The sequence below is a fragment of the Pinus tabuliformis genome, chromosome Q, assembly GCF_031772625.1.
Source record: "Pinus tabuliformis cultivar Carrire ecotype Pingquan chromosome Q, CPIR1, whole genome shotgun sequence".
Taxonomy (NCBI): Eukaryota; Viridiplantae; Streptophyta; class Pinopsida; order Pinales; family Pinaceae; genus Pinus; species Pinus tabuliformis.
Genome location: NC_142296.1, coordinates 457,648,394 through 457,720,482, shown reverse-complemented (window position 1 = coordinate 457,720,482; position 72,089 = coordinate 457,648,394). Strand labels below are relative to the sequence as shown.

The 72,089-nt window shown below is 36.9% G+C and overlaps 1 protein-coding gene and 2 pseudogenes across 3 annotated transcripts; 1 reads left to right on the top strand and 2 right to left on the bottom strand.

The window, feature by feature from the left end:
• Window positions 1–37,613: 37,613 nt before the first annotated feature.
• LOC149220182 (protein ASPARTIC PROTEASE IN GUARD CELL 1-like) lies at window positions 37,614–41,287 on the top strand. The gene is made up of 5 exons (XM_089387018.1): window positions 37,614–37,653; window positions 37,789–37,823; window positions 37,920–38,003; window positions 40,384–40,762; window positions 40,893–41,287. The coding sequence occupies exons 1-5, from the start codon at window positions 37,614–37,616 to the stop codon at window positions 41,285–41,287; spliced, it is 933 nt and encodes a 310-aa protein (XP_089243144.1).
• A 7,303-nt stretch (window positions 41,288–48,590) lies between these two features.
• Window positions 48,591–52,925, bottom strand: LOC149220181 (uncharacterized; annotated as a pseudogene). Its single transcript, XR_016249271.1, has 7 exons — window positions 52,028–52,925; window positions 51,332–51,712; window positions 51,006–51,081; window positions 50,827–50,890; window positions 50,252–50,384; window positions 49,912–50,025; window positions 48,591–49,642 (listed from the first exon to the last, which is right to left on the bottom strand). The product of XR_016249271.1 is annotated as an uncharacterized LOC149220181 (transcript).
• A 94-nt stretch (window positions 52,926–53,019) lies between these two features.
• On the bottom strand, window positions 53,020–56,636 carry LOC149220180 (uncharacterized; annotated as a pseudogene). The gene is made up of 7 exons (XR_016249270.1): window positions 55,920–56,636; window positions 55,223–55,603; window positions 54,898–54,972; window positions 54,717–54,781; window positions 54,082–54,214; window positions 53,742–53,855; window positions 53,020–53,472 (listed from the first exon to the last, which is right to left on the bottom strand). The product of XR_016249270.1 is annotated as an uncharacterized LOC149220180 (transcript).
• Between the last annotated feature and the right edge of the window lie 15,453 nt (window positions 56,637–72,089).

Genomic DNA, 72,089 nt, shown 5'->3' with positions numbered 1-72,089 from the left:
TCATGAACTCTATCTTCCAAAAGAGGAAAATCTGAACCCTGCTTGTAAACTTCAATAGTTGTTCTTCTTAAAATCAGACAAAATCGTGCATGGAAGTAAGTTTAACAGTGCAGTTGTGGCGGGATCAATCCTGAGATCAGAACTGCTCTATTTATGCTGAGTGGTGATCTAATCAGATCAGATGATGGGGAGGGGTCAACACTTAGTTTATTATGAGCAACTTTATTCTTACTAACTATTTTCAGTTACTTCAACAACCTACATTTACTCACAAAATCGTGAATGTATTTGCTGACAAAATAGTGCAGTAGATTCAGGTTGGTATTTGGAAAGGAATGGTAAGTAAAATTTCCATTTGAATGCATAAATTTTTATTTTTTTTAATTTTTTTTATTAATATCAAATAAGGAATTTAGAAATTACTAAAAGAAAAAAATTAGAGATTTTTCCTTTTTTCAAATAAGGAACTAGTTCAAATAAATAATTTAGTGGTTATTAAAAAAGCTAAAAGTAGAGTTCTTTCTTTATTTCAAATAAGGAATTTAAGAATTTATTAATTACTCCCTATCTCTATTTTTCTAGCAATATATACTTGTCTTATATAAAACCTCAAGTAATAGGCTTGGTAACACCCCTGAAATAATATTTTCTCTCATTTATTAAATATTTTGTATTTCCACTTTTCAACTTCAGTCACAAAGATATAATAAATCTAGTTAATATGCTAATATCGAGGACAAGTTTGACATGGCATCTAGGTTAGTTGGGGCTTTTTGCACAATTAGGAGATGGGGAGCACTATTTTCCATCATTATAAACCTTAGCTATATAGATGTTGTATGGGTGTTAATGTGAGGATAATTTTGCCCCACAAGGATGGCTTTGTTTGGGGCCTTGGACATCATCTAAGGAGAAACACCATTATCATCCCAAGGCATACGAGTGGTTTTGGCTGGTTCAGTAATAATATAGATTATGCACATGGTACAAAACCACCTCCCAGTGCCTCTAAGGTGAATGGTTGGCCTAGTGGTGCTCATCGCCAACATCAAGGTTTCTTGTTGGTGGCTAGTGTCCTACTTACTAATGTCTACTACCCAATATTGTGACATTTTGATAGGTCGATGTACGAACAACTAATACATTGCATTAGTGTAGGTTGACCTTGTTAAGGTGTCCTTCATACAGTTAGCCTGAAATTTGACCTCTCGATGGACTATAGTCCCCAACCATGGAGTGAGAGTCCTTGAACCCTCTATCTCCATGAGCTAAATTATGGATAATGTAGGATGATATGCTAATATCGAGGACATGTTTGACATTTTGATAGGTCGATGTACCAACAACTAATACATTGCATTAGTGTTGGTTGACCTTGAGGTGTCCTTGATACAGTTAGCTCGAACTTTGACCTAGACTTGATGGACTATAGTCCCCAACCATGGAGTGAGAGTCCTTGAACCCCCTATCTAGATGAGCTAATGGATAATGTAGGATGATATGCTAATATCGAGTACAAGCTTGACATGGCATGTAGGTTAGTTGGGGCTTTTTGCACATTTAGGTGATGGGGAGCACTATTTGCCATCATTATAAACCAAAGTAATATAGATTTTGTATGGGTGTTAATGTGAGGATAATTTTGCCCCTCGACAAGGATGGGTTTGTTTGGGGCCTTGGACATCATCTAAGGAGAAACACCATTATCATCCCAGGGCATACGAGTGGTTTTAGTTGGTTAAGTAATAGTACAGACGGTGCACATGGTACAAAACCACCTCCAGTGCCCCTAAGGTGAACGGTTGGCCTAGTGGTGCTCATCGCCAACATCAAGGTTTCTTGTTGGTGGCTAGTTTCCTACTTACTAATGTCTACTACCCAATATTGTGACATTTTGATAGGTCGATGTACCAAAAAATAATACATTGCATTAGTGTTGGTTGACCTTGAGGTGTCCTTGATATAGTTAGCTCGAACTTTGACCTAGACTTGATGGACTATATTCCCCAACCATGGAGTGAGAGTCCTTGAACCTGCTATCTAGATGAGCTAATGGATAATGTAGGATGATATGCTAATATCGAGGACAAGCTTGACATGGCATGTAGGTTAGTTGGGGCTTTTTGCACATTTAGGTGATGGGGAGCACTATTTGCCATCATTATAAACCAAAGTAATATAGATGTTGTATGGGTGTTAATGTGAGGAAAATTTTGCCCCTGGACAAGGATGGCTTTGTTTGGGGCCTTGGACATCATCTAAGGAGAAACACCATTATCATCCCAGGGCATACGAGTGGTTTTGGTTGGTTAAGTAATAGTACAGACTGTGCACATGGTACAAAACCACCTCCCAGTGCCCCTAAGGTGAACGGTTGGCCTAGTGGTGCTCATCGCCAACATCAAGGTTTCTTGTTGGTGGCTAGTGTCCTACTTACTAATGTCTACTACCCAATATTGTGACATTTTGATAGGTCAATGTACCAACAACTAATACATTGCATTAGTGTTGGTTGACCTTGAGGTGTCCTTGATATAGTTAGCTCGAACTTTGACCTAGACTTGATGGACTATAGTCCCCAACCATGGAGTGAGAGTCCTTGAACCCCCTATCTAGATGAGCTAATGGATAACGTAGAATGATATGCTAATAACGAGGACAAGCCTGACATGGCATGTAGGTTAGTTCGGGCTTTTTGCACATTTAGGTGATGGGTAGCACTATTTGCCATCATTATAAACCAAAGTAATATAAATATTGTATGGGTGTTAATGTGAGGATAATTTTTCCCTTGGACAAGGATGCCTTTGTTTGGGGCCTTGGAAATCATCTAAGGAGAAACACCATTATCATCCCAGGGCATACGAGTTGTTTTGGTTGGTTAAGTAATAGTATAGACTGTGCACATTGTAAAAAACAACCTCCCAGTGCCCCTAAGGTGAACGGTTGGCCTAGTGGTGCTCATCACCAACATCAAGGTTTCTTGTTGGTGGCTAGTGTCCTACTTACTAATGTCTACTACCCAATATTGTGACATTTTGATAGGTCGATGTACCAACAACTAATACATTGCATTAGTGTTGGTTGATCTTGAGGTGTCCTTGATACAGTTAGCTCGAACTTTGACCTAGACTTGATGGACTATAGTCCCCAACCATGGAGTGAGAGTCCTTGAACACCCTATCTAGATGAGCTAATGGATAATGTAGGATGATATGCTAATATCGAGGACAAGCTTGACATGGCATGTAGGTTAGTTGGGGCCTTTTGCACATTTAGGTGATGGGGAGCACTATTTTCCATCATTAAAACCAAAGTAATATAGATGTTGTATGGGTGTTAATGTGAGGATAATTTTGTCCCTGGACAAGGATGACTTTGTTTTGGGCCTTGGACATCATCTAAGGAGAAACACCATTAACTTCCCAGGGCATACGAGTGGTTTTGGTTGGTTAAGTAATAGTAGAGACTGTGCACATGGTACAAAACCACCTCCCAATGCCCCTAAGGTGAACGGTTGGCCTAGTGGTGCTCATCGCCAACATCAAGGTTTCTTGTTGGTGGCTAGTGTCCTACTTACTAATGTCTACTACCCAATATTGTGAAATTTTGATAGGTTGATGTACCAACAACTAATACATTGCATTAGTGTTGGTTGACCTTGAGGTGTCCTTGATATAGTTAGCTCAAACTTTGACCTAGACTTGATGGACTATAGTCCCCAACCATGGAGTGAGAGTCCTTGAACCCCCTATCTAGATGAGCTAATGGATAATGTAGGATGATATGCTAATATCGAGGACAAGATTGACATGGCATGTATGTTAGTTGGGGCTTTTTGCACATTTAGGTGATGGGGAGCACTATTTGCCATCATTATAAACCAAAGTAATATACATGTTGTATGGGTGTTAATGTGAGGATAATTTTTCCCCTGGACAAGGATGGCTTTGTTTGGGGCCTTGGACATCATCTAAGGAGAAACACCATTATCATCCCAGGGCATACAAGTGGTTTTGGTTGGTTAAGTAATAGTACAGACTATGCACATGGTACAAAACCATGTCCCAGTGCCCCTGAGGTGAACGGTTGGCCTAGTGGTGCTCATCACCAACATCAAGGTTTCTTGTTGGTGGCTAGTGTCCTACTTACTAATGTCTACTACCCAATATTGTGACATTTTGATAGGTCGATGTACCAACAACTAATACATTGCATTAGTGTTGGTTGACCTTGAGGTGTCCTTGATAGAGTTAGCTCGAACTTTGACCTAGACTTGATGGACTATAGTCCCCAACCATGGAGTGAGAGTCCTTGAACCGCCTACCTAGATGAGCTAATGGATAATGTAGGATGATATGCTAATATCAAGGACAAGCTTGACATGTCATGTAGGTTAGTTGGGGCGTTTTGCACATTTAGGTGACGGGGAGCACTATTTGCCATCATTATAAACCAAAGTAATATAGATGTTGTATGGGTGTTATTGTGAGGATAATTTTGCCCCTGGACAAGGATGGCTTTGTTTGGGGCCTTGGATATCATCTAAGGAGAAACACCATTATCATCCCAAGGCGTACGAGTGGTTTTGGTTGGTTCAATAACCCAACACGACTTCCTAATAATAGTAAATCCTCCTTACTACTGCTACATGGTGATCCAGGAAACAAGATCTCGGTTTTTATTGCTTATCGGAGGGAAAGCATTCCTCCACTCAAGGAGTTTTCCTCCTATCCACTTGTACAAACAATAGGCTTGAGTAGGATAATAGGATTAGAAGAAAATCATAGGAAAACATGTGAATAATACGAGAGGTTTAGATTCCAAGATTTTTTGTAACTTTGTCATCTACAAAGTTACAAACAACATGTTTGTTAGAAGTGATATTCGATTTTAGCGCTTAGTTTAGCTTTCTTCTAAGGTTTTTAAGTTTCCTTGTGTTAATTTGGCCCATTGACCTAGGTGGTCAATATCCCTCTTGTATCATTTATGTTCACATATTTGTTTATGAGCAATTTTTTCTTACAACTTATCTTAAGATTTGTTGATGATAGTTGTAGCACTCTTACATTAGTTAGATATAATTTTTACTTTGAATTTAGTTCATTTCCATTACTATTTTTAATTTTTTGTTCATTATGTGTTATTCGTTGTTACTTACACTCTATTCTATTTTGCAACTACAAAAAACACTACAACCTCAACCTTGCATTTTGGTAGATTAACCCTACCACAAGTTGTTTTAATGCATTGGATATGTTCACTCTCCAATTTTCCAACTTCTCATTAGCATCATTGCCATCCAATACCACATTTAGCATATTCACCTTCACATTAGACTGTTTCTTGTAGAAAAATAAGGACACCTGTAGCAGTTTGCAACCCGACTTCTAAGCTTGCCCAAATTCACACGAAACATAAGATAATCCGTGATTCAACGATTTGGGAAACTTTTGAACAGACGATAATCCGTGATTCAACGATTTGGGAAGCTTTTGAACAGACAGATAATTAGTGATCTGTGTGCTTTGAGGAGCGATGCACACATTATATCCAATATGGTCGGTGGTATCCTGTAGCATTAACAGGTGAGGCACATCTGTCAACAACCCTTTCGGATGGCCAAGATAGTTTTATAAGCTCTGCATTTAATTCCATTTTTTTTCTGTGAGGCCGATCTTCCATAGTTTTTGCCTAAAATAGGTATGTGTTTAGGCTTTCTGTTTGTTTTATTAAAAAATATCTCCTTGAATAAGTTATTATCATATCCTGTTGCCTGTTCAGATGGTTGGGGCTACCTTTAGATTATATCTTTTTGATTTTGCAGACTTTAAACACATATCCAACCCATTTCCTTGTAAGCTCTACTAAGCATAGGATGATAAGACGTTGCATTTTCTTGGATCAGATTCTAGCTTAGTTATTTCCTCTGCTTTTGGGCATATGTAAAGTTAAGTGCATTTTAATGGAATTTGATTACTTGTTTCTTTGTGTTAAGATATTTGCAAATTTCCTTGTTGACACTCTGACATCAATGTAAGTTCATCCATATGGCATGAATAGGATGCTCATCAATCAGAGTCGAACATGGTCAACCCTTGACCCAATACAGCTACCAAAAACACTGATAACTGCTTGCTGCACTAGCTGTAACTGCTTTATGAGATATGGCATCAACATTCAATCCTCTTCCTTCACACAGTTACCAATCCATGACCTAGAGGTGCAGCTCCACCATTGTCACGCTTTCAAGTCAATACCTTTGCTGCTAGCTATGTCCTGTGGTCTAGCCTAGCAGCAAGTCTAGCCTCTGATCTTCAGTCAAAAAATACTATCAATGCAGTAGTATAAGTCGTACAAGGACTTGACTCAATCTGAGTGTACTGATTTGAACTTTGGTCTAGGACAAATTTCATTAATATAATATGACTGTAGGTTACCAACCTTATAAACAGTCCTCAGGAATAGTTTCAATCACAATGTTGTCATCATCATGTTGCCACTGAAATACTAAGACGTGCTAGGTCTCCTTACTTGAACAACACCTAAAACACATCCTTTAGGACTGTGTATTGAGTCTCTTTCTTATTGTGGATTAGGGGTTCATTTAGGCTCCCTTTGATTGCGTCTTAGCTGTGAATAGAAAACTGCAACTAGGGCTCTTTTGGAGCTTCCTTTGACGGCATATGGAAGCCTCCTTGCTGTGATGAAGAACCTTCTTTTGGGACAACGAAGGAGCCTCTATTCACTATGATTTAATCCCTATGAGTGCACCTTTTCCAGGCCCCAAAATTGTCCCTCAGCATTGAATTCATGTGGATTTGTTAGAGGTTTGTTGTCTACATTTCCTTTTAAAAATCTAGTGCATGAATGATTGTCCACATGTTCATGGAGAAGAGAACATATTTGCATTTGATGTGGTCCAGAGAGAAATTTTTTATTTGGTCAAGCCTGTATTCTTCATCAATGATTTTCTTGACATCGTTTTAATTCTCAGCACTGTAGTTGTATATGTAATTGAGGGTTTACAGGTTTAATCAATCTTCTGGGGATGTCCAACTTTGTTATTGTAAACAATAGAGCTATCTATAGGTGGAAATGGATTTTTTTGACTTAAAGCTTCAATAATGGTGTGTTTATAACATACTCTTTGTTTGTCTACCAAGGAATATCCATCACATATGTCAATAAGTTTGTCTTCCAGATGAATATTGACAGTAAAAGGGTGAGACTTCCTTATCCCATCTGGCTTGAGGAATAAATTCAGATCGTAGGCATAAAAAATAGCAAGACTGTCAGATTCCATGTTATAGGATCTTTTAGGATTGAACTAGCAAATCTTCCCACAATCGTATTTAGGTAGTACTAACCAAATCCATTTGAGTAGTGAATTTCCTTTAAAGCAGTCAAGGTAGTGATTGTACTGTGATTCAAATAGTTGAAAGACATTTATTTATCATAAGATGTGAATGGAAATGCCTCAGAAATCACTGAAATAATACTAGTATTCATGCTATCGTAAAGGTGAATCCAATTTACCTCATTGGCAGAGAAAATAATTGTTCTTCTGACAACTAAGTTGAGCCATATTCACCCAAGCTTGTAAGGGCACAGTCTATGGATTCCTATACTTACAACCATGACATGAGCTTTGCATGAATTTGCACAATGAGAAGCAGGAGAGCCAACCAATCAAAGCACAGACAGTTACAAGTTACAACCATGACATGAGCTTTGCATGAATCTGCACAATGAGAACACAATGTCTTAAGAGCACTTTTTTGCAATCCAAGTTATATGATAGGAATAAAATAAATGTACAAGATTGAAAAATACAAGCTACTTGACATATCATTCTGATAGGAATAAAATAAATGTACATTTTGTTGTTTCCATATCCTCGTCCTCTTTAATATTGTTCCAGCTACTTGACATCATTTTTTCTTGCCTTGAAGTTCTTTGAAGTACATTGATAAGCAGAAAAACCTTTTTCGCTTCCGAAACATCTTCACCATGCACTTTCTGGGTAGAAATGTTAGGACGTCTTATTATTTTCAATGGCATATTACCACAAGAACGCTTGAGATGAGGGATACCCAGATTGTTTGCATTATGTTTCTGGTATGGCTCTATGTTTCAAATGTTGTACTTGATGGCAACACCCGTGGCAATGCTCTGATCAGGCTCTCAATACGTTGAAAATTAAGAAGTACGCAGGAGAACAGTTCAGAAGTCGCGTACACGCAGGTACACCATGAAGGGACCGCGACCAGACACGCAGGTCCGCCGTTCAGGAGGTGCGTACCCCCAGTGCACTCATTTCAAGGCAGAGAAAAGCACACGTGGGGTTTCTTATGTTTAACCCTTGGTATTTAGCCGACGGTATTTGTGTTATTATGGTTTTGGCTCGTGGTATTGATCCATGATTTTAGGAGGAGCTTGCCTATATAAAGCAAAGGAGATCACTTGGCTAAGTATCTTTTGTAATTGAATATCTTAAGATCTGAAATATTGGGTTATGGTCTTAAAAGTTTGATCTATATGTAAGTGAAGTTGAAAGCGAATCTGTGAAGGGTGATCTCTCGAGCGCATGATCAGATCTGGGCATCTGACTAACTGTGCCACACTGGTGGACTGCCAATTCGACCCTAATTAGAAGTACACAGGTGCTTAACAAGAGAGCTGCGTGGGTACGCAGAGCAGAAACAGGAGATATGCGTGGGTACGCAGAGCAGAAACAGGAGAGCTGCGTGGGTACGCAGAGCAGAAGAAGGAGAACTGCGTGGGTACGCAGAGTGACAAAGGTTCACGTGTGTACGCACAGTAAAAGTACGCGGCGCGATAGTATCTCTGGGTGTGTACCTGCAGTAACAGTATGCGGCGCGATAGTATCTCTGGGTGCATACATGCAGTAACAGTACACGGTGCAATAGTGTCTCTGGGTGCGTACATGCAGTAACAGTACGCAGTGCGGTTGAAGAAACAGTGCGTGGACACGCAGTGCGGCAGAAGTATCTCTGCGGGTATACGCAGGGAAGCAGAAGGTTAAGTGCGTAGCGACGCAGGCCACAGAAGGAAAAACTGCGTATCTGTCTTAAGATCTTCTGTTGATTGAATTTTTCTGTTGATAAGGTGTTCTGGGTTAGTTCTGTTATTGTTGATCTGATTACTGCAGTGGACTGTGTAACTTACATGTACTTGATGATCATTTGATGCTTTATGAAAAGAAGTAGGGGGTTGTAGCTCCCTTCCAGGAAAGACTGGAAAACGAGAGAGAGTTGTAGCTCTCTGCAGGTTGCAGCCTGTGTACTGGTAAAGGACTGCACCAGTACAAAATCATTGTAAAAGGAGTTTCTAATTTGAAAGAAGATAGAGACATATTGCAGCAGGTGGTTTTCACCCACATTGGGTTTCCACCTTACATCTGGTGTTCTTTGGTGTTTTTCTTGTTCATGCTCATTATTTTATGGTACTGATATGCAAAAATAATTCAAAGTATAAATAAGGAAGATTTGTTAAAAAGAATTTGATAATACTGATTCACCCCCCCTCTCAGTATTATTTCCAACAATTGGTATCAGAGCAGGTTCTTCAGAGAAGCTTGATCGCTTGAAGGAAGATCATTCATCATGAGCAACTACGAGAGGGAAGCATCAATCAGGCCACCAATTTTTGATGGGACAAACTTCAATTATTGGAAGGTAAGAGTTACTGCCTATCTTCAATCTCTTGGTACAGAAGTTTGGGATATCATAGATACAGGCTACGCTTTTCCTTCAACTACTCCTACAGATGCGGCCGAAAAGAAGAAATATGAAACAAATGCTAAAGCAGTCAATACTTTGCTGGGATGCTTATCTCAAACAGAATTCGTAAAGGTTATGCAATATAAATCCACAAAAGAAATATGGGACAAGATTGTCTTGAGCTACGAAGGAGATGAACAGGTAAAGCGTGCTAAACTTCAAACTCTCAGGATTCAGTATGAGAATCTCAGGATGTATAATGATGAAAGTGTGGCTAACTATTTTCTTTGGGTAGATGAGATTGTTAATTGCATGAAAAATTTGGGTGAAGAAATAAAAGAGGCTATTGTGGTTGAAAAAGTTCTAAGATCATTGTCCCCCAAGTTTGAATCTAAGGTGTCTGCAATAGAAGAAAAGGAAAATCTACGAATTCTTACTATGTCTCAGCTTCACGGAATTCTAACTGCTTATGAAATGAGAAAGGGAGGTCCTTCAGACAGAAGAGAAGCTGCTTTCAAGGCTTCAGGCAAAGGAGATTATTATGAAGCAAGCCACGTCCCAAAGAAGAAGAAGAAGAATCAAATTTTGTCAAAAATCTTCAAAGGGGTTTTGGAAGGTTCAGAGGTAAGTTACCTTTTAAATGCTTTGCTTGTGGAAGAGTAGGTCATTATGCTGCAAAATGTCCTTATAAGGATAAAGGAAAGGAACCTGCTAGATGGAACAAGAAACAGAGTGCAAATAAGAAAAGCTACTACACTCATGAAGATAGTGATGGTCTATCAAACAGTGATGAAGATGAACGAGGTAATGAATATAAATTGTTAATGGCATTTGAAGATGATAATTATATGGATGTTATAGATGTGGATAATCTTTATGAAGAAATTACTAGACTCAAGAGATGTATAGAAGAAAAGAATATGATCATTGATACTCTACAATTTCAAATTGATGAAAAGGAAAAACATCTTGAAAAATTAGAAGGTGAAATTGTTGGTCTTAGAAAAGAGATTGAGAAAACAAAATCTATTAATCTTAAGTTTGTCAAAGGATCTGAAACTTTGGATGAGATTATCAATGTACAGCGGTCTCCACTAAACAAGACAGGTCTGGGCTATAATGGAGAAACTTCTCAAGCATCCACCTCAAAAAGTTATCTTGATGCAGCAAGAAGAAATGAGCAAAAGCACAATGGATACCATCAGGTAAAGCAGGGACGAATTGCAAACAGAGACTATCAGGGGCAATCCGTCTTAAGAGTGAACAAAAGCTACAACCAGCCACAGGTAAAATCTTCTCAATTTGGTTCAAGAATGCATGACAATAGAAATTACAATCATTTGGCTGGTAGATTTGATAACCGCAGAAGTTTCTTCAATGGACAATGCTTTTCTTGCCATAACTTTGGTCACAAAGCAGCTCAATGTGTTGCATATAAAACGATCATGACTAGAGAAGCTCAAAAACAAAGAAGTATGACCGGATTACAAAAAGGACCTATAACAACTTTTCGGTTCTTGAAAATGAAGTTGAATGTTCTATTTGCAATAACTTTGGTCATGAAGATTCTGAATGCAGGAGCAGGTTTCAACAGAAAAAGGAACAAGCCTCAAGCACCAAAACATGGAGAATAAAGGAATCACAAACAGAAAGATGTGGGATAGCATTTTATGCAGAGGGACAGGAAAATCTATGGTACATTGACAGTGGATGTTCGAAGCATATGACAGGTGATAAAGAAAAACTTGAGTCATATTCTGCTCTAGAAAAAGGAAAGAAAGTTTCTTTTGGAAATGACACTCCTGCAACTATAAAAGGAAAAGGCATTGCTCAGTTAAAAGAAAAGGTCAAGGCTGGAAATGTTTTGTATGTTGATGGATTGAAGCATAATCTTCTAAGTGTCAGCCAGATGTGTGATCAAAGAACCGAGGTGATATTCAGATCAAATGGATGTCTTGTTCGTGATCTTGATACAGGTAAAACAGTGATCAAAGGTAAAAGAACTCCAAATAATCTGTACATATTTGAAGAAGGACAACAACAATGCTATCTGAGCAAGGATGATGAGCACTGGTTATGGGATCGGAGGTTGGGGCATCTAAGCTTTTCACAAATAAGGAAAGCATGCAAATATCAGGCAGTTCGCGATCTTCCAGATATCAAAATTCCTGACAACACCTAATGCAAATCATGTCAGTTTGGAAAAAAAACCAGAACTAACTTTCCAGAGAAGGAAGGATCAGCTAGCATGCCTCTTGAGCTAGTACATACAGATACATGCGGTCCATTCAGGAAAAGAACACCTCGAGGAGAAGAATACTTGATATTATTCATTGACGATTTCTCCAGGTTTGTCTGGTTAGGACTTATGAAGCACAAAGATGAAGCATTCGAAAAATTCAAATCCTTCAAAGCCTTGGTTGAAAATGAATCAGGTCACAAAACTAAGTGCCTCAGATCCGACAGAGGTGGGGAGTTTACCTCAAATGAATTTTTCGATTTCTTTGAAGAACATGGGATAAGAAGAGAATTCTCTACAGCTAGAACTCCTCAGCAAAATGGAGTTGTGGAAAGAATGAACAGAACAGTCCAACAAATGGCTCGTGCTATGCTTGATGAGTCAGGAACTCCCGCAACTTTCTGGGGTGAAGCTGCACATGCTGCGGTTGTTATTCTCAACAAGACAAATGTCCGGGTGAACAGCACTCAAACTCCTCATGAGCTCTGGAGTGGTAAGACTCCTTCGGTAAAGCACTTCAAAATCTTTGGGAGCAAATGCTATATCAAGAATACTGATGAGCAGCTTGGCAAACTTGAACCTAGAGCAGATGAAGGCATTCTTCTTGGTTACTCTCCACATAGCAAAGCATACAAATGCTACAATAAAAGACTTGGCAGAATTGTTGACAGTATTGATGTAGTGGTTGATGAGAAGGGATACATTCCTAGGCAAGTACATCATGAAGACATCGAAAAAGATGAAGGCTACCCTCAACGACAGAATGATGAAGAAGAAGAACCTCAAGAAGAATCTCAAGAAGAAGCAGAGGAGCAGACAAGAATAGAAGAAAAGACTCCATCCAGATATGTTCAGAAGAATCATCCAGAATCTCAGATTATGGGGCAGAAAGAAGCAGGTGTACAAACAAGAAGAACAGTTGCAGAAGCTTCAAGCTATTTGGCATTACTCTCCTCTACTGAACCACAAAATGTGAAAGAGGCATGCAAAGATGAATGTTGGGTAAAAGAAATGGATGAAGAACTTGAGCAGATCGAAAAGAACAACACTTGGGAGCTGGTTCCTAGACCAAAGGATAAGAATGTTATCGGAACAAAATGGGTCTTCAAAAATAAATTGAATGAAAATGGAGAAGTAATTAGAAACAAGGCCAGACTTGTTTGTAAAGGGTATGCGCAGCAAGAAGGAATAGACTTTGAAGAAACCTTTGCTCCTGTTGCAAGACTTGAGGCCATCCGAATGTTCCTTGCTCTCTCAAGTTTTCAAAACTTCAAAGTATTTCAAATGGACGTGAAATCAGCCTTTCTGAGTGGAGACTTGGAAGAAGAAGTATACATTGAGCAGCCAGACAAGCTCCAACAAGCTCCAAGGGCTTGGTACTACCGTTTGGACAAATATCTTCATCAACAAGGTTTTTCAAAAGGATCAGCAGATAGCAATCTTTATATAAAAGTTGAAAATGACAAATTGCTAATACTTGTTGTGTATGTAGATGACATTATTTTTGGCAGCAATGAAGAAGCTATGAGTCAAAGCTTTGCCTTGGTCATGCAGAAAGAATTTGAAATGTCCTTGCTGGGAGAACTGACATATTTCCTTGGTTTGAAAATCCAACAAAAAGAAGGAGGAATCTTTTTATCTCAAACCAAGTATCTCAAACAGATTTTGAAGAAATATGGCATGGAAGATGCAAAACCAGTATGTACACCCATGGTCACAGGATGTAGCCTCAGTGCAAATGATGAATCTGCAGCAGTACATCAACCAACCTACAGATCTATGATTGGAAGTTTACTTTATTTGACAGGTACCCGACCGGACATCATGCATGCAGTTGGAATAGTTGGAAGATTTCAGGCAAATCCGAAGGAGACTCATCTTCAGGCAGTGAAGAGAATTTTCAAATATCTTCAAGGGACTCAAAATTATGGCTTATGGTATCCTAGAGATACAGATCTCACACTTCATTCTTATACAGATGCAGATTGGGCCGGAAGCGTGGATGACAGGAAAAGCACAAGTGGTGGTGTGTTCTTTATGGGTTCCAGACTGGTATCTTGGTTCAGCAAGAAACAGAGTTTGATTGCCTTGTCTACAGCTGAAGCAGAATATGTTGCTGCTGCATCTTGTTGCACTCAACTCCTTTGGATGATGCAAAATTTGCAGGATTTTCAAATCACTTGTACACCACCTATCCCCATCTTACGTGATAACACAAGTGCAATCAGCATCTCAAAGAATCCTGTCATGCATTCAAAAACCAAGCACATACCAATCAAGTATCATTTTCTTTGGGAACAAGTGCTTGAACAGAAGGTCAAGTTGGAGTATGTTCCTTCTAAGGAACAAGTTGCTGATATACTCACCAAACCATTGCCCAGGGACACTTTTGAATATCTCAGGCAAAAGCTGGGGGTTGTTGATGCATCATCTTATTGTTGAAACTCTTCTGATTGATGGTTGTACGCATGGTTCATCTAGGGTATATGCGTACATGTGCTGGGTGGCTGATTGGTTGAAGATTGATGGCACAGGTTCAGGGGGAGCATATAATGCATTGTTGGCATTATGGAGGATGTACAGAAGGAGATCATGGAAATAGCTGCAATATGTCTCTATCTCTTTCATGGTGGACTATGGTTCTTCGTTGCAGATCTGGTTCATATTCAGGGGGAGCATGTTCTTAGGGGGAGCATAACCCTTTGCCCTTGATGTCAAAGGGGGAGAATGAAGCTGAAGTTTTTGAGGTTGCCATCAAGTCCAAAGGGGGAGATTGTTGGCATTATTTTTCTGGTATGGCTCTATGTTTCAAATGTTGTACTTGATGGCAACACCCATGGCAATGCTCTGATCACGCTCTCAATATGTTGAAAATTAAGAAGTACGCAGGAGAACAGTTCAGAAGTCGCGTACGCGCAGGTACACCGTGAAGGGACCGCAGCCAGACACGCAGGTCCGCCGTTCAGGAGGGTCGTACCCCCAGTGCACTCATTTCAAGGCAGAGAAAAGCACACGTGGGGTTTCTTATGTTTAACCCTTGGTATTTAGCCGATGGTATTTGTGTTATTATGGTTTTGGCTCGTGGTATTGATCCATGATTTTAGGAGGAGCTTGCCTATATAAAGCAAAGGAGATCACTTGGCTAAGTATCTTTTGCAATTGAATATCTTAAGATCTGAAATATTGGGTTATGGTCTTAAAAGCTTGATCTATATGTAAGTGAAGTTGAAAGCGAATCTGTGAAGGGTGATCTCTCGAGCGCATGATCAGATCTGGGCATCTGACTAACTGTGCCACACTGGTGGACTGCCAATTCGGCCCTAATCAGAAGTACGCAGGTGCTTAATAGGAGAGTTGCGTGGGTACGCAGAGCAGAAACAGGAGATCTGCATGGGTACGCAGAGCAGAAACAGGAGAGCTGCGTGGGTACGTAGAGCAGAATAAGGAGAACTGCATGGGTACGTAGAGTGACAAAGGTTCAGGTGCGTACGCACAGTAAAAGTACGCGACGCGATAGTATCTCTGGGGTGTGTACCTGCAGTAACAGTATGCAGCGCGATAGTATCTCTGGGTGCATACCTGCAGTAACAGTACGTGGTGCAATAGTGTCTTTGGGTGCGTACCTGCAGTAACAGTACGCAGTGCGGTTGAAGAAACAGTGCGTGGACACGCAGTGCGGCAGAAGGATCTCTGCGGATATACGCAGGGAAGCAGAAGGTGAAGTGCGTAGCGACGCAGGCCACAGAAGGAAAAACTGCGTATCTGTCTTAAGATCTTCTGTTGATTGAATTTTTCTGTTGATAAGGTGTTCTGGGTTAGTTCTGTTATTGTTGATTTGATTACTGCAGTGGACTGTGTAACTTACATGTACTTGATGATCATTTGATGCTTTATGAAAAGAAGTAGGGGGTTGTAGCTCCCTTCCAGGAAAGACTGGAAAACGAGAGAGAGTTGTAGCTCTCTGCAGGTTGCAGCCTGTGTACTGGTAAAGGACTGTACCAGTACAAAATCATTGTAAAAGGAGTTTCTAATTTGAAAGAAGATAGAGACATATTGCAGCAGGTGGTTTTCACCCACATTGGGTTTCCACCTTACATCTGGTGTTCTTTGGTGTTTTTCTTGTTCATGCTCATTATTTTATGGTACTGATATGCAAAAATAATTCAAAGTATAAATAAGGAAGATTTGTTAAAAAGAATTTGATAATACTGATTCACCCCCCCTCTGTATTTTCAATGGCATATTACCACAAGTCTTCTTATTTTCAATAGCATATTACCACAAGAACGCTTGATATCTGAGATACCTAGATTATGTCCAGAAAAGATACAAATTGGTGGTTCTTTCAATGACCTATCCCTAGCCAGTTTCTCAACAATAACTTTCACCTTTTTCTTAGGAAGACTAATTTGAGAGGCTTCCATCTTTATACGAAACCACCCTCTTTCTTTTTCATGAATAGAAGATTTTGATATCATTGGGCATGGACTATCTATTGTAACAAGTCCCAACATAAGTCGTCAAAATGGTCATAGATTCTATTCAATAGCACAATGCCTGACCTGCAAAACATAAACCCCATTTGTTAATAACATTTGGAGCATTAAGAAACACATTTTCCTTCACAATGAAGCAACATAGAAACCCTCAAAATTGAAAATATCCATGCTTAAAAGTAGTGGAAAGACTGAACTGTAAGTCCCATCATAAGTCGTCAAAATGACCATAGATTTTGTTAAATAGCACAATGCCTGACCTGCAAAACATAAACCCATTTGTTAATAACATCTGGAGCATTAAAAAACACATTTTCCAACCCTCAAAATTGAAAATATCCATGTTTACAAGTAGTGGAAATACTGAACTGTAAGTTGAAATTCAGTCCAATAATTCTTGGGAGGGCCATCATAATAGCATTTTTATCAACGTCATGTTGAAATTGGGGTAGGGCGCACTGCGAAATTATTGTTGCATTCTGACTTGCAAAAGTCCTCTTGATCATGTGAATGTATTGATTTTGAATTATGAAGGCTTTTGTCAAGAAATTTCAGGCCCTATCCCCTGGTTTCTTTCAAACAATGTCTTTGTCAGTTCCACTGTTCATAGTTTGTCTCTATGACCATTGTAGCTATCATGAGATAGACAAAGCTCGGCATCTGAGATACCCTTACTACAATAGTTCTCCACACAAACTGCATTTCCATCTACAAATCGAGACATAAGTCGAATGAAATAATTCACTGTGTCTTTGTTGTGAAGGTTGATTCAACCATAAGTCCAACATTTTGCTCTTGATGACCTGTTTAGTTGAGGCCACATAGCTTAGGACAAAACCAACTAGTATTTTCGGCAATTGGACTAGACGATGTTATTGATATAGAACAAAAATCCCCACAGTTTCTATTTGGAATACTCGTATGGTACTTTTTTAAGCAGAGAACAATTGTACAATGACTGGCATTTTACAGACATGATGTCTTAATTTTGGTTTATAAATGCTCTGTTTTATAAGCTCTATTTTGGTTGATAAATGCTTTGTTTTATAAGCTCTACATTTAATTACATTTTTTTTTCTTCTGTGAGGCAGATCTTCCATAGTTTTTGCCTAAAACAGGTAGGTGTTTAGGCTTTCTGTTTGCTTTATTAGGTATGTGCCAGATCATAACATTACGTTGTTGTCACTATTTTCACATCATGTGGATCATTCCTCCTAGAGAGTTGGCATGCAAGACTCACTTGAACCATGGACACTTTCTATGTATCGAAGATGAGAATCGAGATGATTCTCCACCTTGGCTTCTTACAACTTCACATCATGCATGGGTTGAGATTTCCTATGTGCCAGTTTCAGATGTGTTCACATCAGATTAAAACCAAGGGAAAATACTAGATTGACAGGAAAAATAGGATCTATAGACTTTGCTTGAATGAAACTGAATCAGAAGAGAATACTCTTTTGCGATGTCAGTCATGAGATCAGGGACGGATACTGTTTGTTTAGAGATTCTAAAGGCTCCCTATCCTCCCTCATCAGCTACCATGATTGTGATGTGTAGCACTTTTTATATGAGAGCTCTTCCTCCGTAAAATGAAACTCATGCTAGTAGATTTACAGTCAGCCTAAGGCACTCCAAAAGACAATCAAAAATCATTTTTAAGACTCATTTCATCCAACTCAAAGCAGAATCACCACCCTATGAAACCTCAGGTTGCTTCATCTATGGCCAGACAGTACATAGGATCCACTCATCATCAAGCTCAGTCAAAACCTATGGTGACCCATTTACAAAGCATGACAGTCCTAAGGGGTACACAGGGTACTGGGAATTTGATATCACATATCAAATTCTAATATCTCCTATTTTTCATTTTCAAATACTATATCTAGCTACTACATTGCTGTATTGTTCATGTGCCAAATGCTTCATCGTTGCTACACTAATAGCCGTGCCTTTTGCTGATATTAACCATGCCCTTTGTGTGATGGTATTTGATAAATGTTTATAAATGTTGATCAGAAAATACCAATTAATCATAGTTAAATGGTTAATTACATGTGTGGTCTCAATTAAACATTTTCCTTACCCAAATAAAGGGGGTTTGAAGAGTTTATTGTTGCCAATGATCTTCAAAACAATTGAGATTACTGTTTCCAGGGATAATTATTTGGATAGAATGCTTATTATTTTTTCCTGAAACTTTATATATTTTTACTGTTTAAATTTTCTGTTTTAAGAGCCACGGCATATCTACTGCCTATGACTTTTGAATTCCAAAGTTGGTTAATAAGGTATCCACAATCTAAATTCACTTTTATTTACTTGTATGAGGAATTACAAATACAATTCACTTATTAAATTGGAGATGAAAACTGAATTACTAAATAGTTTGAGTTAACAACATTTCAATACTGAGACAATCTTCTATTACAAGTGAAAAGAGTGCTGAAATATGGTCATTTGTTTGGAATTCACTCTATGTGCCACTGTACCCAGTTAGTTTTATTGTTCTGTTTATCTGGTTTTACTTATAACACTTAAAAAGAGGATCAGAATGGAAATACTAAAGGAGTAGAGAAACATCTTCCTCTGTGATAACAACAGTGATGGTGGAATGGTAAACACTCCTCGCATATTCACACCTTGGAAACCTTATCTCGAAATGAAGCTAGTCCTCACTTGCATTAGAGCAAATCCATTTGAACCTTGTTGGGCCTTGAAAGAGAGATCAAATTTCTCCAAACACCTCGTAAACAAATATTCTTGTAAATTCTTTATATTTTTTAATACAAAATAGTTGAAAGGTAAGATAGGCCCCATATAGTTGACTCAGTAATAAAATTTAATTATTTTTAAATTTGATTTTTTTCATACAAAACATGTCTCCTTGAACAGAACATACTGAAAAGGAAGATAACCCGATAACCCCATATAGTTGACTTAGTAATTAAAATTTTAAGTTTATATGGTATCAAATTCCTCATCAAATTTCTTTCCACATCATCCAGTGGTAAAAAATGGTAAAAAATATATCGAAGAATTCAATATATTTTAATACACAATATATATTTTTTAATTTTTTTACATAAAATTTTATGTTTATCGTATCAAATATTTCATATTTATAAGAAAGATTAAGTTTCTAAGAGTTTAATATCTTTTAATATGTAGCATATATTTTTAATATCTTTTAATATGTAGCATATATTTTTAATAGACAATATATTAAAGGGAAAGATAATAAGATAACTTTTTTGTAAGTTAGTAAAGTTTCAATATATTACTAAATAAACATACAATACAAAAATAGTAGCTGGTTTACCAAACTAGTTGTAGAAGAAGATTCTCTTTGTCACACATTTAACAGGCATGCCATTAGATTTTTTTGTCTTTACTTTCCCTTATATAGTTCAAAAAAGTTCCCCTTTCCACTACTACTATATGTAGGTCTGCCTATCTGAATAACTATATAGCTTTGATCTTCAGACCTAAACTTGACAAAATAACTACAATACTACCTATATAAACATAACACAAAACTAAACAAAAGATTGGTCGATGCCATGATCAACTAACACAATATTATTTGCTTGGAGTTGTTATCGTCGTTGGCCCCATTGTTGGGTCCTCCACAAGGGTTGTCGCTAGAGCCTCTAGGGTTGCCAGTGGACAGCGCCTGCAGTGCAAGCCTCTCGAACTCGATACTTCCACAAGCGGGCCAAATCTCCTATCTCTACACCCATCGATATATCCACATTATCGATATAATTTAGATAGATTGAGAACATTTTGTTAAGATCCCCAATTCTGCCAACATGCAATTTCTCTATGTTAACCAAACCCTTGAGAGCCTCTTCAATTCCTTTTAGGCATTGGTCTATATATTTTAACTTGATTTCTGTCTCGAGTTGCCTCTTTTCCTCTACTCTGCCTGCAGCTTTTCCACTAGAGTCTTGACATGCCAAGCGGTCTCCAAGGTCTTTTGGTACACAGACATCTATGTTTTTGATTTCCCTATGTTGATGATACAATCTCCTTCCTCCTCTATTCTACCATCAAAGATAGCCCTACAATGTCTTCGAACCTCACTCTCCTAGATTTCCACTATATCCTTCCTTTTTGTGTGACTGTTTAGCAACAACCTCCACTGCTTCCTCCATGTATGTCTGTTTGCAAAACTCAAAGCCCTGAGCATCCGCTTGGGAACTACCTCTTGGCCTACTAGCATCACTCTAGCTCTTACTGATTGCACTCCTTGATAACTGAATTTCCCTCATAGAAATTACTATCACCAACTCACAATTACACCACCTTTCAGTGTTTTTCCTTATGTTGATGAAGCCTGCTCCCTAGCTATGATTTAAAGATGACACCCCAGATGAGACTTGCCTCGCCGATATTTGAGTACTTTCCCTCTCCATTTTCAATAACTCTGACCTGCTAGCGATGCTGTTGTTCATTCATGTGTACTTGTGGATGTCCTTCCTCTCATTTTCCCCTGCGAGCGGTTTGTTCAAAATCCTAATCACCCCGACCTTGCTCTTGTATGTTCCCCTCTTGATTTCGTACCTTCCCACTCCTCTTGCCACATCTCCTATTAATCAAACGATCACACTAACAATCTATTATGGGGGAAATCCTCTCCTTCCATGATTAACCATCACTCTATCCTTGTATTGCAGACACATACCCCTTCTCGTTTCCTAAGTATGTCCACAATGAAGGATTATTTGTTCGTATGAACTGGTAGATCACTGTCCTGATTCGGGCCCACCCCTTCTCTATCAACCTGACTTAATGGTGTGGAGTGATCTCTCTCTGCCAACCTTTGGCTTTCCTCCTTTAGCTAGCCCTCTGAAAACTTGCACATCACGTCGGTGAGCAAATGGACATTATCTACCCCTTTATTTTCCACCCTATCCACCAACACATTCGAAAACCACTGAACTAAGGTGAATTCCATGGTTTTCAACACCTCCAGATGTTTTTGAATGCGTTGTATTAATGGGGGCAAGTGCCAGTTCCATGTTACTTTACTTATTTTTGTGCCACATTGTAACTTACATGTCACTTGAATGATAAGAGGTGCGGTTCCTACTAGGTCTGGTTCCATGGGAGTTTGCATGGGCTTACAGCCATTCATATGGGATTTCTCAATAAGTGTCTTGGAATATTTTCTTTTATATACAAATATCCGGTGATGTGTCTGTCACACCTCCAAACCAAGACAGTAATGCAATAGACCAAGATCGGTCATGTCAAAGGACCTTTTCAAATCCTGCCAAAATTCTCTTCTCATAACTACCTGTGATTACTAAGTCATCGACATACACAACGATGATCACAATATCCCCCCTTGATCTTTGCAGTAGAGGTTAGGATCATAAGGGCTTCTCTTTCAGCCGTGCTGTGCAAAATGCTCATCAATTTTTATGTACCAGGCTCTGGGAGTCCGTTTTATACCATAGAGATATTTGGTTAACTTACACACCTTTGTTTCTTGTCCAGGTGCTACCTTTCATTGATTTCTCAATTCAACATTGGGTGGAGATTCTCAGGTACGGAGATCGGCAGATCGTAGAGAAAGTTCCCACAATATATTCTGTTTAAGAAAAATATAATGCTTAATATTTTGCAAAATAAATACAAATGGATTACTACCATGTAGTAATATCTCTGAAAGAGTATCTAAAAGCATATTTTCAAGATATTTACACCATGCATAGGTAAAAAACGAGGGCATATATGTTTAAATCCCTCCAATCAAAGTACCTTGAGGTCCCTCTAATGGTGCAAGCCTAGAAGAACTCCAATTAGGAAAAAATTCTATCAAACCTTGAGGATAGGGTGAAACAATGGAATGTCAAAGCCCTAAACCTGGTTGGTCATCTGATTCTAACAAACACAGTGCTACAAGCTATTCCAAGGTATATGTTATATATCCTCCCTTCTCCCAAAGGATTACTACAAAAGATCTGGGACATCCAAAGGAACTTCCTGAGGTGAGGGGTAGAGGTGAAACGAAAATGGGCGCTAGTGGCCTTAAATAGAGTGCAAACCAAAAGATGCAGGTGGGCTAGGTCTTTAAGATCTAGAGGTAACCAACAAAGAAAATGGAGCAAAATTATGGTGGAGATGGTTAAAAGGGGGGTCATCACCTTGGGAAAGGCTTTGGAAATCAAAATATTCACCTAATTTCCATACAAAAAAGTTAGTCTAGTTATCAAGTTCCACTCAGGGGGTGGCAATTTGGAATTTAGCATGGAATAAAAGAGGTATCATGCAAAAACACTATTCTGGGAAATTAGAAATGGAAAGGAGGCCCTATTATGGGATGACGCGTGGTAGAAACAAGCTAATTTATGCAGGGAGGAATGGCATCACTTCAAACTAAGCATAGAAATATGAGAGTATAGAGAATTCCACGAATTCTAGGATCAAGGACTAGAAAATAACAAATGGAGGCGATGGAATTTTAATATATTTCGATGGCCAACCCAGAATGACTTAGCTATTCAGTATCTAATAGAGGAACTAAGAAAACGAAGAATTATGTTCAATAATGACCAAGACCAACTTAAATGGGGGAAAAAGAAGATGTGGAGTTACATCTCAAGGAAGTCAAAGCTTATCTTAGTGAGGGATATACTGGTACAAATGATCCATCGTGGAGAAAACTATGGATGGTGCCACATTGGCCATAAATTAAAATTTTCATGTCATTTATTTTATGCCGCAAGGTCCTAACTCGGGACAAACTTATAAAGAGAGGATTTATAGGTTCCTCTTCGTGTTTCCTCTCCGAAAACACAAAAGAGAGGCTTAATCATTTACTCAACACCTGTAACTATATGGAGGCACTATGGGACTAATTAGCCTCAATATTTAGATAAAGAAACCAAAGTCGAGAAAGCATACAAGAAACAATAAATAAATGGTGGGTGCATTATAAAAAAAACGAGGTGGTGAACCTTACGTGAAATTTCATTCGAGGTTTCATAGTTTGGGAAATTTGGAAGGAGCACAATAGATGAATATTCTCTTATAATAAGCTCCCTGTTGACAACCTAGTGGAAAGAAAAATGTGTCAACTAAAGGAAACATTAATTAGTACGGGAAATCAACCATTAGAGGAACAACCACCCCCCAAGGAAATGCAAATTTTGAAGTGATGAGGCTTCATGTTATTCACCCTGTTTTCCCCAAATAAATATATTATAGCAGGAAGAATTATTCATTACTTTCCCCTCTTACAAGTAGACACTTGGCAAAAAAAGGATTTCACACCTCAGAGTTTTTTTGTAGGATAAAGGGAAAGGTGAGTGGGTATCCTATAGTAGCTGCATTGGTCTTATTAGCATTACGCCACTTTTCATATGGGTCTTCACAACAAATAATCACCATTACACTTTGTTGATTTGTTTTAAAAATAAACATAACACGCAATAGATTTCTTTTGGGATGCAATGTTGTTGTTGGTAGTATGATTGTATTTGTGCCACATGTAAAGCTAATATGCGTTAAATTTCTTTCACCTTGCAATATTTTTATTGGAAATGTGCTTTTGTTTGGGCTAGAAACTATGCTAGATTTCTTTTGCTTTGCAATAGTGTTGTTGTCAATTTGGTTGTTTATGATAAAAGGAAATCTAGCAAGTGTTAGATTTCCATCACTTTGGCAATGTTATTGGAAATGTTGTGCTCGTGTTTGGGCTAGAAGTTGTGTTAGATTTCTTTTGCTATGCAATGTTGTTGTTTTCAATTTGGTTGTTTATTATAGAAGGAAATATAACACGTGTTAGATCTCTTTCACCTTGGTAATGTGCTTTTGTTTGTGTTAGAAGGAAATATAGCATGCACTAGATTTCTTGTGACATAAAATGTTGTTATTGGTAGTATTCTTGTATTTATGCTACATGTAAAGCTAGCATGCATTAAATTTATTTTACCTTGCGACATTGTTATTGGAAATGTGATTGTGTTTGTGATAGAAGTTGTTGGATTTTGTTGGCTTTTGTTTGCCCTACAATGTTATTGTTGCCAATGTGCTTTTGTTTGTGCTAGAAGTAAATCAAGTGTATGCTAGATATCTTCTACACTGCAATGTTATTTTTGGCAATGTGATTGTGTTTGTGCTACAATAAACTATAGAATGTGTAAGATTTCTTTTACTTTGAAATGTTTTTGTGAGTAATATGCTTCTATTTACGTTAGAATGAAATTTAGCATGTGGTGGATTTCCTTCGCCTTAGAATATTGTTATTGGCAATGTGTTTGTGTTTGTGCTAGATTTATTTGACTATGTAATGTTGCTTCTAGAAATATGCTTATGTTTGTAGTAGAAGTAATGATATTGATTGTTAGCTTTCATTTGAGGAAACAATGTTTCATTACATACAACATGACTATCATAATATTTTTATTTTTGCATTTATATTACTTTTTCGGAAGTTGTGTGTTTTTGGGGAAATATAAAGTCACGCTTTACACGGTTCATTCTTTTAATTACAAGTTACGATGTAATTGTTGTTACAGAATTCATGCAAGCTACAATGGAAAATATAATTTTGGCAAAAGGGGACTATGTTGATCTCCTTATTAATGATCAAGTCATTGGGCTAGCAAGGGTTGAATCTGCAGAGTCTGGAACTTATTATGTTGGAAAAAGGGTTAATGCTGGTTATGTTGCAATTTTGATAATTGATCTCATTCAACCACATTTGATTGATGATGATGTTAATGAAGGGGACATACATCCATGGAAGATTGTGGATTTGAGACACCACATAGGTAAATCAAAATATTGAAGCATGTGTTATATATTATTGATACTATAATAAATGTTCTTTTTTTGAGTAAATACTAACATTATTTACATTTGTTTATAGGTACAAATGTTTCTTCTACATTTTCTATTGGAGACAAGGTAAATCTTCTGCAACATGGAGTGAAGGTGGGCGAGGGCTCCATATTCAATACAGAGCTTGGGCATAAAGTGCATGGAAAGATGGTAAAGAAAGGATGCATAGTGGTTAAAATTGAAAAGGTGTTAAAACATAATGCTCCTCTACCACATCCAACAGGGTTTGAGCATACACTTGGGGGTGCATTAGAATCTTATGAAATTTGGCCAGAATCAGATTTGGAGCCTCATTGTCATGATCATGCCATAAATATTCCCCAAGATAGGGTTAAATTCATATGTACAAAGGTTTCTCTTACACATGAATGCATAGGAACAAGCATTTGCATTGCCAAAGGAATGCTAGTTCATGTCCGCGAGGATGACATTGTTGAGGGTGAAACACTAGGTGAAATGGATTTTTGTGTTTTTCTAGAAGAGATAGATGGAAATTGTGAGATATGCAGAATTGGTGATAAGTCTATACATTGTTTGGTTAGATGGCCAATAAATAAGTTGGTGGACAACAAAGGTGTGATATTAAGGGTCAAGGAAAAGTTCAAGTAACCACCTAAAGAAATGGTGATATGGGATGTTATAGAGGACGCAAATCCCTTAAACAAATGGGATGGGTACCTTTGTAATGAAAAAGATAGAAACTCAATTGACATGAATGTAACAAGGCCATATAAAAGGATTAAACGAGTTATGGCTACAAAAAAAATTGCAAAATGTCAAACAAAAATAGATGAAGAGAAAGAAATTCGACTTTTGGCAGCAGATGTATGTTGTAGAAAAGATTGTCTTCAACATGTCGATAGGAAGGCCATTGCAGGTGCTAGAAGGGGTATGAGACAAATAAATACAAATGGTATTAGAGAATTTGTCTTGAATTCACTCATGTCAAACACAGTGATGTCAAGCGGCCATGGCCATGGCCATGGCCTACCACCTATTGCTAGAAATGTAAAGGACATGAGATTTAATGGGAATATTATTTTGTAAGAAAGCATGGTATAAGATACATAAAATTCCTCAAAGCACATTCTATAACTACCAGCATTATTTCCAACATGGACAGATCAAAGCTATTCATGGTAACACCAACACATGCAAAGCACGAGCTCACACAGTGGCAGCTATAGAAATATTGCACAAAATTGTAATGGATAATTCAGATTTTTCACCAAATCAAACACGTCAAGTTGAAGAAGATGGAACATCTGCTCCTTTAAGACTGCTTCCTTCGACTTACACACAAAATTCTTTGTTAAAAGAGATCAATGAGGCTCTTCAAAAGCTCAATTACCCATCAATATCACAACCAACAATGAGCAAGATCTGGAATACTAATTCGAGATGTGGAATTTTCAAAGAACACCAACTTCAGTAAATGCAGTGAATGTATTGTGTTGAAAGCACAAATGAAGTCAGTAACTACAAAAGAGTTGGAAGAAAAGGCACGAGGTAGGTTGACGAAACATAACAAGATTGTTATGTGTGGAAGATATTGTTACTATGCCCATAGAATTATGTCAGAGCGGTTTCCAAAGGAGTATTCGAGCATTATCCATGATAAAATGGACAAAACAAAGACGTCAATCCCAAGGCTACGTGTCAAATCAAAATCTGTTGTAGGAACGAATTTGGGTTTGTCATTGACAGGTATGCTTACACATGGGCATAAGGCGGGAGGTTTTGGTCATTTCTCCTTACCATTTGTCCATATGGGATCACAATTTACTATTACATCCCTTGCAAAGTGCTTAAGGGACCTTGAAGATCCACAAATGGATATGTATGGTGATCTACTTTATGAAAGTGGAATTTCAAGAAACCCACTTACAAATGCATTACTTGACACTTCTATTTACCCAAAATGTCAAGGGTACAAGGATGATTTTATATCTCATGGAAGTTCAAAAAGTCAAAATGTTGATTTTAAACCTCTTCCTCCACATTTGTTGTTACAGTTGGACAATGCAGCAAGTGATAATAAGAATCGCTATCTTTTCATGTTTATATCACTTTTAACTGCACTTGGTGTCTTCATCACTATTGAGGTTGGGTTCTTGCCTGTGGGGCACACCCATGAAGACATACATGGAACCTATGGAAGAATGTCTTCCAACCTAAAAAGTAAAGATATTTATTCTTTACTTGAAATGATGGATACATATCGCATAATTGAAGAAAATAGAGTGTTTCCACCTACACTTATTGACAAGGTCTATGCCTTCAAAAGTTTCCTTAATGGATACATTAAGGAGGGGAAAAATGCACTAGTTGGACATCTTAATGTTCAATACTTCCAATTTCTTATACACAATGATGTTCCAGTATTAAGGTATAAAGAATCAATTAGAGATACTAAGTGGCCAGAACCAGTTGAGTTACGGAATATAGATGATGAAGATCGACCTATAATTCCCATAGGGAAGCCATCTTTCTTACCTTCCAAACAGAATGATGTCTATTTAAAAGAACTAAAGGAAGGGATAACATCATACATAAAAATGTGGAAAGACACTATTGGGAATGAGGATTCACCAATTGTTACAGAGGAATGGAAAAATAAAGTGGTGTATTGGGAAAAAGTTCTTGATACATTAGATGGAATCTATAATGATCATAGAAAAATAGATGGAAATGATTCATCTTCTGAGGATTTCTGGCCCAAGACAAGGCACATTGTTGATGTTGATCGTAATGCACTCCAAGTAATCTCAAGTATTATGGATGGAGATTTTGATAATGCGATAGATGAACCAATATATGTTGGACCCAAATGCAACAAGCCGAAGCCAACATTGAATCCAATGATTGATGTTGAGAAAGGAAAGATGTTGCTAGTTAGATCAAGAAATGAGGATGCATGTGAGATGATTTGGATGGCAAAATCCATCTCAAATATCTTTAGGGATAATGAAAGTGAGAATCTTCATGTAAAGGTTGACTGGTGGAAGCCTATGTCAGGGAAATACAATGGAAAATTTTTAGAGCAATATTGGGTACCAAATCCTGATGACAAAGAACTTTGCTCTATTCCAATTAATACCATAGTGTGGGCATGGATGCCAAAGAAAGAACATTGCAAGAAGACCAAGATAAATAAATATGGTGTAGAAGCCATTCTTGATCTACTTGAGCGAATATCTTAAGAGTAGGTTTATATGATACATAAATGTAATTTTTTTTGGAGGATCTATTAATATACATTCAGACACACTTTCCCATATTTGTTGTATAAATATTCTCTTCATATTTTTTTTGAAGGAGTTTTATATTATGTAATATTTCAATGTAATCATGTGTTATACAAATTACATGACAATGCCATAAAATATTTAAGTTTTCAAAGCTTTATTTGACCAGCATGACTTCTCACCATATCAAATATGCATAATAAAATTCAATAATGCACCTAAAAACATCTTCTAAACTTGTTATATTAAAAAAACAGTGGAGTACTTAATTAGTATTCTATTTAATATAAACCATTTAAACACTTAATGAATAAATGCTAGATGCTTGATATAATGTTTGAGGTGAGTTTTCCTTAATTTTCCTTATTATAATTGATATAATCAAATTCGCTATTTTGTTGCACTTTAATTTATAAAAAAAAATATTTTGATCATTGAACAACACAACTAGAATTATAAAATATTTTTACTTATAGATTTTGAAGTGGTGCCAACATTATACTAGTATAATTAATTTGTAGTCAACTTAGGAAAAGTAGTTAGTGTCAATTTAAAATGGTCAATAATAGTAAGAAAAACAATATTAATATATTGTTAAATAACTTTATAGGTAAGATTTTTTTTTACACAATCTAGTATTCATGGTCAAATTTAATACATAAATATAAATGTTAATGGTAATAGAAATAATGTAAGCGATAAAAACTAAACATGTGTAATAAATATCTTAATCATTTTTCTCTCTTTCTTGTTGTATTTGAAAATAATCAAATTGTACTACTTTGTTACTATTCTAATTCATGATTGATTTTGATAATTAAAATGATTACTAATTGAGACGAGAGGCTTATTTTACAGGCCAATATGGGGGGATGTGTAAGTTTGTCTATCCGTCTGTGCCCATTTAAAATAAAAATTATGTTATAAATAGAAAAATATAAAAAAAGAATATTTTGTAAAGTAATTAGAAGTAAAAAAAATGTGTGAATCAGAGGTTTAAATCTTATACTTTTCAAAAGTAATTATTTGAAGATTTATGTTAACTAATTTATGTCAATATCAACTTCATATATATCTAGATATATAAAAAAAAGTTTCTTATGGTTAAAATTATTATTTGTTCGTATATATACTCTATTTAGCATTCAAAAATATAGTTTCAACAATTAAAAATAACACATTGTATCTTTCACTCTAAAAGTGTTTGCACTTGAAGAAATTTGATCCCTACATCTGCACTTAAAATGGATCTATGATGGTATATGTTGGACACATTACTATGATCATTTGTCATTGAATAACTTTATACTTAATATATAGCTTGCATATTAATATATTATTCATTAAGTAAGCCTCAACCAACTTCGTTTCTTACATAAAAGTACAAATAATAAATAAAAATAAATTATATTCAACATTTAATTTGATCCTAAAAAATATTTTCTCCTTAACTCTAAGATGGTTCAAACTTCCTACAATAGTATGTAATGATGATGGTGATAATAATGATTATCATCCACTAAGACCAAATATGGTATATAAGAAGGTAAAAAGATATTACTAAAAGTTATTTTGAATTTTAAATTGTGCCAACATTGTTTTAGTAATAATCGTAACTTAACATATACATGATATTTACTATATCGGATTATCGGTTAATAATAGTTACACACACATCATTATTTTCATAAAATAACCTTAACAAACTTATCTTTTTAATATAAACCATAAAAATATTAAAATAGATAATGTAAGGAATCCAAGATTAATATGTGAAATATTTTCTTTTTCAAGTTTATATAAATTTGTTTTATAAAGTTTATCATGATAATTTTTACACAAAAAATGGTGAATAACTATATAAAAATTAGTGAACTAAGTGACTTTCTAATTCCTCATTTCCAAAAAATATAATCTAGTTAAAGTTCTAAATAATGGTATATATTGGACACATTACCAAAAATTTCATTTGTCATTAAATAACTTTATACTTAATATATATCTTGCATATTAATCTATTATTCATAAAACAAGCCTCAATCAACTTCTTTATTAACATAAGCGGACAACTAATAAATAAAAATAAATTATGCTACTACTTACATTCAACATTTAATTTGATCCTACATTTATTTTTCTCCTCAACTCTAAAATGGTGCAAACTTTCTACAATAGTATGTCATTATGATGGTGATAATGATGATTATCATCCACTAAGACCAACTATGGTAAATAAGGAGATAAAAAGATATTATTAAAAGTTATTTCGAATTTTATTGTTAAGCTGAAAAAGCATTAAAAGAAGTGTTTCAATATCATCATAATTTTGTTTAGTTAAACAATCAAAAGCATTAAAAGAAGTGTTTCAATATCATCATAATTTTGTTTAGTTAAACAATCAAAAAGGTTGGTAGCGTCACAAATATTTTGAAATTTAATTCTAATACGAGTATAAACTCGATGATCTTTGAGGGTTTTTTAATCTTCAACCATAATATAACTAGTGTTGCAAAGGTGATAGACTTTTAAATTGTGCCAACGCTGCCTTAGTAATAATCATGACTTAACACATACATGATATTTACTATATCAGATTATAATTAAATGGATTAATAATAGTAACATATGCATCATTATTTTCATAAAATAACCTTAACAAACTTACTTTTTACTATAAACCATAAAAAATATTAAAATAGATAATGTAAGGAATCGAAGATTAAAATGTGAAAGTTTTTTTTTAGCAAGTTTATATAAATTTGTTTTATAAAGTTTATCATGATAATTTTTACACAAAAATGGTGAATATCTACATTAAAATTAGTGAATTAAGTGGCTTTCTAATTCCTCATTTTGAAAAAACTTAATCTAGTTAAAGTTCTAAATTCTAGATCCACTGAATACTTCCATATTTAATGAAATATGTGTTATAATCAGAGCCGACATAACAATAATATTGTAAGGGCACAATAATAACAATAGTGGGCTTCTATGTGGCACAATAGTAACAATATGGGCACTACATGGGTACATCAATATAATAAGTGGGTTGTACTAATAACAATAAGGGGTTACACTAGTAGTATAGGGGCCTAACAGTTGGATAGTTGTATATGGTGAGGAAATGATTTCAGGTGCATCAGGTGACAATATTTGAAGAGGCATCGTGTTCGAATCAGATATTGAAACACAATGGTGCGAGTCCTCCCAAGGTCAGTCTTCTAAAGTCATGATCTCTCTAATAGCTTCGTCCATAGGTAGGACTTGATTGAGTGGATCGAAAGAAGGAGCAGTTATGGGAGGGGCAGTGGTACTGTTGGCCGAAACCAAAGTGACCGGAGATTTGGATGCAATTTGAATGGCTTTGTAGGCCAATTTAGCTGGTGACAGTGGAATTTTTTCTCTGTAAGTGTCAATGTCTGAAGGAGCCGATAGGACCCATGGATCAGTCTGTTCATGAGGAATAGATGAAAGCATATTGACCATCTGTGAAACCAGCAACGGTTGAAGAGGGAAACAACCCATGAGGGAAGAAGCCTTCAATAGACTGGTACCGATACTAATGTAAGAGTCAGGTACACGACCTACTAAGTGTACATAGCTTCTAGGTAATGGAGAGTAATCTGGGGTGCAAAATGACAGTTGGTCCACTGTGACTATCTTTCCATCCCAGGGAAAGAGGATGATATGGAAGACCGAAGACACAGTGGCCTTCATGGCATAAGTCCAAGTGCGGCCCAAAAGCAGAATATAGTCGAGTTTATGATCCATGACTTCAATATCTACCATTACCATTTTCCCACTCAAGGTGATGGGATAGCTAGCTAGGTAACCTTTTGGGATGAAAGTGTGGCCATCGAAAGCTTTAAGGGAATTCGACGGTGGGGATAAGGTTGGGGAACCTAGGGTGAGCCAGCATGAAGCTGACATGATGCAGGTAGAAGCATCTTCGTCGATGACAGTTATGTGTATACCTTTACCTTTCGAGAAAATTTGTAGTTGAAATCCAAGCTGGTGGGAAAGGGGAGGTTTACACTTTTCCATGTTGAAAACTGCATGCGTGGAATCCTGTGGGTCGATACCACCAATAGCTGAAAGCAAAGCTTTCCTTTAGGCTAGACATGTTTGTAATACTTTGAGCGCCGACATAGCCGTCGACACTTGTGCCAAGTCTTCTACAACGATGTAGTTTTGGGGGGCACGTGTAAATGTATTGTGCATTGTGCGTCGAAGTGCCCCTTTGGGGGGGTGAGTTACAAGGTCAGTAACTGGCCTTTCGATATGAAAATCATTAGGCGGTCGTGGGTTTTGACTTGAGGAAGGTTCCTCTACATGAGCGACAGGAGCTCCATAAGACTTGGCTCGTGTTTGTAGATCTACCGTTTCAAAGGTGTAAACGATAGAAGATCCTTCACCAACTGAAGGATGTTGCAAACCACGGTTGCCCCCTTGTGGGGTTGGGGTTGGTTTGCAATAAGGTTTTTCTACTGTTGAGTGGGGAAAGGATTATTCAGGACATCAGTGGTCCTACCAGTATCCTTTTGAGCAATGTATTTTGTGCATTCCTGAAGATGCAGACAACGATAGGTCATGTGATCTTTAGCACAGATTTTGCAAGGAAATATGGCGAATTTATCCTTTCCATCGTTAGGAGGCGCAATGGCCTTCTATTTTAGGTTTTGCTGCTTTGTTGACTGCTCCTCAGAAGGAGTGGTATTTTTATTATTCTTCTTTTTCTTACCACCGGGATTTTGTGTAGACTGCACAGAGTTTATCACAGTGGTAGGAAGAGCAGTCAATTTGGTAGTAGTGGAAGCATTGGAGTTGCGATGGGCATTGGGGATTATGTCGTAAAGAGTGCGAGATTGTGAATATATCATATCTAAGTGTTAGGCATGACATATGGATTGGTCTTCTGTGACCGCACCACCTAAAGTGACATCTTTAGCGATTTGCAGGAGTAAGGACTTGTAGAACCATTCTACTAAGAGATAGTCTAGGAGGGGAGCTTTGACTAACCTCTCCTTACGTCTCCATTCATGTATATGATCAAAGATGTGGGTGGCGATATCCCAGCGTAATGAAGTGAGGAGCTCTATCCCAGTCTCATAGTGGATGGGTAGCTAGAAGTGCTATAGGAATTCGATCGCTGAAGCGTTGAAGGTGTTTACTAACGCGGGTGGTAACTCAATGTACCATTTAACTGCGTTGCTAATGAGGGTGTGGGTGAAAAGACATAACCAGACACTATCATCCACCATGGAGTTTGAAACACACCAAATATGGTAGGTGGTGATATGGGTGCCCGGATCCTCCACTTGCTTTCCTTCGAACTTGGGGATATCTGTTGGTATCTTATGTAGGATCACCAACCAATGTAAGTTCTGATAGATGGGTTCGTTTGTGATTTTGTACAAGTCAAGTATATCTAACGTTGCCAAAAAAGGCAAAGAGTTTGGTGCCCCCAACTTGAACCACGACGATGACATATGACTTGAGGATCCTTGCACTCCTCCCATTGCTTGAGTCCCAATATTATCCATGGGTTGCGTGGTATAGTAGTTGCTTTGAGGTATGACATTGTAGTGTGGATTTCCATGGGGATTTTGATTTTGGGGTATAGAATTGCCCCCAGGATAAGCGGTGCCCCCTTGACTCATTTGAATTTGTGAGTAGGGTGCCCCCATGGATTGGTTGGGACCTCCTTGAGGATTCTCGCCCATCACAAAACTAACCATTTGTCCTTGATTGACATAAGGAATGCTCATGTCAATTAGCGACTAACCATGCATGCCTGAGAATGGAGGGGGAACTGTTACGTTCCCTACCGGCATGTGCATATTGGGAATGCCCCCAGATATTTGAATTTGGGGGATTGAACTATACAATGGCAGCCGACCATATTGTTGGTGGATGGGAACCACGCCCATAGTGCCATATTGAGTGTTATAGGGAGCGTTGTATGTGGCACTTGTCGAAGGTATGCAGTTTGACACTAAAGGGGTGGAACCCGGCATCGGCTGGGTTCCACTCGTAGAGGGTGTCATGTGAGTGGTTGTACCTAGGACGGTGTTGTGGTGACTGTCGATTGGGGAAGTGGTGGAGGACCAAAAGTGTCCCTAAAGTCCCATGACCCATTAGTTGTCGATGGGATGGATGGAAATGTTCCAACTACGAAAGCAGGAAGTACAGGTACCATGGGAGCCAAGACTGGTTCCAACAGATTCGTGAGCGGAGGGTTAAAGGAGGGAAGGAATCCTTCGGTAAAGAAATCCTCCAGCAAACTTGAATCGTCAGTTGTCCAAATAGATCCTGTGTGAGATCTAGGAGATTGATCCCTCGAAGATGGGGAATTCGGTTCACTGGAGCTCAACGGATCTTCCACAATGAGTGGAGGAAGTCCTAGCAATCGTCTAGAGTGATGACGAGGGCTAGATGTAGCCATGGTGACCGTTAATTTTTATCAATAAATTTTATCATGATATTCGTTAAAGTCTCAAATGATAGCACTCAAGTACCTAAAAAATAAAAAAAAATACTCTAAGTTGATCAATCAGCAAACAGAGGGAAATGACCCTGTTTGATAAACACTGATCATCGGAGATGAAACCCAGTATCACAGCGAATAACAGAGAGGGATGGCCAAATGTATAGTTACGGTTACCCTTGAGCTTCGCCTGAACCTCAGGTTGAGGGGCCAAGTACTCTCGTGAAGACGAGCACCCTCCCAAAAACTAAAGACAGAGTAGGTCTGTCTGTGTTAGGTACCAGGGCAGCCCACCCCAGTCACTTTCTGTAAGTCCCTAAAAGCTTGGCCACTAAGGATACCTCAAATCATAGACACCACCGGGGGGGACATATTTGTAGACAGCACGCTGTGTGGGCAGGATACCTGAGTCCCCAACTCAGCTCCGAAATCCCTGAAGGGATCCCCAATACACAGAATACCCAAAGGAGTTGTAAGAGAAGGCGGGCTACCTTCGCTTATAGTCCGATGTTGTCTGGTATTTAGCTCCACTTTTACTGGAGTGGTCCCGATAGTATGAATGTAGAAGGAATTTTCTCTCTTTTAATGACACTAGTTTGGTTTTCAATCTTAGGAAGTTTACTCACACTGCCTATCCCAAGATCCTAGCCTACACTAATGTTTGTTTGCTCAATAAGAGTTACTGATTGATTTTAGGTAAATTTTATGTGTACTTGATTATTGTCTTTGGTAGGGGAGTTGACGTATGAAATGTGATGAGACTCTGACTCAATAAATCATGCACAAGACAGTGCTTTAAAAAAATTTCAATTAGATGAAAACAAGCTATATTCTACAGGTGAGAGTTTTTCACATATTCATATTCTTTTCATGCATCATAGTCATTTAACGCATGTGTAACCAAAGGACTTCTTTCCAATGTTTCTTAACAAATACTTGAAACCAAAATGGAGCAGCTTTTAACAAGCTAAACAGAAGAATGAATAAAAAAATGTGGATCTTTCTTTTAGAAAAAATGCTTTTAAGAAAGAAAAACAAAACTTTTTCCTAAAAGAAAACTTTTAGGACCTATTTTGCAAGAAAAATGCAGTAACAGATCTTCTTTCAGTCCATAAGTAGGCTTCTTATCCCTTTTGGCTTACAGACACTACTGGAAATCAAGTTATTGGGAGACTAACGCTCTGTGACAGTGGCCACAGAGAGTTAATAGGTCCACTAACGCTCCTTGTAAGCAGACGCAGTGCTTTATAAAGCTCTATGTAGTCTGCTAACCTTTGTTAGTGTGGGAAAACAAAAAAAAAATACAGCTTCTCAAATGAGATTCAATAATGAATATATGTAGGCAAGATGCAGCAAGGTTCTTGGTGGGTCAGAAAGGGAATGCAGAAGTATAGGGAGGTCTTAGAAGGAGGAGAAAACTGAGAACTGTGGGTAAACCAAGAACTAGATGTATAGTCCCTAGTGGAGTCGCCAATTTTTCTATAGGATAAAATGCACAGTGTATGGAGAATGAAGATACCCTCAAAGGTCTTCCTGGGACCTTCGACAGACTGTAAGATTATCTGAAACAATCACAAAGTTACATGCATGTTCATAAACATTAACTAACTACCAAAGTAGGAGAAGTAGATTACCTCAAGCCTCCATGTAGATTTGCTGGAGAGCACAATGCAGCTAGGTGGAAATCCCCTGAGCCAGCTCCAGATCAAGTCCTGCACATAGAAGAGACAAGCATAATCACATCATACAACTCTGATAACTAGTACATGAATACATAAAAGAACTTCTAGTTACGCATAACTAAGCTACTCATGCTAAAAGGTATTGGACAAACAACTGAATGAATGATAGTACCAACACCATGCAGAAGACATTACAACTGCAGTTCTATATTAATGTTAGAAGAGTGATTACAACCATTTGTTGTATCAGCCTTTCCTTACCCCTCCAGCTTCTCTCTCTCTCCCCCTTCTTGCCAACTTCTTATGATTTGAGACAATGCTCAACAGTCAAGTATGCTATCCTTTCAAATGCTCTGATCCCTATCACCATAGCCCTAGATTTGCTTATGTAGCAATTGAGTTAGGGTTGCCAAGTTCCTCCTTGAGTTCCCTAGGGTAAAAGCAATGAAGTTGCCATGCCTTTTAGCTCTTTCCCATTTGCCTCCTTTGTTACGATTAGAAATCCTCGAAATAGGTCAAATTTGGATGTTTCCTTGCTTTTCTTGAGTGTTTTTAGGAACAAATATCTAGATATTTATGAATCAAACTCATTCCTTTGACCCTTAGAACTTCACTAGGATCCACTAACGCTGCTTCCGAACTAGCAACTTGAGTTAGTTGGGTCACTAACGCACCCTTAGGATTGCAAAGAAGCTTTACAAAGTAGGTTGTCAGTGCATAGCCAGCGTTAGTGTGGAAACAAGGCATGTGATCTTGGTATTTGCTTCAGTTATCATGTTTTTCCCCTCTAAGCTGATGAGGTGGTCATTTTGTTGTATAACATTTTTCAAGGGATACTTTTACAGTTCCAGACATGAAGGAAGACAGAATGATTATAGGGCCATCAATAACAGGTATTTTTACATCATAAGGCAATTTCCCTTGTTGAAAGTTTGAGCCTAATCACATGTAGGAGGGTTTAACATTCTAGCTTGTGCTTTAATTAAATGTTTATGATACTGAAATTCTTTTTTTTCCTGTCTTTGTAGGTTGGCAACTCGCCAAGGTACCGCTCTTAAATCAGGTAAGAACCCATCTCGATTCTGGGTTGAGGCTATGTGTAGAATAGAAGATTTATTGCCTCTACCAGCACTGACTAATTCGTAATCTTTGAATGTAGGTATGCCATCTGCTAGAAGGTTTATTGTTCGAGACCGCAACCCTTGAGTTTGTAGAAACTGATGGCATTTCCATCTATTTTCAGGTTGGAACTAAGCCCTTGGTCTTCCATCATAATTAAGTTATTTGAGGGTTTAAGATGAGGGTTTCAAAAGAGGGTTTCTCTAATGGTGCAATATGGTAGTTTTTTATTAAGCACTTGTAGTCTTGAACCGAAAAGTTCTAGGTTATTCGACGAGCTATGACTGTCATATTTTCTCCAGTTTTTGATATGTAATTTGCAATGGTTTAAGGGGCCTCCGAGCCTGTTTCTGATTATGTTGAGTAAAGACTGAAATGGTTGTTTTCGTTAGGTTTCTAAGGAGGCTGATAAGGCTGTTAATTCGGTTGTCCTGTTGGCTCCATTAATGCCTGGTCTATTATGTTTAAACATTTATAAACTCCTGTATTATTTTGGGTCTTACTGTGTTAAGAAAGAGTTACCGTAATTCTTATTTGCATTACTGTATTAATTTATACCGCATATTCCTCTAGGATTCATAGGTTTCGATATATTTATATATATGTATATGGATTAGTTATGATGTCTTCTATCAATGCCACCATACTATGATGATTAATGGTTATTTTCTTCTGTTTTCATTAATAGTTACAACTTTTACATATTCTACAAATAAGTTGTAATACTACAACAATAGATTAAATGCAAATGACTACATTCAAGTAGGGGGTTCGATATCAGTATGCTGCTCTTAATCACATGCAAGACCTTTTCTTAATTTCATTCATGCAATAGATGGATACTTTGAATATAGGTGTAATTGTCTTATCGTTATTGGTTAACGAATCACCCTGTGGTTATTCGTGCAACAATTAACATCTGCATTATGTATTAGCTGTACTTTAATTGTTAAAAGCTACTGTTCAATGACTATTAACCTGTAAAATAAATATGCATGACTACTGGACATTACATTTTATATTTCTTCTACAAAACCATAGTTCTAGTTCAGCAATAAATTCCTTAAAAGTTTGATATCTCAGTTATTTCAAAAACATATAATGTAATTGTGTTCAAAAGGTCTCTCCTCCCAACCACAAGTCTGGAAATCACATCGAGACTCTCCCCCGAGAACCTTCTACTCTTTACGCTAGATCTAGTCCAGTCACACTCAGTATTATGGGCCTCAGGACTTCTATCCAACCACTATCTCTGTACTCTGTGGTCGACTGTACTTAGCAAATTTCCCATCGTTTTCTTGCACCCAGCTCTATGACCCTTTTCCGCTCTTCTTCCCTCTCTATATCACCCTTCTCACGCAGAAGGTAACTGTTTCTTGGCAACTATTTCTTTTAAATAAACAAAACAATTTCATTTTTGTTAAACTATTACTACTTATAATCTAGGTAATTACCATCTATATTATTCATCAAAATATAATAATATTTAAAATGTCTTTTAGTAAAACATTCACTTAAAAATCTCAGTAATCTTTTATGCAACTAGAGGTGTTACATAGAAAAACCACCCAAACCCGAACACATGCAATCTCGGCCTTGCGGAAGTTAGCAGCAGAGGAGACGACCCTGATTCCCATAACCATACTTAAATACGAAGAATGTTAGTCACCTGGACTAGAGAAATAATGTAGATAAGCAAAGTAAAAGGAGTACTCTTCTTCACGAGCTAAAAGGTCACCCAATAAGCATAAGGAAGGCATGGCTAGACTCTTAAAGGAGAGGGATTGGAAGCTCTATTTTCCCGAACAACTTGCTTCATAAGAGTCCTTGCGTGCTTGCTCCTTTCCTTAGGGATGAAATCCCGAATAAGAACAAATTGAATCAGCTTTACGCCTAGCTTTCAATACGTGTATCAATATCAATAACAATTTATAAGAGTATCAATATGTTTTTTTTAAGAATATTAAATTATTAAAATACAAGATGCATATTTCATTTTTCAAGTAAATAATTTTTAATAATAATGGCTATATACTAGGAAAATATTTAACTAAATAAATAATATTAGATTTAAGGCTTTTGTAATTTATAATTTAAATAGATGTTTTTTTAGATTAATCATATAATCAAAATTTAATCAACATTTTGAACCAACTAATATAAAAAAATCAATTAAAAAATCATGAATCAAAATTAATCCAAAAAACATTTATCTAAATAAATAATCTTGAACATCAAGAAAATATTTAACGAAATATATGTTATTTATTTACATTGTTAAGACAGTCATTTATTTAATTTTCTTCCCCAACTCCCATGAATATCTTTGGACACCTACTTATGTAATGTTACCGGAAGGCCGGAATCTTTTGAATGTTGAAAGACTGCGTCGAGCTATCGAACGAAACCACAGCAGGTGGCTTAGGTTCCAACATTATAATTCCGAAAATGCCCAGAGTTATTACAGTCCTATTAACTATGCACAGGGTCTTTATTATATGCAGATGGCGATAGGATCTCCCGTTCCACTAATGTTGCATTTCATGCTAGACACGGGCAGCGACGTCATCTGGACGCGGTGCCAACCTTGTGCTGATTCTTGTGAATCAGATCCGCAGAATGATCCAATATATAATCCCTTCGAATCGTCGTCCTACAACAACGTTTCATGCTCTCGCAATTTTTGTAAAGCCCTAAACGTTTCTTGGACATCTGGTACCCGCAATTTCCAGAGAAACTGCAACTACAAAATCGCATACGGAGGTGGCACCTCTGGAGTCTTAGTTGCCGAGACGTTCAGTCTTGCTGCAGCAAGTTCCACAAAATGGACATCCTTTCCGCACCTTACGTTCGGCTGTGGTCACCAGACGTTACACATGTCCGGTATAGTTGGTTTGGGAAGAGGGCCACTGTCTCTGGTTTCCCGGATTGGATCCTGCTTTGACAACATCTTCTCCTATTGTTTAGCATCCATGTATGACTCCTCACAAGTCAGCCCTTTATTCTTGGGTAGGGCTGATACCTTCGGGGTTGGTTAGGGCGTCACCCCTCTCATCCAAAACTTCCTACTATCTCGGCCTCGATGGAATCAGCGTGGTGGGCAAACCGGTTCCTATTCCCAACGGTACATTCAAAATCATAGCCAATGGAAGCGAAGGCCTTGTCATTGATTCTGGAACTATTGTAACTCTTTTGGAGGCAGATGGATACACGCCTTTTCGGAATGCCGTCCGTGCAAGCATTACAGCACAGCCAGTAATTAATGCATATGCGCTTACTACGTTCGATTTCGATCTCTGTTACATTTTTACGCCTGGTCTCGTATTTCCAAATATTACTTTTCACTTTGCAGGAGGTGCAGATTATGTTCTGCCACCAGACAACTCGTTCATATCAGAACAGCGATAGACTGATGGGTTAGTTTGCCTTGCGTTCAGAAATTCGACATATCCGTTTTCGATATCTGGTAACTTCCAGCAGCAAAATTTCCACATCATCTACGATGTCGACCAGAACGAGCTCTCTTTCGCTCATGCTAACTGTGCTGCTGCTGATACCAGTAGCGACTACCTTACAAATTTTCAATAGTTGCGTTATTATAGTTGCATAAATCCTCAGTCTTCTCATCGCTCGTCTGTTATAGTGTCGGAAATAAGCATTGGTACTGTTAAATCGTTCGGACTCCACAATATATTTTCCTGATTTGCGATTCGTGACGATACTTTAAAGCTCTTGTTCTTAGAAACAATATAATGCTCGTTGAGTCTAGACTAGCATTTGCACCTAATGTTGCAAAGGAAACGCCGTAAGGCATAGTGTGTGGAAGAATATTGAAATGTGAATGGGCTTTTGTGGGCTTTTTTGAAAGCAAGGGTCGATGATTCTGAGTTTTAATTTGAGGAAGCCATGCCGAAAACCGTTTTTGGGGGTTAAAGTGGCTACGAAATGGAATGCAAGTAGGCATAAATATCCATTGAACTTGTTTAGAGACCTTTGTTTGTATTTGGTAAAAATTGCGTAGTTGAATGTGAAGGTAAACGAATGAATTCACGTGAACAACAACCGGGTATCCATATTGATTTGGATAGGGTTATTTAAGAAATCATTATTCAAACTGGAAATTAAATTAATATGAAGATATATTGAAAACATGTATTATATTCATTAAAATCAATTGATTTTGTTAACAAAATATGTTAAAACCCATTGACAATGAATTGGTTGTGAAGACATAAACTATCAAAATGGTATTTGATCTTGAAACTTCCTTTTTTAAGTTTCAAATGGAAAATACAAATAGTGAATTGTAACAAAAGAGGTTCGAGAAGCAATATAATATTCTAAAGAGCATTGTGCTTGTCATTCCATATTTGAAGTTGTATCAAAACATGTCGGAAGCATCGAAGACCTGAAGAAGCAGTAATGGACCTGCAAAATATTTATTTTGTTAGAATTAGTAATATGTAAATCAGTTGTGGAAATTTATTAGTAATACTTTGCAGGTGAGTTGTGTTAAAATGAATTTGGAAAGAATGGAAATGAAGTTACCTTTGGTGGTTTTGTTTTAGCAGAATAGACAGCATCCTCTAACAGCAGTAAAGTTAAATTGCCAATCAAACAGGAATAAAGTTTAAATAATCAAGAAAGCATAAGATCCCTTTGCCAAATCCTCGACAGTGGAAAGTGGATAAAAAGATCGATTCAAACAAGGAGCAAAAAGCAATGTCTGGTTGGTGGTTTTGTTTTAGCAGAATATACAACATCCTCTAACAGCAGTAAAGATAAATTGCCAATCAAAGAGGAATAAAGTTTAAATAATCAAGAAAGCATATATATAACTGAATCAATTCAATTGGGAATTAATTTTGAATCAAAATTATAAGACTCTGTATCTGCTCTGTGGCTAATGTACAATTCATGGCAGAGTGGACATTCTCTAACAAGGTGGGGACTGTACTGAGCATTCATGTGTAATATCCATCTGACGCTGGGAAAACTTTTCCAGAAAAGGCACTCTTGGAAACCTGGAAACTATTCAGAATGAAAACATAGTACAAATTCATGCAGCTTTCTGGCCCACAGGCATACAATCTAGGGCCAATCAAGACTTTTAATAGCCTGGATAAATGAAAGCAAGATTCCTGAGCTATATAATAATAAATGCAGAATACAATTATGTTGCTGCCCTTTTAGAAAATGTCATATCAGTCGTCATTAAAGTGGGGCTATGCTCCTGAGGGTCAGAGACAAAATGCTTGTGTGAGCTTGAAATCTCCCCCATTTTGTTGAACTGGAAATACATATCTTGACTTTCTTCACTGTCCATGTTTTAACATGATTTGACCACAGGATGGTCTGTGTCAACAAGTAGTGAGACAACAACTACAGATTAGAGTGTTAAGGCAAGGGATCTAATATACATAATGAATATAAAAGAAGGAACTGTTTGGTCTGGCTCAGATTATTGCTGAAACCAATTTCATGACCCAAAAAGTATCTAAACAATTCTGAGTTTTTAAACAATTCACACTCAGTGGAAATGACAAAAGGGTTTCTGTAATGAAAGTACACTCAGTGGAAGTATAAAACGGATAAAACTTGAGGGAAATAGATGTTACAAGTGGCTCAAGTGGATTTCAATTTTTTGGATTCGGTTGGTTAGCACCTAATTCAACTATGAACGTATGAGAGATACCTACAATGAAATTATGCTTAATGGTTCAATGCCTCACGCATGTACACTTTACTATTGGTTGGTACCCCTTGCAAGATTCAAGTAATTTTTTACCAATGTTTATCTCAGGTATTATAGACCAACGAGGAGAGTAAAATCTTCAATTGCACCTAAACATGCGTAGAACTGTCAACAAAGGTATGCCTCATAGGGTTGACCTAGATTTGAAAGGATCTCAATGAACCCAGCGAGATGACTATGGAAGTACAATCTTCAAATGCAAACTCTGCCAAGATGCAGGCCGTCTAATGACAGGCTTCACAAAAAAGGTATAGCAAGTGGAAGGACATTCAGAGCCATAATAGATCTTCCATAGATGGCCTGCTGTGGGATCCAAAAAGTTGAGAGGACGAAAATAAGACCCGGTTAGATTAGAAGACAAGCAAAAGGAAACGAACCAAAATTATAGAAACAACAGATACAGAGAAGGCCCATGAACAAGGAAGAAAACTCCTACAGACTCTCGAGTCTCAGCACAGGAGAAGACCATATTTGAGAACAGGAATGCTTCTTGAGGTTGGTTCGCAGCTCTAAAAGGGGCATTGTCTGAGATGGTGGACTTGGGAGGTGATTTGTTGCTTTTGACGCAAAAAAAGAAACATACACAGTCGTTAAGCAAATAGTAAATGTAATATGCAACCACTGATCTATGCACAGTAATGAACCAAAGTTCATGAGACAAAACTTAACAGGTATTGCACATATAGCAACAGTTTCACACACCCATTCTGTCTATGAGCAAGATATCCAGAGGTATCTCTCACATGAGACAGTGAAGTAACAGGCATTTCAGATAACAGTAGTTTAAAAAATCGATTATGCACATGAGCAAAATATCTAGAGGAACCTCTCACATGAGATAATAATAATGCATACCCGAAAAATCTTGTAGGGCTTTCTCCTTACGCAGAGTAGAATCAATCCTCCATACACCTGCAGGTTTTCACGAACAACAAAGATAAAGTAAAATTTAAGATAACAGTGACCCAAATATATATAAAACCTCATAACTACCACCATAATAGGTAGAGGGCGAGGGCAAAACGATCTGCAGGAAAAACGGCCTACGTGGCCCTCATGCAGCGAAGAAAGTCGCCTCGTCCTTTGCGGCCCTCGTCGAAACCCTTCTCCCTTCTCTGCAGGTCTGTCGCCCTCCTCTGCAGCAACTCCGTTGCGCCATCCTCAACACCCCTGCCCTCCTCTACATCAAACGCGGATATCCGCGGGCAAGACATGTTTAGTGAGGTCGTTAGGGTAAAGTTTGGTACGTAACAGAAACCGATTTATTAACTAAAACCGACTTATTAACAAAACCGATTTATTAACGTATTAGTTACTAGAAATTGTCCCAAAAGGTACAAAGAGAGGCCGATAGGATTATTAAACTAGAATTGTTGAATTTTTCTAGAAGAGTTAATTGGTTTGTGGAAAACCTTGTTTTCTTGGAGTGGATCATTGTGCAATTACTTTTCTTTAGATGTTTTGTTTATATCTATATTACAAAGAACACATTGAATGTCTTATTTCATTTCTAAATATCTTTTCCGTGCTTTTTCTTGATCAATTTGATGAAATATTCCATTATCCTTTGGTAACACTCGCTGGCTAGCTGGACCATGTAACTCTCGCATTTTAATGCAGTGAACGATCTTCGAATCCCCTGGAACTTCATTACTTTGCTCATGATTTACGATAAACTTTCATCAAATAAAATTATGAAATATCGCGTTTTCTTTTAACAAGGTGGAAAAACCTATCATAATTCAGCTGTCAAACCAGCAGTGAGGACAACTATCTTTGGCTGTTAACAGTTAATGCATCGCTCTTATTCAAGGAAAACCACGCCTCAACTGGAATGACCTGCTGGTGGTCAGTAAGGGGGCAGATTTCACACCTGCCAGATGTCTCTGGGTCTTGGGCCTTAGACATGCAGAAACAGTATTAGGGCATTGAAACATTGTTATGACAGCAATGTGCAACATTTATTTTTTATCAAACAAAAAAGCAATGAACCTCTTGAAACAAATTGAACATCTTTTATAGTTGAAGGAAAAAGTGAGATTGTTGATATTAACCTCTTCAAAAAAAATGAACCTCTTTTATAGTTTAAGGAAAGAGTGAGATCGCTGATATTAAGTAGTTCACAGTGTTTTTCTTACATCTTAAGTTATTATAACAATATTTATTAATATATCAAAGCTCAACATGGTATTTACATAGATCTGAACCACCAGCCAGCTCATAGTTATACTCAAGAGTGTTTCTCTGGCGCTGTAAGCCATTACAATAATATTCATCAAGATATCAAAGCTGAAGATTTGAACCTGGATGAGAAAGATAACAATCATTTCACCCAACCACCGGTCAGCCTACAATTATACTTGAACACGTTATAACAAAAATCATCAAAATATCAAAACTCAACCTGTCATTGGTGGAGACTTAAACCTAGATGGAAAAGATAACAATGATAACAATCATTCCACCAAATTAAATAACCACTATCAAGAAAATCCAAAATATTGTTAATCACTGTATCAAATAAAACTCTGATGAATAGATAAATTGGCTCTGGCCCACATTTAAGTCAACTTTATAATAAAACAAAGATGCTTCAAAGCTCAGCATGTCTTTGGTAAAGATTTAAATCCACATGGAAAGATAACAATCATTCCATCCAATTAAATAACCGCAAATATGTAAATTTAATCAGCCTTACATGATTTATTCGATGGATATAACTGTTAACTTAATGTGGATATAACTGTTAAGGCGTTTCGAACACAGGCAATGGAATCTTCTGTGTAGTGTCGTCTTTAGTTAGTAGTCGGTCATTTTCGTGGATAAAGCAAACGCACCACCCAGGTATTGTGGTGGTGGTGGGTGCTGCGTAGTAGTAGCGTTATATGCGGCGTCTATGGCTTTTGAAAAATGCACGACTTTACACATTTGAGATGCTGAAAGGTAAGGTTGTCCCCTATCCAACTAGAAACAAATGCATGTGTCATCTATGATTAAAGTTTTTGTCTCATCCTTTGTCCAGTTCACAAATATTTTGTCCATATCCATCCTGGCCCATCTCCTTTCCTGCTTCAGAATCCCACATATACATTTCACTTAATTTGGGAGTTTGTTTTTTAAGAAAAGACTCTCTCTGCCCAGAGGATAACAAATATGAGAAAAATAACAAATATTTCTCTTTTTCAATTGGGTACAAACATCAACATGGATGGAAAAAGGAGAAAAATTGTCTATTAGCATTAATCAATTTTTTCACTTTAATGTTGTTTTTCACTGTTTTGGTGTATTGCTATGTAAACCTTACAGTGTAATCTCTGTTCAAATCATATTGTAATTGATATTTATGTGACGTAAGAAGTTTTCATATGTGCTTGCAAGTAGGATTTAAAAATCATAATAATAGTAGTTGTTAGGTTATAGTGGTGGTAGTTGAAATTAACTCCATGTCACCAAAAAGTGAGAAGTAAGAGACCAATAGATTCTTCTCAATAAAAACCAAAAACATCATCTTTTCTTATTATATTCCATCACATTATTTAGTGTAATATTTTATGGTTATTGTTCATGTAATGTTACAAGTTATCTTTTTCTTATTCTTCTTATTATTATTCATACATTTGATGTTATAAGTGATCTTGGAATATTTCTATGTTAGAGATTTTGTTCTGACATTTATAATCACCTTCTTCTCAATGAATTGTATTTTCCTAATAAAACCATCGTTTTATATTCACCAGGCCAATATGAAACATCATACATTGTAACAAAGAGGTAACAAGAAGGTGGATGATGATATTATAAGCATCAATTTTCATTAAAGCTCTGAGCTTCGCTGGCTTGGAGAGTAAATTGAAAAAGTTTCTCATCTCTGTGAAATACCGTTATTACACCTCAAAATAGATTTAACAATGCCACATTAAAAATGCTCTGAACAAAGTCTATGTTCGAAAAAGCTAAAACCTCTCTGACACACATAGGTAGGCAGTGCAGGCTTCCCTAGTGACAATGAAAAACACAAGTGTCTAATAAACAGACAGTGCTCTGTGTTTCCCAAGTCTAGAATCAAACATAGGTACCTAAAAAACAGAGAGTTATAGCTCTGTGTTTCTCTTGCCCTATATCAAAAACATCGTCTACAAATTATTAGGATAATTTTATAATTAAGAGGCTTTCCCCCTTGAACAGTATGGGTATTAATCTTCCTGAGGTGTAGGCAGGGGAGAACACTTGTGGTATTAGTAATGGGAGTTTGATCTTGTCCAGTAATGGCAGATGCAATAATCTGGTTGTTGATCTGCAGTTTTTGGCAAGCTAAGTGGTTTCAGTTTGATAGACACCTCAGTGATCCTGTTTAGAAGCCCAGTTTGTATATGTAATCTTATATAGTGTTTTTTCATTTTAAATTACCCATCCATCTATTGCAGGCTCTAGGCCCATCATTTACCAGCCAACGTTAGGAGGCTTTCCCCCTTGAACAGTACGGGTATTAATCTTCCTGAGGTGTAGGCAGGGGAAGACAGTTGTGGTATCGTAATGGGAGTTTGATCCTGTCCAGTCATGGCAGATGCAATAATCTGGTTGTTGATCTGTAGTTTTTGGCAAGCTAAGTGATTTCAGTGTGATAGACACCTCAGTTATCCTGTTTAGAAGCTCAGTTTGTATATTTAATCTTATATAGTGTTTTTTCATTGTAAAATTACCCATTCATCTATTGCAGGCTCTAGGTCCATCATTTCCCCGCTAAGCTTTAGGAGGCTTTCCCCTTGAATTGTATGGGTATTAATCTTCCTAAGGTGTAGGCAGGGGAGGACAGCTTTGGTATTAGTATTGTGAGTTATTCCTGTCCAGTAATGGCAGATGCAATAATCTGGTTCTTGATCTGCGGTAATTGGCAAGCTAAGTGGTTTCAGTGTGATAGACACCTCAGTTATCCTGTTTAGAAGCCCAGGTTGTACATGTAATCTTATATAGTGTTTTTCATTGTCACGTTTTTTGATCTTCATCTCAGATAATGAAGGCATCCCTATCTCCTGATTCATAAAATTGTGCAAAATTGTAAGCACAGAATTCCAAATTTTGAGGGATCCATACTCGGTTTCCCTTACGGTGCTAATTTACTCATTTGTTGTTGCAGGTTGACTATTGGTCAGGAGACTGCAGCTTTTCTGGCTTCATGCGAAATACCGTTGAATGCTTGGGAAGAGTCAGGTCGTGCAAACTGATTACAAATTTTACCACATACTTCCATTGAGAGAAAAACTTCCACAAAACTGAAATACATCCTAATATAATCAACTTAAACATAAACAGTTTACAATAATGACTATTGATTTCTCCGTATAGTTATCTTCATTCATCCATTGCTCATGTAGCCATGATTTCTCCATATACTTATCTTCATTGATCCATTGCTCATCTAGTCATGCTAACTACTTATACATTTCACCACATACATATACATTTCACCACATACATACTTCCATTGGAGTCTTGCAAGGAATATTCCCAGCAAGCTAGCTTTTAGTGGTCACATAACAACAACCGGGCATACTAAAAAACCTTTGAATCGCCTTTTTTTTTTTAAACTGTACACTCTTGACATATTGCCAGTGTATCAGTCATCTCCAGTATACTCCACAATATGGTGATTTGTGTCTACTTGATTCCCTGAAAAAACACATATATCATTCATAAGCACCAGTTTCGAGTCTGGCACCTTAACAAGCCCTTTAATTCTTTGGTGGCATTCATTGCCAAATAAAATCTTTTGAACAACCTAAAAATATGGAAATCCATGAATATATATTGGATATAAATTCCATAATAATTGGGATGACAATTGTGTGACACTGTCGAAGTCACAAAGAGTAATTTCTTGTCCATCTGTTGCAATATCAGACCAGCTGCAACTTCAAGCTTTGCCAAAATGTCCGCAACCTAGGCTAGTCAATCCATGATGCACCGACCACTTTGGCCATGAATGCATATCTGTCTGCTGCTTCGTCAATCTGCAGTTGGAAAAGTGTTATATTTAGTATGAAACGGACATTTCTGCAACCTACACCACACATGAACAGAGTAAATCGAGTTCTAATCCTTGCCTGGAACACAATGTCATTCACAGGTGTGGAATAGTAAATACGCTTTGAAAATCAGAACTTTACAAACAATTAGACACAGCTAGCTGTCTACAGATTTTATTTCTTACAAGCAAATCAGTGAAATCACTGAAAAATTGCATACAGAAAAAGCATATTACGAAAAAATAATAACTCACCAGCTTTTGGGTTGGCCTTCCTGCACCATGGCCAGATTTGGTATCAATTCGGCCAATAATGGGGTTGGTCTGTGGACTATTCTCCACGCTCTTACATAGAACATATTGCATCGTCTATATACACAAGAAGTTCAAAATCGATATAAACAAATTAGCTATGGATTTAAAATAAATTACAATAAAACACGAATCACACATATGTTATGTCTGTTTGTGAAAATAGGGACGGAAAAGAGCCACCAATGGTTTGTGCATCAATAGTTGCCTATAAGCTTCAACATTCAAATATCAAATATTAGTTGACATTTCATGCAGGGCCAGAGCCATATCAAGTACTCACTGCTAGCAGCTTCAAAGAGTGGAGTGGCACAACACGGTCGTCATGATCTGCTGTCAATAACATTATAGCAGGATACTGTAAATTCTGTCCCGGTTTGTCCCATGGTGTCTTTACATTATGCAATGGTGAGTATCTGCAGCAATGAAGAATGTGTTATACGAACAGTTGATGATGCCTTTTTCAAAAAGCAAGAAGTTCAAGCAAATAGCCCTAAGGGTTAGCTCAAGTGGTCTAGAGCCAGACATGAAGTTCTTAGATTGTTGCTGAGCACAAGGTCGACTCTCCTTGATTCCCTTGGGGCGAGACCCCATATTCAGGGCCGACGGTTTACCCAGTTACCATCCATGAAATGTGGGAAAGTACTCCAGGATTTCCGGTGGAGCTTTCATTCCAAGTAAATAAAAAATAAAAACAAAACAAAACAAAAAAAACTAATAGAGCACTTTTTGATAGGGTGAATAGAAAAAGAAAAAACATTTTATCTTCATTTCAGATCACTAACAGTTTGAATATTATTTAAATTTTAGACACTGCTACTTATTAGTTAGAGAGACAGGCTCCATTTGTCCTCTTACTTAATCAGCCAATGAAATTCGTCTTCCTTATCTGAAGAGCCATAATCAGTAGTCCACGCATGGCCTGCAGATTTCAGCACAAGTTCCATCATCAGTTGCCCTGCAGATGCCTACGTCTAGAGATTACCCTAACCAGAGGGGGAGAAGTAGTTGAATATTATTATGACAGTAAAACTTACCAACAGTAAATTTATGAAAACGCAACATGTCCATAACACCGACATGAGCCAGTGTGCAACCAAATAGGTCAGGTCTCTGTTTAAACGCAGAATTAACAATCAAAACCTCTTATTTCACCGAAAAACGATCTGCTAAATGCTCCCTACATTTCTTTTTGAATAAGTTTTAGAAAAACCGATACAGAGAACAACATTTTCTTTGGGATAAACAACTTTTTCGATCGGATTCTACATTGAAACGAAAGGAGGAAGGATTGAAGCAAGCAACTGGTTTATACAGGACCTTTATTTAACCACACATCTTATCATCAAATACATGGAAATACCTGATTTGTGCAAGCTGCAACAAGAAGTCCACCATTACTGCCTCCTTCAATACATAACTTTTTAGGTTGTGTATATCCCTCTGACACAAGGAACTCGGCGGCAGATATGAAATCATCAAAGCAATTTTGTTTTTTGGCAAGAGAGCCTGCTTTATGCCATTCTTCTCCATATTCACCACCACCACGAATATTTGCAATTGCAAAAACTGCCCCTAGATGTCTTGAAATGACAATACGACCAACACTGAAGTTTGGAGTGATGCTAATGTTAAAGCCCCCATAACCATATAATAGAGCTGGATGAGAACCATCAAGAGCAATGTCTTTCTTGGATACAATGAACATTGGTATCTGAGTTCCATCCTTGCTGGTTATGAAAACCTGACAACAATCGAGACGGATCAGTAACAATATTATATTAGAAAACAGTCACATCAGTAGTCAATCCAGATGGACTGCATGATATTGCCCATTAGTATTAAGTATTCCAATTGAGGAGAATAGAAACATCCAAGTGAGGAGAATAGAAACATCTATCTTGTAGCAAGAAATTAAATGATTCTAATGTGAAACACTGAAACCTATTGCTTTTACAATCAGATTACTTGTTTAAAACATTCAATAGAGAAGATTTTCTCCCTAAAGATAGCCAAGCAAAAATTTGTAGAAGCAAAAAATAGTAAAAATAACCGTTACCTGTTTAGCCTCAAACTCTGTCCGATCAAAGCCTGGAACAACAGTCTCTCTGAAAACAACTAACTCTGGTTTTTCCACATAGGTTGCATCGATAGATAATGCCAGGGGTAAGAAAGCTTGTAAAACCAATAAATATCTCCTTGTCTTTACGCCTTCCTGATATTCCAGAAACTGACCCAATATCTATTGGCATATTATGAAGCAAATTTCCAGATTGCAAGTCTCGTATTTGCAAAACATACTTGACATCGCTTAAATAGCTTAATAGAAGTCGATTTCCATTGACACAGCAAGCTGATTCAAGCACGTCCTTCTCAGATTCTCCAATAACGTCACTGCAAGCTTCCGGCTGCAAAAGGTCTACACGAACCAATTTATACCTAGGAGCATTTTTATAGTGTTTTTCATTGTGCATGTAATCTTATATAGTGTTTTTCATTGTCACGTTTTTTGATCTTCATCTCAGATAATGAAGGCATCCCTATCTCCTGATTCATAAAAATGTGCAAAATTGTATGCACAGAATTCCAAATTTTGAGGGATCCATACTCGGTTTCCCTTACGGTGCTAATTTACTCATTTGTTGTTGCAGGTTGACTGTTGGTCAGGAGACTGCAGCTTTTCTGGCTTCATGCGAAATACCGTTGAATGCTTGGGAAGAGTCAGGTCGTGCAAACTGATTACAAATTTTACCACATACTTCCATTGAGAGAAAAACTTCCACAAAACTGAAATACATCCTAATATAATCAACTTAAACATAAACAGTTTACAATAATGACTATTGATTTCTCCGTATAGTTATCTTCATTCATCCATTGCTCATGTAGCCATGATTTCTCCATATACTTATCTTCATTGATCCATTGCTCATCTAGTCATGCTAACTACTTGTACATTTCACCACATACATACTTCCATTGGAGTCTTGCAAGGAATATTCCCAGCAAGCTAGCTTTTAGTGGTCACATAACAACAACCGGGCATGTTAAAAAAACTTTGAATCGCCTTTTTTTTTTAAACTGTACACTCTTGACATATTGCCAGTGTATCAGTCATCTCCAGTATACTCCACAATATGGTGATTTGTGTCTACTTGATTCCCTGAAAAAACACATATATCATTCATAAGCACCAGTTTCGAGTCTGGCACCTTAATAAGCCCTTCAATTCTTTGGTGGCATTCATTGCCAAATAAAATCTTTTGAACAACCTAAAAATATGGAAATCCATGAATATATATTGGATATAAATTCCATAATAATTGGGATGACAATTGTGTGACACTGTCGAAGTCACAAAGAGTAATTTCTTGTCCATCTGTTGCAATATCAGACCAGCTGCAACTTCAAGCTTTGCCAAAATGTCCGCAACCTAGGCTAGTCAATCCATGATGCACCGACCACTTTGGCCATGAATGCGTATCTGTCTGCTGCTTCGTCAATCTGCAGTTGGAAAAGTGTTATATTTAGTATGAAACGGACATTTCTGCAACCTACAACACACATGAACAGAGTAAATCGAGTTCTAATCCTTGCCTGGAACACAATGTCATTCACAGGTGTGGAATAGTAAATACGCTTTGAAAATCAGAACTTTACAAACAATTAGACACAGCTAGCTGTCTACAGATTTTATTTCTTACAAGCAAATCAGTGAAATCACTGAAAAATTGCATATAGAAAAAGCATATTACGAAAAAATAATAACTCACCAGCTTTTGGGTTGGCCTTCCTGCACCATGGCCAGATTTGGTATCAATTCGGCCAATAATGGGGTTGGTCTGTGGACTATTCTCCATGCTCTTACATAGAACATATTGCATCGTCTATATACACAAGAAGTTCAAAATCGATATAAACAAATTAGCTATGGATTTAAAATAAATTACAATAAAACACGAATCACACATATGTTATGTCTGTTTGTGAAAATAGGGACGGAAAAGAGCCACCAATGGTTTGTGCATCAATAGTTGCCTATAAGCTTCAACATTCAAATATCAAATATTAGTTGACATTTCATGCAGGGCCAGAGCCATATCAAGTACTCACTGCTAGCAGCTTCAAAGAGTGGAGTGGCACAACACGGTCGTCATGATCTGCTGTCAATAACATTATAGCAGGATACTGTAAATTCTGTCCCGGATTGTCCCATGGTGTCTTTACATTATGCAATGGTGAGTATCTGCAGCAATGAAGAATGTGTTATATGAACAGTTGATGATGCCTTTTTCAAAAAGCAAGAAGTTCAGGCAAATAGTCCTAAGGGTTAGCTCAAGTGGTCTAGAGCCAGACATGAAGTTCTTAAGTGGTCTAGAGCCAGACATGAAGTTCTTAGATTGTTGCTGATCACAAGTTCGACTCTCCTTGATTCCCTTGGGGCGAGACCCCATATTCAGGACCGACGGTTTACCCAGTTACCATCCATAAAATGTGGTTTACCTAGTTACCATCCATAAAATGTGGGAAAGTACTCCAAGATTTCAGGTGGAGCTTTCATTCCAAGTAAATAAAAAATAAAAACAAAACAAAACAAAAAAAAACTAATAGAGCACTTTTTGATAGGGTGAATAGAAAAAGAAAAAACATTTTATCTTCATTTCAGATCACTAACAGTTTGAATATTATTTAAATTTTAGACACTGCTACTTATTAGTTAGAGAGACAGGCTGCATTTGTCCTCTTACTTAATCAGCCAATGAAATTCGTCTTCCTTATCTGAAGAGCCATAATCAGTAGTCCACGCATGGCCTGCATATTTCAGCATAAGTTCCATCATCAGTTGCCCTGCAGATGCCTACGTCTAGAGATTACCCTAACCAGAGGGGGAGAAGTAGTTGAATATTATTATGACAGTAAAACTTACCTAACAGTAAATTTATGAAAACACAACATGTCCATAACACCCACATGAGCCAGTGTGCAACCAAATAGGTCAGGTCTCTGTTTAAACGCAGAATTAACAATCAAAACCTCTTATTTCACCGAAAAACGATCTGCTAAATGCTCCCTACATTTCTTTTTGAATAAGTTTTAGAAAAACCGATACAGAGAACAACATTTTCTTTGGGATAAACAACTTTTTCGATCGGATTCTACATTGAAACGAAAGGAGGAAGGATTGAAGCAAGCAACTGGTTTATACAGGACCTTTATTTAACCACACATCTTATCATCAAATACATGGAAATACCTGATTTGTGCAAGCTGCAACAAGAAGTCCACCATTACTGCCTCCTTCAATACATAACTTTTTAGGTTGTGTATATCCCTCTGACACAAGGAACTCGGCGGCAGATATGAAATCATCAAAGCAATTTTGTTTTTTGGCAAGAGGGCCTGCTTTATGCCATTCTTCTCCATATTCACCACCACCACGAATATTTGCAATTGCAAAAACTGCCCCTAGATGTCTTGAAATGACAATACGACCAACACTGAAGTTTGGAGTGATGCTAATGTTAAAGCCCCCATAACCATATAATAGAGCTGGATGAGAACCATCAAGAGCAATGTCTTTCTTGGATACAATGAACATTGGTATCTGAGTTCCATCCTTGCTGGTTATGAAAACCTGACAACAACCGAGACGGATCAGTAACAATATTATATTAGAAAACAGTCACATCAGTAGTCAATCCAGATGGACTGCATGATATTGCCCATTAGTATTAAGTATTCCAATTGAGGAGAATAGAAACATCCAAGTGAGGAGAATAGAAACATCTATCTTGTAGCAAGAAATTAAATGAATTCTAATGTGAAACACTGAAACCTATTGCTTTTACAATCAGATTACTTGTTTAAAACATTCAATAGAGAAGATTTTCTCCCTAAAGATAGCCAAGCAAAAATTTGTAGAAGCAAAAAATAGTAAAAATAACCGTTACCTGTTTAGCCTCAAACTCTGTCCGATCAAAGCCTGGAACAACAGTCTCTCTGAAAACAACTAACTCTGGTTTTTCCACATAGGTTGCATCGATAGATAATGCCAGGGGTAAGAAAGCTTGTAAAACCAATATATATCTCCTTGTCTTTACGCCTTCCTGATATTCCAGAAACTGACCCAATATCTATTGGCATATTATGAAGCAAATTTCCAGATTGCAAGTCTCGTATTTGCAAAACATACTTGACATCGCTTAAATAGCTTAATAGAAGTTGATTTCCATTGACACAGCAAGCTGATTCAACCACGTCCTTTTCAGATTCTCCAATAACGTCACTGCAAGCTTCCGGCTGCAAAAGGTCTACACGAACCAATTTATACCTAGGAGCATTTTTATTGGTTCGAAAAGTGAACAAAGTGCCATCATTTGCAACAAGATCATTTGCAACAAGATCATACTGTGCTTCAGCTCCCTGATGTTCAGATCGAAGGGGATCGAGGCGCCTCAGATTGCTGTCCTCTCTCATCCATCCACAGACGCTTGGCCTCTCATCCATCCACAGACTCTTGGCCTCTCTTCGCTGACGCTTGGTTTCTAAAAAGGCCGATGATCTAATGGTTGGAGTTTATTCCATCGTCTAACAATCGATCTAATGGCCCATAACGAGACACCGCGGCACGGAGGGGAGTTCCTCTCAGAGGGAACGCCTTACGGCGTAATTATTCGTTGCTATCGTCTCTGCAGCGCATGTTCCTTCTATTATCACTTTTTCCTTTACAAGTGCCATCATGACCACTTTTTCTAAGTACACTTTTTTAATTTAATATTTTAATATGAATAGATATTAGATAGGTGAGTTTGCAAAAAACACAATATTGTAGATATCGAATTGTTATATAATTATTAATAAAATTTTAATAGTTAAATGGATTTTAATTTATGTTTTTTTATTATTTTGTTTTAATTTATCTTGTGTTGTATTAGTTTTATCTTCATTTACTTTGGAGGTATTTTATTCTTCTTTCCACTTCCTTTTCATTTTTCTTTTTTCCTAAATTTTTTATTTTTGTATTTTTTTTCTTACATTTCAATTTTTTTAGTTCTTCATTTCCACCTCTTTTTCTCCCTAAATTTCCTCTTTTAATTTTTTTTTTCTTTTTCATTTCAATTTTTTTCCTTGACTTAATTATTTACTATCTTTGATTTTTCTTTCTTTCCTTTTTAATTCTCATTTTTACTTTTAACTTATCCCCATTTTCCCTCAATCTAATTTCCCCACTCCCTCCATTAATTCTCCTTCCTCCTTTTCCTCACACTTTTCAATTTCACTTTTTAATTTTTTCAATCTCTCTTTTAGTTTTCTCCCCCTTTTCAATTTATCCTAGTTATTATCTCAACATAGTTTTATTCTTTTCTTGCAATCATTCTTACTTTTTCTTTTTTCATCTCATCTCTGTCACCCTTTAAACCCAAATCCAAGCAATCTCTTTTAACATCTTTATTATACTTCTTGTATTCCTCATAATAGATGGACTACCATAAATGACATTTACTCCCATTAATCTACATAGTTTATCACCACACACATACACATATATTTTTACCTATACATTTATTAATTAAATTCATTTATTTGTTATGTAACAACCCTGAATTGTATGTAAAACTTTGTTAACCTAAGCTAAGGAAAGCTAGGTCTCATGTGTAACAAGAAAAGTAAATACATTATTATTAAATCACTTGGAAAAGCGAGACACCAAGAAATGAGATTCTTGCGAGATCCCATTGGTGAATGGGTAGGGATAATTCCTTCATGATAAGACTTCTAGATCCAATTATAGATGAGATTGATGGATTGGAGGTAATTATCCATTAAGTTACTTAGTTAAAGAAAGATGCTAAGTTTAAGAAAAAACATAAAAGCCTTGTGGGAGAGAAAGACAAACTTTTATGAGGAAAAACCTCGTAGGAGAGAAAGGCTAGGCAAATGGCTAAAAAAATCCATAAAAGCTAGACACTGCTAATGGAAACCATATCATGAAAGAGGGTATTAAATACCCATTGAAGAGATCAACAAGGGTAATCAATCCATAGAAGCAACTCTAGGCATGGGGGTGAACTGGTGAAAGCCAGTTGTAGGTTGGGTGGAGGTGTTCGGTTCTCCAAGTGACAATCTTTTCGATTTCTTTTGTCTAAACCACTTGCATGGGATGTATTGTATGTCTACTCCTTACCTTTTATGTTGCTTAATCACTTAGTGCAAGTGTATAGTTGTATGTGTTATCTTTAATTATGAAGTTGATTGAATTCTTATGCATGTGAACCTTATTGAATCCAAGTGTAGATTTAGTGACATTTGCATACTAGGAAGTTATTAATACTTGGGTCAAGGAGCTACAGGGCACATGTTACTAATGGTAGAATCTCGATGTAACCACTATGCATGAGTAGAATTGGTTGTACTAACTTTAATTATGGGATGATTATATATGGATGCATGAGATAACTATGGAATCTAAATTTAATCACAATTAAATTTAGTGAAGGAACATAGTACGTCTTTAAAATTATGTGATATCTTTGTTTCTAAGGTGGTGAATATTTATGAAAATTTCATAAGATTTATGTCAGTAAGACCTTCGACTATGCCAGTAGGACTATTATCATGATTTATGGTCATAGTAGCTACAATAGACTTAAGATAATGTTCCATTAAGGCTTGTGTTGAGTCATCAAAGAATCTTATTGGTTTCATGTCATGATTCATTCTTTTCTCTAAGTTGTAAATTATGTATAAGGGTTGATTTTATATGTAAGCCTTGTAATTGAATGTAGAATTCCACATCATGGATATATTAAAGCATAGAAGGGGTTTGTAGTATTGTGCCCATAGGGTATGGTTCATTACTTTTGATGTTGTCGAATTTTGAAGAATATGAGTATAGTTGCATGAATAATATTTGTTCATCTAAAGATGGAATAATTATACTAGTGATGAATATTGAATCTAACTTTAATTGAAAGGAATATAAGGAATGGGAGCCTAATAGCTAATTGTCAAATTAGGCCCAGGGGGTATGTGACAAATGGTATCAAAGCATTAGGTTCAAACATTTATTCCTATGGGCCAATCCACCCCTATCAGATATGAATGGGTTGTAGGTTCTATTCCATTGAGTTTTAGAGTAGTGTCTTAAGTCATTAAAACTCATAACCATTGAAATTAAATTTTAAAATAATTTGTTGGAGGGACACGTTTAAGCAATTGCATATATATATTATATAATATATATGTTATGCTATATATTATATTGAAATGAAAGAAAAATGTAAATTGAGGCTTTTTTTTTAAGCAATGGATATATATATTTAAATGAAAATTGTATTCCTATAATTGCTAAAAAAAAAATTGGTTGTAAATAAGGTCTTCCCTAAATGTCTTATCAGGAAGATATTATCACTGAAAAATCTAAAGAGAGACCCCCAATAAAAATCCTATTAATATGAATCGATTATCAATATTATTTCTGAACAAGAATCAACTCTACTAAATGAAGCAGTTTTCGTATTAAACAAGCTGCTTATATATGAATACATTAGTTAGTTTCATACATAAAGTGGTTAACAGGTCAACAAAAGTGATCTTCCACCATATAATAATTCGATCACCCTAGCCCATTTATCTCCTATACAAGGATGAGTTTTCGTTGACGAATCGTTTCAACCAGGAAGTCATATAGCCTTAGATTCCTCTTTTGTTTTTCCTGTATGCTGTTGGGTGAATCCTGCATGAAATTCAGTAGGGAAGTATATAAATTAGTTCTTGGTGTTGATTTGAATAGCGAAAATTACGATGTCCATGGGATGCTAAAAGCAGAGGTCTAGAGATGGAATCCCCTTCGATGATAAGGTGGCCGTTGATGAATAGCTTAGTTGGCCTTGGAGAACCTACCACACATGTAGTACGCGAGGAGAATTATCCTCTCTGTCTTCTATGGGAAGCCTATGATTTCCATATTTGTGCCATCTTTGGTCTTCCCCAATCATTCTAATGAAAGGGTTTGCCCACCCAATCGAGGATCTCACCTCAGTTTTGAGGGACAGATAAAAACATAGCCCTCTATCATCAATCGCAGTACAAGGTCTATCATAAATTAATAAGCCAGTCTAGCAGGAAGCAAACCCCTTACTGGTCCCTGAGTGGATGTTAGAGCAGATGTATGGGTGCTAAATAAATCGCTTTGTTTGACCATCGAAGGAATGAGGATAATGCAGGAGTGACACCTCATGAATTGGATTCTTGCTCACAGGTTTGTAGAAGAAAAGAGAACGGAGCCTTCGAGCTTTAAAGCATTCGGTAGATCGATTCATTCCATCAAATTCGGTTGGATATGCATGCCATATCAATCATGGTACTCGAATCAATTAGAGGAAGTTATAGATTCCGCTTCGGTCAGGGAAAATCACTTTAAGGATGATTTTTTCCTTTTGATCCATAGGTCGTGTTCTCTGCGCGCTTTATCCACTGAGCTAGAGATGTTATCGCTTTATCCAATTTGTTTTTTGATCGAATCTTTGTGTTGTAGATGGAGGAAACACATAATTGAGGAAATTCTCTTTAAATAAATAGGGCTTTCCTTTCGATTCTCTACATGGATGTAGGAGGTAGATCATCCAAGTGTATCGAGTGACATTTAGGTAAGGTTCATACAGTTCCTAGGTACACCTACGTACACTAGTACAAAATGGTGAAATTAGTAACTAAGTGATTAAAAAAGTTAGTCACCACAAGTTTTTCAAGTGAAATACTGCGAGAACTTAGAAATATTAAGAAACCGAACTAAAAATGACTAACATAAATGACTAATTTAGTCTCGAGTTAAAATATAGTACTGGCTAATGAGTAATACTACTGAAAATGACTAACGTGAATGACTAATTTAGTCTAGGAAGAAAAATATAACTACCTAACAAGAGCTAAAATAACATGAATTTGTCCTTTATGTTATTCATTTTAATTGTGTCACTTTAACAATCTAAACTTACAAGTGATAGGGGATTCAAAGGCTTTTATAGAGTGGATGAAAGGTTATGCTCCCTTATACACTTCTTTATTGGATCAGAGGATGATTAGAATTATGGAGTTTATTAGAATCTTTAGGATTATATCATTTGATCAGATGCTTAAGGAATTAAATTCAAAGGTTAACAAATTATCAAAACTGGGAGAGGGCCAACAACTCCTTTTGCAGCATGACATGATCACCTAGCCTGGGCCACACTTGCTCTTAACATGACCAATTTTTTCATACAAAGTTTCAAATAAGTGACCTTAACACCACGGAATGCCTTAACAATACACCCCGTCATCATCTATTATATGCCCCATGGACATAAATTACCACTAATTATTTTAGATAATTTACTTCTATTTACATGACTTATAAATTTTAATTAAAATTAATTATTTCAATACCATAATCTCCCCTCCCTACTTTAATCCATAGTATATGAAAAGCCTTAATTACACCAAAGGCATCCCTTTTTAAATTGGTCAGGCTAAGCATTGTGTAATACCCTTTTCAACTCCATTTGAAATTTTCCTTGATGTACCCATGAAATCTGTCTGATTCTTATGATTGTCATTGTTATCAACTGAATTCTGTTGTTGAGGACTGTCGAGAGACTTTCTCGTGCCTCTCAAATAAATTCTTGGTATATCTAGTTTATTGGTTGTTGCATATACTCTTGTTGTTATAGTAGTAGTTGCTAGTTTGACCACGGTCCAAATTATTACTCCAACAAATTATGGTTTTAGCACGGTAAGAATAATGGAATAGGAGAATTTTTTTATGTAAAACTATGAAAAACAACAATCATCCACAAACATTATACAACTCTTTAAAAAATTTCTAACAAACATGAAAATATAATTAAAAAATATCATAAATTTATTATTATTAAAAAGTAATTCTTTATGTTAAAGCATTTTACACAATTTATTTAAAAAATGTGCATTTCTTTTAAATACTTGAATCTCTAAATCACCTATTGGATTACTTAGTTAAAAAAACACCATTATTATTTAAAAATAAAATTTATACATATTTTACATAATCAATATTTATTTCTACAAAAATACAATAACTCTAATCCAATTTCATCTATAATATATTATCATATCCAATCTCATTTAAAACATATTATCATAACGTAATATATTAAAAGTTAAATATTTTTTAAATTCCTAAAAACTTATAATTATACTATATTCCCTCCTTCCTGTAACATAATATATTAAAAGTTAAATATTTTTTAAATTCTTAAAAACTTATAATTATATTATATTCCCTCCTGCCTCCAAAGCTTCCATAGGTCCTATGCTCACCATTAAAATTACCCAAGACCTTCTTTTTACGGACTCTACATATTGTTCTCTTTACAGATTCTATAATGTCCAGTATGGAAGGATGAATTTGAAGTGGGCACCAAAGTCTTTTTATGGATTCTACATAGTGTGCATTATGGAAGGATGGACTTGAAGTGGGCATTGAAGTAAGGCAAATGCCTTGTAAACACATGCACTATTCTGTTTGCATTCTTCTGTGGCTTGAACAACATAATCATTGTCCAGTTTGTCGATATGAGATGCCCACAGATGACGTGGAGTATGAGTAGGCTCGCTCCCGTGGGTAAAGATCTCATTGAGTTCGGAATTCTGGCAACACATCGAATGGGCAAGGTGGAAATCTTGATGGGTTTTCTTCACGGGGTACTTTGGGAACATCAAATAATAATAGTAATAATGAACCTTTCGAGCCTAAAATGAGTTGTAGCAATATCATGGTACGTACTAGTAGTATTGCCCCAAATGAAAAAGAAGCTTCTAGTGGTGGTGTCATTGTTATACTTCATGTCCACGAAGCGACTAATGCCAATGGTAGTGGTGGAGGGACAAGCAGGAACTTTGAGGTCTCTCTTGCAGGGCCATTTAGGGCTTCAATTTCAACAACTCGATAAGCTCATGCTGAAACAAGCTCTGGTCCTAAAAATAGTTTAAAAACTATTTCTAGTAGAACAGGCGAGGGAATTGATGTTTGGGGGAACAACTTAGCTATTGTGAGGGTAAAGGATGATGGTGATACTCTTATGTCTGAAGCAAGCGAGTGAAACTTTGACTGTATGTTTGTAACTTATATCATATAATTGTGGCTAGCTAGAGTTCATCTTTTTTAAAGGTATGATTTTCAGGTCATTCAACAATTCCATGTAAAACATGAAATAAGGACTAGTCCAAATATTTTCATGTTCCCACACTAAAAATTTATTTACAACTTGGGAAATTTTATTTGTCCCCTTAGTTTTCATTAATTTGGAATACTACTACGACAGTGAATAGGTTTCAATGGTGATCAACAGATCAAGTTATTTTCCAATTAATGATGCTAATTCTCTACTCTTACATTATTTTAAGGTAATTTTTAGGAAAATTTACATTTCATTAGATCAATGCATCTTTCTTTGCAAAACGTTTGGAGCACAGAGAATTACAATCAAAACAACATATTTCTCTTCATTTGGTAATATAGTTCAGTCATGAGAAATGAAAACAAAAAATGATAGCAACAAAATGGTGATAATTCTTTGGTTTCAATTCAGAATCTAGCTTGGTTAATCTTTCCAATATCAGAAATTGAATGTAAGCACCTATGCTACTTAGATGATTCCACACACAAATTCTAAGCATAAAAGTTGTCCCTGCCTCCTTAAGAATTTGTTCTTTTAATCAATGGAATGATACTATTACATCTTGCAACCTAGTACAATAATCTCTATAGTTCTTTTATGAATATGAATTACTTTCTTATGTTTGTCTATCAATATCAATTAGAAAAATTGAAAAAAAATATTTATAGGAATGTAGGAAGATGGAATCTCCTCACATGAACCATTGAACTCCAAGCTTTTAACATAAATATCTATTTAGGTAAGCATTCTTCTACAAAATTTAGTTTCCATGGACTCACATGGAATTACAATATCTAAATGAAAGATCTTATATGGAACTACACTTCAACACAACTTGTGGTGTTTCAGGAAGTCAAAATTTCAAGTACATTCTTACTAACCTCAACTCTAATAGAACACAAGCCTTTACCCTCATGTATGCTTAGATATTGAATGGTCCATTATACTCGCAAACATTCTTAGATGTTGTTAAATGATGGATTACTATTTCCTCCTGTTAAATTCTACACCAGTTTAAAAGGGGCATCTTCTCTCATAACATTTCTTATCTCTTCAAGAACATGTTTAGAACTACGACGATTCTCCAACTAAATATAAGGCATGCACTGAAAGATGCATTCAAGAGATGGAGCATCCTTCCCTAGTATAGCCATCTCTTTTGTAAGGGTTGAGTCCTTGACTCCTTTTTTCTCTGCTATCACTTCCCAGTTCTTTTTACTTTGTTTCATATAGGCATTCCTATAGATCTGAAAGCTCTTGAAGACTTATTTAAATGGATCTCCCAGATTTCCAAGGTTCTCTCCTAGCAATGGAGATGATTTCATGGATAGATAGTGCCATTTTTTTATGAGTAAACTCCATCCTTCCTTTATAAGGACAACATTTAGCCTTTGTTTGTAGATGTTATCCAAGGAGAATTGTGCCATCAACAAAGAGTTGATAAGAGATATACTTGACCTTGAAAGTGAGGAAACTCTTAAGTTATATAAATTATATCAAAGATGTAAAGTTACGTGAGTATCCTCTAGAGGGTTGTAATTGGAGTGTCCCCTAGCGGGTTGCACCTAAGGACCAAATTGCCAAATCTCATTTAAAAATATTTTATATCTAGAAACAATGATTCTTATTAAAATATGAGATTTTTTTTAAATTTTTCATTTTTTTGAGAAAATTGATCAATAAAGGATCACCTGACACAAAGAACTAATGTGATTTTCCACTTGTCTTTATTTTTCTAGTTCCTTTATAGGTTATTTTTTCACAATCAGGCATCAAACTATTTCTTAATCTGCTAACTTTATCTCCCAAAATTGTATTAGAGAAATAAGATATTTGGAATCTCTCAGATTGGAGGCCAAATAAGGTCTATGTCAGAGAGCTAAGGATGAGACCAGAAAAGTTCGGCATGCTCAGGAAATAATTTTATCAATAAAATCCAAGTTAAGTTAAGCAAAGCACTTGTAGGGTATATAATACCAACATTATTGTGTTATGTATTATTTTGATTGATTGATTTTTATTATAGTTTGCTATGCTTTTAACAATTATGTCTCTGTATATAACTAACCTTTAGTAACAAAGAATAGTTAAATTGGTGTTAAGTTCAACTGACAGGGTTGAACTTGTGAAATTTGTGTGCAAATAGCATCATCACTTATCCATGGTGTGTGAAATGCCTTGACATAAATTTTTTTAGGTGCAGAAAACTACAATATGTGGGAAGACACCATGATGTTGGAAAATGTAACTATGTTTAGTCTTCATTTAATGTATTTCAGTTGTCATGTAATGTACTTGTCAAATGAAAAAATAAAATTATTATTATTATTATTATTATTATTATTATTACTATTATTATTATTGTGACTTATTAGAGTTGAGCAGTCATGTGTTCAGGTGGAAAGTCGAGAAATGGTTGTGCTTCTCAAGAAGCAAATCACATGGGAACATATACAATTAGACTTGAGATTCTAGGTATTAAGGTGCATTGGGTCCACTTGAAGTGGACTACATAAAGAATTTCAATGCATATCATTTTGCTAGAGTCACGATGATCCCTATCAGTGACACACAGATGTTATTGGATTGCAGGCTTTGAGAAACAATAGGGGGAGGAGGAAGGGAGGAATTGGGTGGGATACATGTAATGTTAATTTTAGGCAACAATGGTATGTTCTATGCTTTAGAGAAATTGTACTTCAATTTCTTTATTATCCCAATATCACATGAACATGATAGTAAAATATAGATAGAACATAAACATAAATAGTAGAAGACAAGACAAGAAAAGAGAACAGAAGATGTGGCAACAACCAGGGACAATCCCCAATGTGGGGAAACCCTTGATCAAATATGATTTTATTCTTCAATAGTTCAACAGAGAGAGATAGTACAGTTTACAAATATGATAATTTATAACAGCAACAAAAGAGCCCTAACCAAAAAAGTCAATGATGGTCAACAGGGAATGTTTGACCCTTACCAAATTGGTCAAATTTAGTCAGCTTCAACCTCCAAACAACTAGATAAAACATCCCTCAAAACAGTCAAATTCAGCCTAGTCAAAGTCTGTTCAAATAACCCACTTGCGGTCAACCCTAGCTATAATCAATGCTGGTCAAAAATCAACATTTAGCCTTGATTTTTGTGCCCAGAAATGTGGCATGCACAAATAGAGATGTCCCTCATAAAAACATAGTTAAACGAGGTCAACGCATGCTATTCAATGCTTGGTTAAATTGTCCAGAAATTCAGTCTCCTGAAATTTCGCTCTCTTGAAGTTTTGCTCTCCTCAAATTTCAGCCTCTTGAAATTTCGCTCTCCTGAAATTTTGGCCTCCTGAAATTTTTGAAATTTTGGCCTCCTCAAATTTCGGATGTGTGGAGAGAGAGAGGCTAAGAAATCTGTACCCAATCAATGAGGAGAGAGAGAGAGAGATGTGTGAAGATGAGTGTGTCCAAATGAGGCTAAGTCACCTTCTATTTATATGTAACGTTGAGGATAAATATATGTAATTGTTGGGCTTCTGGGCATACATAAGTTTGTTGGCTGCCTTGACAATTTGACCATAATCAAAATTAATTCATAACTTCATTTGCGCATGTCAAAATCAGATGATATTTAGATCAATCCTACACCTCTCAGAGAGAGGAATCCAAGACAAATATCAATTGTCATAAATAAGATGAACCATGTGGAGTTTGGTCCTAGTTGCAAATTTTAGTGCTCCCTCTCAACTAGGGAGAACTCCATTTGCTAATCCATCTGCCAATCTGTACTATCTCTACCATCAATGCATCGCCCTGCTCTGCTCTAATCTACTGAACTATGAAGAAGAAGAAGTGATAGAGAATGTAACATACCATTCTCTACTGACTGGAAGTCAATCCCAATCAAAGGAGAGTGTGTCATACCACTCTTACTGACCTGAAGTCAGTTCCAATCAAAAGAGAGTGTCTCATACCACTCTTACTGACTCAAAGTTAGTTCCAATTGGTCCTAGATCAATATCAGTCATCTTAGCATAGGGAGTATGGTAGTACATGATGCATCCATCGATAGTACTATGGTCCCTATCCTCATTTCCATATTCATTGGCCAGATGAGCGGCACTTCCCATGGGTCCCAAACTGCATGTGTAGGATGTCTTAGCAGGAGAAGGATGAACCACTCATCCTTCCTACATGTTGCCAAGGGGTATCGCAAGGGAACGCTGAACCACTCATCGTATACACAGAAAACCACTAGGGGAAGGCTCAACCACTCATGTTATGGTTCCTTATTTCTCCAAGAAGTACCCCAAGCCCCTCGGAGCTCCCAGAGCTCAATGTCCATCTCATACAGGATCCTCATAAGAGGGTCTCTCCACAACAGGGAGTCATTCTCGGAAGGCCAAGAATTTGACCTTCTCAAGGGGCTTTGTCAAAATATCGATGACCTTCTCATCAATACCAATGTGATGGATCCTTATTACTTGTCGTTCTACCATATCCCTGATAAATTGGTACCTAATATCTATACCCTTGGAGCGATCATGAAACATGAGATTCTCTGATAATTAGATCCCACTCTGCTTGTCACGGAGAATCACGGTGATATCCAACACATGTCCAAATAGTTCACTGAAGAGCTTCCTCAACCAGAGAACTTCACAAGAGGCCATACTAGCAATTATGTATTTGGCCTCGGTGGTGCTCAAGGCAACCGATTTTTTCTTCCTGCTCATCCAAGATATAGAAGAAAAACCCAAAGAAAAACAACATCCAAAAGTTCTCTTGTGATCCACCATAGTGCCGGCTCAATCAACATTATAATAACCATGCAACCTCACATATCCCACAGTGTATCTCAGTCCATGAGTGATTGTGCCCTAAAGATATCTCAAAAGATTCGTGGCACCAATCTAATGTACATTATGAGGCTCAGTCATATATTGGATCAATGTGTTAACTACAAAACATATGGCCAGACAAGATTTCACCAAGAACATCAATGCTCCTATGAGTTGACAATAGTCAAAAGCATTTCCCAGTTCAGGTCTAGTAGCACTACCACACAACTTCTTAAAGTTAAGTTCCGTCAGAGTAGTCACAGGCTTGCAGTCCAGCATCCCAAATATTTCCAATATCTTCACAACATATTTTCCTTGAGAGAGGAAAATTTCACCTTTCTTTTGGCAGACCTCCAACCCTAGGAAATAGTGCATCAATCCTAGGTCCTTCATCTCAAATTCAGAAGCCAACTCTCTCTTACATTTGTGAATGCGAGGATCTGCACTTCCATCAGCTCCATGCTTGATTTTTTATAGCCACTTAGAGGTGACAACCAATTTGTCCTGGGGTCTAGGGACCACTTCCCATACATCATTATTCATAATTGACTTGTATTCTTCATTCATAGCATCCTTCCATACTTTATGCTTCATGAATTCTTTTAATGATGAAGTCTCATTTTGAATGATAGTGCTCATGCCAGTCAAATATCCTTGATATATGTTCAACTTCTTGCTTTCACGTAAATTCCCCATTGCTACAATGTGTCTCTTGGCATCTTCGAGAGTATCCCTAAGCCATGAGGCTCTCCTTTTGGAGGAGGAAGGCTCATGAGGGAGTGGATCTATAGGATACATAGGTCCATCAACATCAAGCATCTTTTCGTCCTCTTTTTCACCTTGATTTACCGTGTTAACTTCTTTTTCCTTCCTTAGGATAGTAAGGTTGTTTATCTTCCCGAGGGCCATATCTTCGTCGAAGGTGACATCATGAATTATCTCAACTTACTTTTGACCAACCACATAAATTATATATCCCTTATAATTTTCACTATAGCCCACAAAGATTCCTTTCTTCCCAGATGCACCCAATTTGGTTCTTCTCTCTTTCGGCACATGAAAATATATGGGACTTCTAAAAATTCTAAAATGAGAGACATCGGGTTTCTTACCAATGAACATTTCTTCAGGAGTATTGGAGTCCAATGCTTGATGAGGGCATCAGTTTTGAATAGACATAGTGGTATTTGTAGTTTCAGCCCATAGGAACTTCGGAAGGCCTTAATCATGAAGCATGGAATGAACTGCTTCTACAATAGAGCATTTCTTCCTTTCAGCCACACCATTCTGCTCAGGAGTGTATGGTGTTGTAGTCTCCCTCTTAATTCCAACTTCTATGCAATAATCTTGGAATTCATTGGATTCGTACTCGGTCCCATTATTAGTCCTCAATATCTTGATTTTCTTCTTGGACTATTTTTCGATCAAGGCTTTGAAGTGTCGGAACCAGGTGAACATTTCATCCTTCTTCGTCAAGAAGTAGATCTAGGTCTTGCTCGAATAATCTGTTGTAAAGGTGATATAATATAAGTATCCTCCCATAGACTTTACGGGCATCATACCAGATATCTAAGAGTGGATCATTTGCAATATATCTGTGGTCTTGTTATTACTTGAGGGGAATGGTCCCGTTGTAAGTTTTCCTTCGGCACATCTTGGATATACACCTTCATGCACTACTTTGAACTCTGATGTACCTGTCACCATCTGTCTCACATTGGGTAGGGCCTTGTAATGAATATGGGCAAACCTCGGGTGCCATAGTTCAGATTGTAGGGATGTGTCGCAAGACATGGCTCCCAATGGGCTTCCTCCAAATTCATACATAGTGTCAACCCTGAACCCAAGAGTAAAAGTAGCTTTAAAATTTATTTTCCAAACACGTAAATTTCCATTGATGAATTCCACCTTGAATCCTTTGTCCTCCATAGTTGAATTGGACACCAGGTTCTTCTTGAGATAAGGTACATATAGTACTTCTTGCAAATCAATAGTGTTACCTTGATTAAATTGAAGGGTAACATTCCCTACTCCCTTGATGGGATATGTGGCATCGTCTCCAAGGATGATCTCCAAGTTTGTCTCCTTTTCTATGACATTAGAGAGGGCTTCCTTGTATCTGGTGAAGTGCCTTGAGGCACCACTATCAATCAGGCAATTTCCCAAAGTGTTTGGACGAGAGGTAATGGAGAGGGTCGATATAAGATAGTACTCATTTTTCTTATTATTAATAACATTTGATTCTTCATACCTGGAATTCCTTGATTTCTTGGAGGTTCGACCATTTCCTTGATGTCCTACATTCCTTTTTCCTTTTCCATTGGACCTGCCATTCCTTTGATCATTGTTGTTGAAGTTGCCCCTAGAATGATTTTGATCATCATCATGCAATTTTTCCCTTCTATTCGGACACTCCCTTGCATAGTGGCCGAACTTATTGCAAACAAAGAACCTGCCCTTCATTCCTCGCTTAGATCCAGGCTTTCCATGGAAATGACCTTTAGACCTTGCATTGTTTCTCCTTTTTGGCATGAGTGGAGAATGTAGTGGGGTTGCTTCTATTAGAAGGAATTTGTTGTGCCACGATTCTTGTTTCTTCTTGAATGCATCTCGACATCAATTCTTCAAACCCTAGAATTCGATCATTGTTGAGTATAGTGGTTTTAAATACATACCATTGAGGTGGGAGTCTCCAAGGTGGTGAGAGTAAGTTCCCTATCAGGAATGGCTTCTCCAATCGAGTGTAGATCATTCTTGATCTTAGTAATCTTCAAGAAATAGGATTGAATATCCTCTTCCTTTCCCTTCTTAATATCCTTCAACTTATTCTTGAGAAACAAGATTTAATTACATTACTAACCTTGGACATGCAAACCAACATGTCGTAGATCTCGTTGGAAGTATTCAATTTGGAGATGTAGGCCACCACATGCTTGTCAATGGAATCCTTGATAATCTTCTTTAATTTGAATTCAGCCCTATTGTACTTGGTCTTCATAGTTGGAGGTGCATTTGAAGGAGGTTGAGGGATTTTACCCTGCACATAGTCCATCACTTCTTTTTCTTCCAAGGTCAAATCAAGAGACATATTCCATCCATGATAGTCAAATTTATCATGGAGCTTGTCTTCAGCTGAGAAGTAGGATTAGGAACCCATTGAACCTTTTGTCCTTGTCCAACTATCTTTGGTGATTTCTCTTTCACTCTTGCTTGGGCCTTCTCTTCACCTCAACTCCGATACCATGTTAGTTTTAGGAAATAATGGCATGTTCTATACTTTAGAGAAATTTTACTTCAATTTCTTTATTAGCCTAGTATCAATATTCATATTAGCAATCACATCAACATGATAGAAAAATGTAGATAGAACATAAAAATTAATAATAGAAGATAAGCCAAGACAAGAGGACACAATATGTGGCACCAGCCAGGGATAAACCCCAATGTGAGGAAGCCCTTGATCATATCTTCTTTTAGTCTTCAATAATTCAATAGAGAGATAGTACAATTTAAAAATTTGATAATTTATAACAACAACAAAAGAGCCTAACGATAAAAGTCAACGATGGTCAACATGGCAAATTTGACCCTCAGCAAATCGATCAACTTCATTCAAATTTAGCCTCTAAACAACAAGATAAAACAACCCTCAAAACACTCAAAGTCAACCAATTCAAAGTCTGGTCAAACAACCCACCTGCGGTCAGCCCTAACTGCAGTCAACGTTGGTCAACAATCAACGTTTAGCCTCGATTTTTGTGCCCATAAATGTGACCTGCCCAAATAGAGATAGCCCTCAAAAAAACATAGTTAAAGGAGTTCAATGCATGCTGGTCAATGCTTGATCAAACTATCCAGAAATTTGGTCTCCTGAAATTTCGCCCTCTTGAAATTCCGTTCTCTTGAAATTTCGGCCTCCTAAAATTTTGCTCTCCTGAAATTTCGGATGTGTGGAGAGAGAGAGGCCCAGGAATCTGTACCCAATAAATGAGGAGAGAGAGATAGAATTATGAATATGAGTGTGTCCAAATGAGGCTAAGTCACCTTCTATTTATAGGAAACATTGAGGATGAATAGACGTGACTGTTGGG

What these genes read in the sequence shown, in the direction of transcription:
- LOC149220182 (XM_089387018.1), top strand. Translation starts at nt 37,614, where the DNA reads ATGAAGGAAGACAGAATGATTATAGGGCCATCAATAACAG. An exon ending in AGGTACCGCTCTTAAATCAG is followed by an intron (nt 37,824 to 37,919) that starts GTAAGAACCCAT and finishes CTTTGAATGTAG; the next exon opens with GTATGCCATCTGCTAGAAGG. An exon ending in GCATTTCCATCTATTTTCAG is followed by an intron (nt 38,004 to 40,383) that starts GTTGGAACTAAG and finishes TATTATATGCAG; the next exon opens with ATGGCGATAGGATCTCCCGT.